This window comes from Chanodichthys erythropterus, chromosome 12 (assembly GCF_024489055.1).
Source record: "Chanodichthys erythropterus isolate Z2021 chromosome 12, ASM2448905v1, whole genome shotgun sequence".
Lineage (NCBI taxonomy): Eukaryota > Metazoa > Chordata > Actinopteri > Cypriniformes > Xenocyprididae > Chanodichthys > Chanodichthys erythropterus.
In genome coordinates, this window is record NC_090232.1 from 21,214,130 (window position 1) to 21,283,785 (window position 69,656).

At 36.4% G+C, this 69,656-nt stretch overlaps 3 protein-coding genes across 7 annotated transcripts in view; all 3 read right to left on the minus strand.

Annotated features, from left to right (window-relative positions):
• fhdc1 (FH2 domain containing 1) overlaps positions 1-24,389 on the minus strand; it is a 24,558-nt gene extending 169 nt beyond the window's left edge. Inside the window, exons 1-12 of the mRNA XM_067403144.1 lie at positions 24,285-24,389; positions 12,642-13,537; positions 7,919-7,980; positions 7,173-7,275; positions 6,617-6,702; positions 6,400-6,500; positions 5,751-5,821; positions 5,404-5,511; positions 5,169-5,239; positions 4,709-4,826; positions 4,367-4,531; positions 1-3,757 (exon numbers count right to left, since the gene is read on the minus strand). The exon at positions 1-3,757 is cut by the window's left edge and continues 169 nt beyond it. Coding sequence (XP_067259245.1) covers positions 1,583-3,757; positions 4,367-4,531; positions 4,709-4,826; positions 5,169-5,239; positions 5,404-5,511; positions 5,751-5,821; positions 6,400-6,500; positions 6,617-6,702; positions 7,173-7,275; positions 7,919-7,980; positions 12,642-13,088 — 3,507 coding nt within the window. The 5' untranslated portion in view covers positions 13,089-13,537; positions 24,285-24,389 and the 3' untranslated portion in view covers positions 1-1,582. The remainder of the gene's footprint in view (positions 3,758-4,366; positions 4,532-4,708; positions 4,827-5,168; positions 5,240-5,403; positions 5,512-5,750; positions 5,822-6,399; positions 6,501-6,616; positions 6,703-7,172; positions 7,276-7,918; positions 7,981-12,641; positions 13,538-24,284) is intronic.
• A 2,633-nt stretch (positions 24,390-27,022) lies between these two features.
• On the minus strand, positions 27,023-52,163 carry arfip1 (ADP-ribosylation factor interacting protein 1 (arfaptin 1)). Of its 5 annotated transcripts, XM_067402538.1 has the most exons (10): positions 52,004-52,163; positions 48,950-49,263; positions 39,164-39,262; positions 36,506-36,608; positions 34,213-34,314; positions 32,971-33,083; positions 32,329-32,550; positions 30,761-30,918; positions 30,491-30,665; positions 27,023-29,081 (listed from the first exon to the last, which is right to left on the minus strand). In XM_067402538.1, exons 2-10 carry the CDS (start codon positions 49,259-49,261, stop codon positions 28,926-28,928), a joined length of 1,440 nt encoding a protein of 479 aa, XP_067258639.1. In that variant the 5' UTR covers positions 49,262-49,263; positions 52,004-52,163; the 3' UTR covers positions 27,023-28,925. The 5 variants fall into 5 exon arrangements, with proteins under 5 accessions (XP_067258639.1, XP_067258640.1, XP_067258641.1 ...); XM_067402539.1 differs by lacking the exon at positions 34,213-34,314 and having other exon boundaries at positions 52,004-52,162; XM_067402540.1 differs by lacking the exon at positions 48,950-49,263 and having other exon boundaries at positions 52,004-52,160.
• A 1,719-nt stretch (positions 52,164-53,882) lies between these two features.
• Positions 53,883-58,066, minus strand: sfrp2 (secreted frizzled-related protein 2). Its single transcript, XM_067404290.1, has 3 exons — positions 57,483-58,066; positions 57,325-57,405; positions 53,883-56,547 (listed from the first exon to the last, which is right to left on the minus strand). Exons 1-3 carry the CDS (start codon positions 57,976-57,978, stop codon positions 56,240-56,242), a joined length of 885 nt encoding a protein of 294 aa, XP_067260391.1. The 5' UTR covers positions 57,979-58,066; the 3' UTR covers positions 53,883-56,239.
• Positions 58,067-69,656: the final 11,590 nt, after the last annotated feature.

Sequence of the window (69,656 nt, forward strand, 5' to 3'; positions counted from 1 at the left end):
AGGTAGAACCACTGTAGTCACATGAACTGTTTTAAATATGTCTTTAGTACCTTTCTGGATCTTGAGAAGTTCAGTGACATCGCCGGCAATAGAGGCCTCACTGAGCCATCGGATTTCATAAAAAATATTTAATTTCTGTCCCGAAGAGATGAACAAAGGTCTTACGTGTGTAGAACGACATGAGGGTGAGTAATAAATGACATTACTTTCATTTTTAGGTGAACTAACCCTTTAATTTTACATTTGTAATAACTACATATGTATTAGTATATATATGTGACCCTGGACCACAAAACCAACTATTCAACTATTTGAAATTCTGGAATCTGACGGCGCAAAAAAATCTAAATATTAAAGTTGTCTAAATGAAGTCCTTAGCATTTTGACCCATACAATGTATTGTTGGCTATTGCTACAAATATACTTGTGCAACTTAAGACTGGTTTTGTGGTCCAGGGTCACATATATTAATATTAACCTAAATTAATAAATGAAGTAAAAAAATATTATTTCATGCGTATTATTGAATGAATGTTTAGAACCTTACTGTAAAAGTGTTACCGCTTATTCTAACACTGATTTGTTAGTTTTCAGCAACACATGTTTTTGTATGTAAACACTTTTTTGACTGCCTGTGAACTTAATTTCAAGCAGATACTATGAGAACATTTGATGCGTACAGTGTATGTGCTTTCTTAAAAGTCTGGGCCAAACTGAAACTTCACAGCCTTTCCTCTAGCACCAGGTTTTGCCACTCCCGGTTAACAGTATGGCTTTAAAAAGAAAGAGCTATCAGTATAATCACAGAAACGTCACAAATACAGTGTCATCAGCAGCAAGACAGAGGCATGTACCCTGCATGAAAAGGCAAATTGAAAACAAGCAGCTCAGCAGAGGCGTCTTCGAACTACTAGCTGTAGTACTCATTGCATCAGCTACACTAAGGTGTATTTGGATAACATTCATAGAGACATATTCATCAAACAGTCTTCAGCGTGATTTGTCATCATGCACAGAAAACAGTTACGTGAAATGTGGATGAATCTTTGAGTGTTCATGAAGTTGTTTTAATGGAAATGTTACCCTAGTAAACAGTACTACATTTCATTACTTTTACTACATATTATATAAAATAAAACAAGCATATGGATATATGACAAAATTGTCTTCTATATTATTTGTCCGCAGCAATTTGTGAGAACAGCTCACATAGTCTTTTTAGAAGTAATATAGATTATAAAATATGGTTAATCTAACACTAAGTACAATTTGTGATTGATGTGTTTTCTGTGACAGTTGATAATGTGTCAAGTATATGTAAGAAAAAGGCCATCAAAACCATCCTTGTGTGGATGTGGAAGTGCTACTAAATGTGCTGTCAAATGGTGACAGTAGCTCACGTTTTGTTAAAACTCTTGCTGAGCATCTAGTGGCACAACTTCAGCTACATTTTAAAGGCTGTAGATACATTCAGAATCATTTAAGAGGCTCCTGTGCCTCTTTAGTAACTTTAGTATGTGCAGAAACTTTAGATCTTCTTTGTTGAACATTGTTTTTTGAGCAACTATATAATGTGTTGATTCTATTTCCATGTGGGTTTGTTGGTCCTGCTCGCAATGGAGTCTTTAATCTGTGTGGATCTTTCAGAGAAACTGCTACTTTTGAGGGAGTGCTCTCGTCCAGAAAGTGGAGGTGTGTCACTGCTTCGACTGGAAGCCCTTACACTCTGAACCCTCCTAATAGATCCCCCTAGTTTATCCTCACTCCTTGGCATAGGTCCGCTACTGAAAGATTCCGTTCTACCACCAGGCAATCTCTGAGAGCTTGTTCTGGATAAGCTCTTTGATGGTGTTCCTGTTACAGCTGGTGAGGGCAAGTCTTTTTTAGATCTGGAAGAAGATGCCACAGTGTTGCGAGCAAAACTAGGTAAAGGCGAAGAACTTTTTGGGGTAGTGTTAGGACTGTCAGGTGTACCTCCTTCAGAGTTTCCTTGTGACTGGGCCTGAGCTTGGGACAAGGCGCGCATTGTAGAACGACACATCTTTTCTTCTGGTGCTGGTTTTGAAACGTTACGAACAGGTTTGGCAATTGTTTTTTTGATGGAGGGTCTGTGTTGAGTCGAGTCCCTTGCCCACCGAGAGATGCTTGGTGTCACTCCTCTTTGTGCCCTGGGATCCTCTGGAGGGAGGCTTGAATGTCGTGCAGGTCTACCTTGTCTCTCGCCTCTCCTGGCTGGCATGCTTTGGTCACGAAGTGGACGTCTGGGTTCAATGCTCTCATGTCCAGGAGGTTTTTCGACTTTCTTGATGCTGCTACTAGATCGATTCTGCCTTGTAATTGGCACCACTTTGCGCATGTTCTGAGTCTCAGTTGCTGTGAGGGTTCTTGTAGGACGACCGGCATGAGCAATCAATTTGGATGGAGTCTTGGTTTTGACAAGTGTTTTAGGGATACAGGTCTGGACTGCTTTCTCGCCAACTCTTCGCGCTTCAGCTGTGTCACAGCTATCTGTCTCTGCTTCTTCAGTATTTACAGATGGACTGACTGATTCTGGGCATGCTTGAACAAACCTTCCTACAAGTGGTTCATCACTTGATATGGACACAATGTTACAATCCGTGGACTCAAAATTGGAGGAAAGAGAATTTGTGTCCTGCACAACTCTTGGATAGTTGGCATCCTGTGGCTTTTGGTTGAGTCCAGATCCTTCTTTCATGACAGGAGAACTCTCAATCTCGGAACAGTCCAACACAATGGAACAATCAGTTTCAGTGCAGTCCATGACATACAAAGCAGGTTTCTTACTGGACACAGAGGGATCAAGGGGCAATGGGGTGTCACAAGTTGTAGAGGAAAAGGTGCTTGTGTCCGCTTCCTCCTTCTGTGATGAGATCATTTTATCATTCCATACTTTTTCTGGCTTAGGTCCCTCCTCAGAACTCCTACTAGATGGGGGCGTATCAAGAACAAATACTTTGGGAGGGTCTTCTTCACTTTCCAGATTTGTTACTAACACTTCACACTGGCTGTCAAAAGAAACATTACTGTTATTATTGATCTGGCTGGCTATTTTAAATGGTTGGAGGCCAGAAACTAGTTTGTGTTTCTCCACAGAAACACTCATGTGTCCAACACTATAACCAGATGTCCCCTGATAAACATTCTTTGTGTTACTTAATCGAGGTGTAACTCCACCTTCAGAGAGAGTAGTATAATTATTATTATTATTATTGTAGGGATCACTGTTCACGTTGAAGCCAAAACTTGAGTATCTAGCTAAAGGACTGATGGGTTCTGTCTCAGCCTTTGGTGAAGCTGCTAACTTCTCTTGGTAAACTTGACTCTGTGGACCCAGCTCCCTATTATCATCCTGTGAGATGAGCCATGCCATGGTCTTTCTTTGATGGTTCCTGCCTGAACGTGGCAGGCTGCTGAATTTGGCGTTGTCGCTTGCTGAAGACCCAGAGATCAGCTCCATATAGCCACCGAAGTTGCGGTCATTAGAGGTGTGAGGGTAACGGCGGGCACTAGCCGAGCGCCCCAAAGGACTGTTGGGGCTTTGAGGTCTTGATTGAAGCAGGAAGTCTAGGAGGCCTTCTTTGGTTAAGATGTCAACATCATTTTCGCTGCTGCTGCGACCAAAACCTCCACTATCACCTGTCTCTGTATTGGCTACACCCCAGGCACACCGTCTCTCCTCCAGTTCCCGTAAACGTCGCTGTCTAGCTTCCTCCTTCAGTTCCCTGTCCAGGTTGTCCTGCAGGAGAGTGGACAAGAGATCACTATAGGAGGGTGTTCACTGATAAATGATCTGTAGCATGATTCATATATGCCTATATGTCTTGACAGATAAACTCTTAATTATTTTATCTTAAATTATTTTCTAGTGTTTTTTAATGTTTTTTTTTTTTTTTTTAATTTTTGCATGTTAGTCAGTAGGGGCTTTCACACCGGAGGAACCTTTTCATAGTTCCTAGAATTATTGGCTTAAGTACCTGGACCGCACCGCAGGAACTAGGAATGGGGGAACTAAATTAGCTACTACTTCAGAATAGGTCCCACTCTTTGCTCTTTCAGTCGCGTAAATTATGCATTTACATTCCATCTCCATTATCACGAAAGCCACAACACAAAACAAACACAGCTCTGATCACAGCGTCTTCCATCCACCAGTTTTTAGCATTTGTAAATGCCGCGGTTAAAGACGCCGCTGTAGGCCGCTTCACAGTTCCTATTCCTGGTGCGAATACAACCAGGAACATTGCCCAGGGGAGAAATTAGTTCTCAGGGAACTATCCTAGCAGCGAGTTCCTAGAACTAAGTTCCTAGAACTATTCGGTGCGAAAGCCCCTAATGTGATATGTACCTTTACAGCTTTTTTGAACTTTAGACAGAAGTCTTGGAAGATTCTGAAGCACTCATCCAGTTTGAAGGTGTCTTTATCTTCACAGAAGAAGTCAATGAGGGCATTGCCCTTTTTGCGCAAGTCCAGCCTGCGATGTTTAAGGTCCTGCAGGGCCTGTGTAGAGCTCTAACAAATCAGAAAAAAGTAGGTGAGTCATTCTTACTTAATAATTAAATTAATTAAATCATTATAGTAAATAAAATGAAAATATAAAGACAATTAAAATATAAAAATATCCTTTAGTACAAAAAAAACAAAACATACTCTACTATGGATTTCTAATTGGGGGAATGATTCATTTACCTGCAAAAATGGTTCCAGCTGCTTTTGCAGCTCATCGTCATCATGAATCTTCTGTTCCAAGGAACGTGTTTTGACATAGAGAGAGGAAAACTCTCCTTCTATATTTTCTACTGAAATTCTACAATGATAAAAATTTAAATACATCAGAGAAAGTTTGAGGAAGGGGTCAAGACCTGTTGCAAATTTTAAGAAAATAATGACTACATTTCTAAGTGATTTTACTACATGACTACATTTTCTAAAGTGATAAACTAATAAAGTATTAGAACTATTAGTTAAACAGTAGTTAAACCAGAAGAGTTTGGTTTGATATTGCTGTAGTCTCTCAGAGCCGGACCTTTACAGGATTATAATAACAGTCAATAAAACTCAATTTAAGATTTTCTAAAGTTTCATAAAAGTAATGGAATGATTATTAATGAGAGAAGATTTGATTTTGAAAAACTAATATTGCTGTTACCTGGCAGCACTCTGAACTTGTGTTAGCTTCTCTGGGAACTTCAAAAGGGCCTCATCCTTTTTCTGCGCTTCCTTTGTGAGAAAAGTTAAAGAAAATTCCAAATCAAATCAGTTAAAAAATGTGTTGTTGTTGTTGTTGTTGTTGTTATTACTGTGGCTGTTTTCATAAAACATTTACAAACATTTATCAGTAAATGTGGAGAAAACTACAGTGCATCTGGTTCTGTCCTACTTACTAGTGCCACAAAATGGAGCAGGTTCATGCCAGGCTTGTTGGCCTTCGTGTCAGCCAGAGAGAGAAGTGAGGACAGTTTGAAGCCCACAGCATTGCCTGCATAGCCACCCTATGAACACACAAAGAACATCAGTCAATGTCTGGTCAATGCTGTAAAAGCCAACAACCCTTCTTGATTTAAAAATGTCAGGGAATGTTTTGGAGAGGAATAGTTGAAAGGAAAGAGCAAAGGTGAATAGAAGACTAGGGGGAAATGTCCACAAAAAAAAGGACAGATGAGGGGTAAAGGATGGGGAACACTGGAAAGACAATAAACAGAAAAAAGGCTGGAGACAGAGAGAGACTTACTGCATTCATGATATTTCCCGCTTGGAGAACTAAGTGTAGAATGGCATGGAGCTCTTCACAAGTCATTAGTTCTATGGAATAATCAATAGAAACTGAATCCATTGAGCCCATTTGGTAAATTACACAACACTCTAAATGCTATTACTGTCCGTTCTACTGTCTACAGTCTAAGAAATTTAAAGGAAATCTAAACACTCAATGCCACATTTAAATTAGACTTCTTTTTTTTTTTTGTTGTTGACAGTAGTCCATGATGTACTGCTAGGATTAGTTAATGCAGGATTAATAAAACTCAATTTAAGTTTTTATAAAGGCTCCTAAAATAAATGTGATGATTAATGGAGTGCCATATCTATAAGTACTATTTAGGTATAGAAAGTTCATGAGCCCTTGGTTTCTGAAAAGGCTAATACTGCACAAGTGAGTGATAGAAAATAACTGCAAAATGCACTCAACTCAGTTGCACTTAACTCAACTCAGACTCAACATAATACAAAATACGCTGTATTTTGTCCCCTCAAAATGTTTTTCCTGCTTAGCTAATTATTGCTCCAGATTAAAGTAAAAATTACATTACTATATAATATATAAATACTATATACATAAATTACTTCAGAACCTCCAAAGAGTAGTCTGGTATGTTTCTTACCTTCTGTAGCCTGACGCACAATGTTAATCTCACGACTCATGACCGTACAGGATGGGAGGAACTCTTCCTGAAGTACCATAGCCTCAATACGCACCTCAAAGCTTTAAAAAAGAACACACAATAATAGTCGACTTGCCTTTTTTACATGATGTTGTTAGGTATTATGAAAATGTATATTTGTGTCTCACTGATAAGAGAGATCTTGTGTGTCTCTTACCGAGGCACTTGAATCAGCAGGAACATGAAAGAATCAGCCAGTGTCAGCTTATCTGGATCTCCCTTGAATTCCCTCAATCTCTTCACCTAGTGTAGATAAGTGATTTAAATTCACATTCAAATATCAGAGCAAACAAAAAACACTAGTACTAGTAAGAATTCCCAATGTAGCCATTTTCCATTGATCGGTAGATTAGATTACAAGTAAATTTGATTATAAGATTACGTTTGCCATCATCTAGCACTCAATACTAATCTGCTGTCGGTCAATGAAGATTTGACAAATGAACTCGTGGCTGCGGCGGCTCCATTTGACTCTTGTTGTTTTAAAAGTGATAAGACTTTTCAGTTTTATGGATGTCGCCATCTTTGATATTACTTTGGTCACTGTTGCTATGGTTACTGGTAAGAGAATATGAGCTTGACACCCATTGCGTGTTCTTACAGACGCTACTGTAAGTTGCAGTGTGAACGGGACATTTCGAGACTCATACCTGTAACTAAATGTGGATGTTGATTCCAAAAACTGACAGTGTGAACATAGCTAGAGTTCTCACCTCTTCTGCTTCTGGTAGTAGTTTGAGCAGTTCTTTCAGCAGTTCGGTTCCATACTCCTTACCGTTGCCCAGACGGATGTCTTCTACTATTGCATGATTGGGCCTGAGGGAGAAAAACAGAAGTACAAAACAGACAAACAATTTTTGGCTCTGCCTGATCAGCTCAGTAGATGAGATGAACCCTTGTAGGATACTTCAGTGTGCTACAAAGAAAGATGGAAATACAAATCTGATGTATACAAAAAATACAAAAAGCCCTACTTCTCACATACACAGAATACACACAAACATCACAGACAAACATAAATATGATATATTCTAATTACACATGAAAACATTGTCTTTTTGAATAATCATTTATATTCTTTGATGATGTTGAAATACCTGTTCAAAAATAAACAAAAACCCTGTTTACACAGGACACATCCACCTTCACCTGCCCATTTCACCTTGCAACAGGTCTGACGTAAACCTATCTTGTTTTATGCTTTTATTCTGGTCTAGCTGTCTGTTGAATACTGACAACATACCTTGTGTCTTTCTTTATCCGTATCTACTTTTCACAGTGAATGTAGGCCTATACATCATCCTCATGTGAACTCTCAAGTATCAATCAGATCCTGACAGCTATTGATCTTCGCACAAGAGCATCGGGTTTCCCTTGACCATCAGATCCTATTTCTGTGCTGGAGCACATGCATACAAAGGTTTTTTTTTTTTACGCATGATGACGTTTTGGAACTTACTTCTTAAACTGTTTGAGGAAAATTCCAACATTCATTCCTCTCTTGGAGTCCAAGATGCTGATCTGGGAGAAGAGAGGAATAGAGAGGGTATTTAAAATGGATGGAAAGATATACAAATGACAGACTGTGTGTGTTCTGAGCAGAAGCATCATTCCCATTTAAATTTTGGGCCTTCGGGTTATTGTGGCAAGTTGATTTGAATGCAACTTCCAAATAAATAGAACTACTGTAGTATATTTGATGTTATAAGATAGGTAAAAACTATTTATTTATCTAGTGGCAGAATTTGTATGTCAAACGTGAATCAGTCCAGTTAAAACAGAATGACACTGGGGAACTGAAAATGAAGAGGGAGTGACAGCATTTCTACAGATTTAGATGAGGTAGGGCATATCTAAATTTAAACTATTATTTAAATTTAAACTATATTACCAAAATGAAAGAGCAAACAAACCAGACTTGAATTCAACATGAAAGTTAACAACTTATTAAAGAATACATAAGGCAATAAAATTCAACATTTATTATTATTATTATTTATTGATAGTAAAATAGTGTACATTTGGTTCCAAAATGTAATTAGAAAGAAGCAGACAGTTGACTATCAAGGGCACAGTAAATGAAAAACATTAGACTTATATGCGTTACATTTAATAGAACTAGACCTAGAATAGAACTAAGATGTGTTTGTAAGTGTGCCATACCTGGACTGCCAATGGTTCTCCTTAAATAAATAGGTATGATGATATGAGAAAGACAGGCAAAGTTTCTTAGTATAATATAAAGTGCTTTACAAAATTCAAAATTCATCAATCCAACTAAGCTATACAGAAATAAATCTATTTCCAGTTTCTAGACATGTTATTAATATTTATGTATATGAAACCTGAAGGGTTAGTTCCCCAAATTAAAAAACTGTCATCATTTACTCATGTCATTTTAAGCCTATAAGACTTTCGTCCATCTTCAAAACATAATGAAGATATTTTTAATAAACCCTGAGAAATGTCTGTCCCTCCACTTCAAAACCTCCAGTTTTGAAAACTTTTTTAGGCATGAAAGTTTTTAGGGGAATGGACTTTCCATTGAGGGACAGAAATATCTCAGGTTTGATTAAAAATATCTTCATTTGTGTTTTGAAATCTTTAATTTTCATTTAAATTTTTTTGGTGAACTAACTCCCTGAAGGACACAATGCTATACTTGTTATTCTCATTAACTCAACATCCACACCAGGAAACCATCGGCAGCGTGATGACTCATTTTGGCCCATGAGATCATTAACTAACTAACATGACACAGCAATTGTAGTGGCAACTAAACAGACACACAATCTGTCACTCTCTCTAGCACACACATTCACACGGCCTATGTGTGTGATACATGCAATTTGTGAAGGAATCACGAACTCAAAGGACTAGCAGTGTGGTGTCTGAAATTACAAACGAGGCCACACGCATGGTCCACGCCATCTCAGACAAACAATACATAAGCTTCATTAGATCTGCACTGGTACACTTGGTGCCTTCGTGGATAATTACAAAGCTACCAAGACCAGCGGCAGCCCCACAAAACAACACAAAAACACAGCTGGTCGCTTAGACACAAAATGACGCGCTCACGGGAGCATATGTTTTGGATAATAGCGACATATTTGTTTTGTGTAGAGGTGGAAAACTGACTTGCACACATCTTAAGAGCCAGTAAGAAAATCCCCGTGCTTCTTACATGATAGGAAATTGTAAACAAATTTAACACCAAAAAAATATTAACAATATCATACAAAATAACCACTTTGTTTGGAATCAACTTGATTACTTTAGTTTTTGTAGATATTTGCACATCATGTTTACATGGATAACTAAAGTGTACAATTTGGATTTATTTACAGCATGTAAAACATAAAATTAATTATGCATGCAAAGCTTCTTTCTGAATCCTTTATATTACTTTTATATTATAGCATTTTACTGTTTTATATTTTAAAGCCCCTAGCCCACCCCTAAAACTAAACCCTTCTTAACAATATCAAAAACATAATATTTTTATAATCTGTAATAATGCCAAAGCATTAAAAATGAGATGTGATTGAACATATTATTATAGTATGAACCTAAAAGTTACTCATACTGTCGATTAAATGCTTATGTTTTACATGTTGTCAATCATTTTCTTCAGATATTGTAAAATACATAATATGTTTCAGTGTCTGTGCGAAAATATATGTGTGCTAGGCACACATTTTATGTAGGAATACCTATGATTACAGATGAAATCATATTGAATATAAAGATGTTTCACTGTATACGGTAATGTAACTTAATAAAGTTACTAGCAGGCCTAGTAGATGTATAATAGATAGATTTCAGTTTGGAAAACAATCTTAGCTAACTTATAAACAACACAAATAGTTCAGTGATTTAAAGATTCTTGTTAGCTTTCACTTACAGCATTCATTTTTTTCAGTGAAATAACTCAGCTAAGAAGAATTATCGGTTTATTTTACATATGTGTACTTAAGTGCACTTACATTGCACTTACCTAAGAAAATACTGGGTAATATAAGGTAACTAAAGGGTTTAAGGTTAAGTTTAGGGGTAGGTTCAGGGTTAGTACTTAGTTATTACCCAGATATTGTGATTTCTATAATAAGTACATTGAATGTACTTATTATATTAAACACAAATAACATCAAACGTGCACCTAAAGTATGCACGTTTGGTAACACTTTACAGTAAGGTTCATTAGTTAACATGAAGTAATAATGAACTGCATTTATAGAGCATTTCTTAATCTTTGTTAATGTTCATTTCAACATTTACTAATACATTATTAAAATCTTGTTAACATTAGTTAATGCACTGTAAGCTAAGATGAACAAACAATGAACAACTGTATTTTCATTAACTAATGTTAACGAAGTAAATATAGTAACAAATGCATTGCTCATGATTAGTACATGTTAGTTAATAATACATTGGCCATAGACATTTTTTACACCAAGTTCATTGTAGACCAACATTTGCTACATGATTAATGTATACAATTGTTTTCTGCAATTGTTATGCTGTTAAATGAATGTTTATTGCATTATTTTAGTGTCATGTGTGTTACCATGATGGTGTTTTGTATTTGTGTGTATGACACTGTGTGCACCTTCTATACATTAATATTTACATCAGCTTGTGGAAAAGCTACACTGATTCATGTGGTTTCTTTTTACCACCTGTGTTTTAAGGGAGTTGTCAGTATACAATAAATGTAAAAAACAGATTTTAGTAATTTGGTATGATAATATTTCAGAAACTTTTATACAGTACATTTAATTTCTGTCTGAACAGTAATTTTCACAGTAAAGTTCTGGCAACCACATATCATGTCATTTTTTTTTAGTTTTTTTTTTACAATATACAGTACTGTGCAAAAGGCCACCACCAGCTTTGTTGTTTTAGCAATGTTTTAATGACCATCAATATTCATTTTTCAGTCTCTTTATTACAATACAAACAGAAAATATATGAAACGTACACAAAATGTAAAAAAAATAAATAAAAATCTGAAAAAAAAATGTTTCTTTAAGCAAAAGTCAGTGTTTAAAGTACACATGAAATCAAAATGGACCTTATTTACTTTGTCAGTGCATATTACTAGTCTTGTGGTAAACAATTAATCCGTGCAAATTTAAACACAGAAAAAAATAGTTTGTCGTGGTAATCTTTAATCAAAATTGGAAAAATAACTTCCGGTCTGGAATGGCGTTCCTTCTCTGATAACATCAGTTTGACGACTTGGGTTGAAAACGCGTAAACCACTCCTCTGCAACCGTTCGTCTGCTATGAGTGAGATATGCAGAGGAGGAGCGCTACAGTAAAACTCTGCCCTCTATTCAATATTCAGTTTCACTTGGAAATACGTCACAACACTGGAGAAAAGTCGTTTGCAACTTCCAGTTCACACAGACTTTTAATGTGACCTCCTTTCACATGTCTCCTGGACTTCCATTTTCTCAAAGAAGAAACTCTGAGAAACTTCTCATCAGATTTTGAAAGTTTTCTTGGCCTTCCAGTTCTTTTCTGTTCCATGTAGGTTTAAGAGAGCCAGGTTTCTGCTATTGCTCAAGTGGAAGGGGAGGTCACTAAATACTTGCTACTTTAGGCTATAAATATATGTTTTTTCTGATATTTTTCTGTGTTTTTAATACTGCATACAAATTGACTGTTCTAATAAAGAGACAGAAGTAATTTTCTATGGTCATTATATCATTGCTAAAGCCATCTTATGGTGGCCTAAGACTTTTGCACAGTACTGCATACTTTTTACATTGCACAAATGTATAGATTTATATGTACTATCGGCCAGTTTATCGGTTACTTGCTTCAGTATTTAAGCAATTATTTTCATATTGATGCATCTCTAATATTTGGCAGTATTGGCTAAAATTCTGTCTTGGACAATCTTAACAAAATGCGTGCTATTCAGTCACATTTATAAATAAACTTATAGGATTGGTTCATTTTAAAATGAAAATTACCCCAAGCTTTACTCACCCTCAAGCCATCCTATTTGACTTTCTTCTTTCAGATGAACACAATCGGAGTTATATTAATAAATATCCTGATGCATCTAATCTTTATACTAGCACTGAATGGATCCAATGAGTAAATTACACTCTATAACTGTAGATATTCCAAGCAATGATTCAGTTCTACTCAGGTTGCCTTACCTCATCCTTGCTCTCTTTAAATGAACCTCTGGTTCTCCCAAGACGAGTATTTCCACTGCTTGTCTGGGTTCGAACCTCCTCCTGCTGGCCGAACAGCTCCTCCACTGTCTTTACGTCAATCTGATACTGCTGCTGTCTCACAGCTAGAGTCCATATATTAGGTTTACCCCGAACTTTCTCCTCTGGAATGGTTTTCCAAAAGAAGCTCCGTACCCGTCGTTTCTTGCGTGAAGCATGTTGACCGGGATGGCCTGGTGCTTGGGGTGGTGGTGGAGGAGGTGGAGGTGGTGGTGGAGGTACAGCTGGAGGGCAGGAAGTGCTGTCATGTCCATGGCTAGGGCCATTTGTAGAGGTTGTAGAAGGTTCAAATGGCAGTGGATTTACTATTGGTGTGGTACAGTCGCTTGCCGACTCCTCCGCAGCAGTCACACTGGCCATGACAAGCATTACATTAGCAAAGACACCAGTCCCGGAGGGGCAGGCTGTGAGGGGAAATTTTGCCCCGTTTCCACAAGACCCTTTTATAAAACGGCAAACAATTCAGAACAGCCTCTTGGTTTGATTCTAGGTAGTGTCTGTTGGAGTCCCAAGGTCTGTCTCACTCATAGTCAGTAATACAACTAGCAGCCGTGTAAATAATGAGTTTTTCCTCAAGCAGAATATCTGCGGCGTTCATTCTTAATTAGAATTTAGAATTGATCCTTTTTACAAAACTGTCGACTGACTCATGGCTCTGACAATAATGAAGGATGATGGTGTTACGCAATTTTCTCAGACCAATGTCTTGACATTCTCATATATTTTGTCTTCACTTCTTCTACCTAGTCCCATAATGCCAAGCTGTTACTTCCAAGCTTTCTCCCACTGCGGTGTGGTCAGAGGTCAAACCCTTGGAGCTGCAGGAAGGACAAAACACACACACACAAAATCAAAATTACTGAGGTGCAGTGAAGCGAATGAACTTGGAACCTAAAAACAGAGGAAATGAGAAAGTAACAGACATCAAAAGAGATGCGGTTGTACATTCAAAGAAAGGCCCCAGTAGGTAAACGCCAAATGCTATTGTTCGGCTTAAGGCATTGGGGCCAGCCTGATATGTGTAAAAATGATCTTGACAGATGAATCAAATCTTTACTAATGAAAACTCACACAAGGAACTTTCAAGGGATTTGTACGTCTCATGGCAAAATTATTTGGCAGAACTCACAATTACCTTTACATAACATTAATTATACTGTAGTTACATAACGTGGGTTACACTAGTTTGGTGCTAATCTAAATGTTTAACACATTAAGAAATAGTGTTTTGATGAAGCATCATATGAATGGTGTACATGAAATGAAGACTGTACGCATAATAGTTTTATAACAAATGTTTTAATTATATATGGTTCAGACAAAAGGCAACCTTCCTCAGTTTCTCTTGAAGCCAATACGGAAGTGAATTAAACTGCAATTCTAGGGACAGGCTTTAAAAGTGAGCAGAATCTCATTGAGCCCCATGTTAAAATGCCCAACTTTACAGCAGAAAAATCATGTTTACAGCCTGGTACAAATTGTGGTTTTGGTCTATACAGCTAATTTTGTGCTGTACAACTCTGATGGGGGTGAATTTTTTATCCGTTGAAATTATATTAAGCCTTAAAGTTCAGCATAATTAAGGGCGTGGTCACTTGAGTGACAGGTGGATTGCCGCTGCTCTGTGAGCCGTCACTTTACCTCAGCTAATTCCAGCCACTGAATTTGGCATCTCAGCCATATTTGTGCTTTTTTTTTGGGATTGTTTCATACAATTATCAAATAATATGGCTTGCTGTGCAGTTTATGATCGAGACAGATGTGCGTCTGTGTACATGTGCACACATGCGGAATATAAACAGAACACACATTGTTGGATTGTCTTGGCATTGGCTAAAAGTTTCGTTCGTCACATTTACTACAATGACAATGGCTGGAAAATATGCATCTCAAGACACCACAAAATCCGACAGAACTGGTTGGATATTATAACTAAAACTGCTGCACTTTTTAAAAAATTGTACTTTGGATACGGGCTCATGTATACGATCTTATACAGTTTTACAAAATATGCGCTGCTCAGATTGCATAATTTCTTGAAGAACGAAGATGGAGAGCAGATCATTCAGAAGAAATGTGATGCAAACAATGGACAATATATCAATATTTCATAGATTTATTGCTGTTTGCTTTTCAATTGGACGCTCATGGACACTTTACCCAAGTGCGACGGATTCTCACAATCGCTATTTCGCTATCATCTCACAATCGCTATTTCATTACAAAGGTATGAAGTCCCGTTTTGATTTTGTATGTTGTCATTTGCATACCCAACACAAATTACAATATTAATGTCGTAAAAAAGACACCGTAGATTGACAGTAAACCTTTAGAACTTTCAAATGATATAACTTGTTATATTTTTTAATATTCTAAGATATATATATATATATATATAGCTCCTTAGCCTGGTAACATGATCACGTCACACTAGGTGGGCGTGGTTTCAGCAATCAGGCTGCCAAGATGGCAATGGCCACTTTTGGGCTTCAAAAATGCTCTTCAGAAATCTACGGGTGACGTCACGGACACTACGTCCAGATTTTTTTATAGTGTCTATGGGTTCATGTCATAAACAGTTATAAACATTCAAGTTGCTTCTTTTTTGTTGTACAGGTATAGGAATTAATTATTGATTAAACCACTCTCTAAAACTCACTAGTATTATCAGTGTAATTTTCAAAAAATAAAAAAAACAAACAAACAAACAAACAAACAAACAAAAAGAGATATAGTTAGCTAGCTAAAGAGCTAGTAAAATGTAAAAAAAACTGAACAAGAACGTTGCTCAAGGTGTAAATTATTTGAACATTTTTCTCTCATTTTACACTGCACTATAAATCAGTATAATATTTTAGATAATAAATACTGGTAAATGTTTAGCCATTAAATAGTGAATTACATAATTACAATAGTTTTCATACTGGTCATTCACTTGCACCACATCTGCTATTTGAATATGCAAAGCAGCTGACATCAAACAGCCTTCAAAGTACAGTGAGGTTGTCAAGGAGACCAGGCATCAACCAATCCACAAAAAAAGCAGCTATTTTACACAAAATTTTGCAAAGATATGGAACCAAAGCTCTGAAAAAAACTAAAGATATTGCATCTTTTCTATTATTTTGATAAATACAATTTACAAGAGCTTTGTAAGGCACCTTCTGTAATATCTGCATATTACAGTGTCACGCAGGTGTCTCTGTTTCACAGACATTGAGTGAAGTAAATGGCACTGGTTTTCGTCTTATGTCCTACTGTCAGGAGAGACATACTGCCGTCTGCTGGGAGAGGCCACAGCAAAATACCACATCACTTTTGGGCAGGGGCGGACTGGCCATCTGTGTGATCTGGAGAATCATAGAACGGCCGGTACTCCAGGACGGCCGGCGGGCCAGCCCACCACCCGCCACGCACGTAGTCATCACCTGTTTTTTTCCCCCCACTATTAGTCAACATCAGTGCTATTGCTATCATTTGGATGGTATAGTATCATGAGCCACAATTAAAGCCTTGTGACACTCACGCCAGGCGTTATTGTTGTTGTTGTCGAGTTTCTGCATGCCGATTGCTTTGGGCCGGGCTTAGTCCAGGGCCGTTTTTTAGTCCTAGTCCGTCCCTGCTTTTGGGTCAGACTTAACAGTCTTATCGGGAATCTGTTATGTAACCTATATATCTCAGAGAAACTATAAAAGTCAGATTTCCTGGATTTTTTTGTGGAATATTGCAGTATTTATTATAAATGATCTGTTCATGCATATCATTATTTTTTTAATCAAAATAACTTCCCCTCCATCTTGTCTTTCCTGACATGTTTACTGGCATGAGGGTGGGACAACCACAAAATCAAGTTCTCCCCTACATTTTGTCTTGTTTGAGAAGCCGTTTCACTCGGTTATATGTAACAATAGAGAAGAAAAGACTTCTGCAACTTCCATTTCTTGTCAACTTCAGTGCTGAGATGTGTAGAGAAGACAAAAGTCTGAAGATGTTAATCTAACATATTAGTTTTTACTAACAAAGTTGATTGCAACTGAATCCCGAAATGGTCCATTGTTATTGTTTTGCACAGCTGTGGTGAAAGATGTTCTAGAATAGATAATAAGATACCAAGCGCTATAAACCAGAGCTCATCAAACTGCAACCTGTTAACAGGGTCTCATTCGATCCTCTGGGTTTTTACTTATTAAAAGACAATTGACGTCACAGGAAGACTCTGTTTCCATGCTGGTTCAGCTGAGTTAGGCACCAGCTACTATGTATAATTTATTCATGGGTAAAAGTAGGTGTATTTTTCCTTTTAGGACATCTTCTTCATAAGGGTTATGCTGTATGATGTTCTAACATGGTTTTAACTCATACTGACTGAAAATAAGCACTTTATTTCAATATCTACAGCTATCTTATATACATACATTTAAAATATATGGAGAGAGTAAAGGGTTAACACTCTGTAACACATTCTTCCTCACCTCAGTGGTGTCTTTGCTGCAATGTCAGCGACAGCGTACAGCAACACACCCAGATACACAGCACCAAATCTGTTAACGATTATAACCAACATCATATTTACAAACTTGCTAAAAACCCATTGGAGGTCATATTAAAGAACACAAGAAATACAATTGGCTACTCATGAGAAAAACAAATGTGGATCAATGAAACAGCATTGTTCATGAAATGAACAAACAAAGGGATAGTTCACCAAAAATTAAAAATTCTGTGACCATTTACTCACTCCCATGCTGTTCCATTAGACTACCATTAATCTTGAACAGAAATTAAGGTTTTTTTTTTATAACATTCTTTCATCTTTTTTTATGTCTATGCATTAAATGTCCACACAACCAAAACTTTTAAGCATCAAAAAGTATAAAAAGACAGAAAAACTAATCCAAATGAATCTAGCGGTGACCTGAAGAGACACAATCGCTTTATATGAACAGATTTAATTTAAGCTTTTATTCATATACAAACACTGATCAGGGCACAAACCTAGAGCTCATCAAATATACATGAAAGCTAAACCCTACTTGCTTAATGAGCGACAACCAGTGACGTTTGTTGAGAGTTGAGATTCCATGTTTTAAATCCTAATGGATTTAACGATCAGCTTCTTCCTGTACTGTGATTCACATGTTTTACTCTCTCACACAACATAAACATAATCATTTAATATCATTCTGCCTGCTGCCAATCCTGAATTTTTACCTCATTTTGGAATGGTACGATTTCTCAGATCATGTAAAAACAATGTTTAAACAATGAAGCATGTCCTTGTTTCTGTGTTTAATTAGTTTTAAATAAAGAATTCAGACTGCCATGATACATCGCATGATGTAGACAGCAGAATACTTCAGTACTTTTACTGATAAAAAAGTGAGGCTGTTTTTCCAGCTAAGCCTCTTTCTAATCAGAACTGGGAGCTGGACTCCTGGACTATGATTTAAAATCTACCTCATCACAAATCTGATTGCTGCAGACATTTTTAAGTATGCTTGATGGATATTTGAGCACATTTAGAAAGAATGGGACAGTGTTGATAAACACACACACTGACTGTACCTAGACCATTAGACATCTGTTCACATGCTTAGCTGTCTAGCAAATTAATCTGACCTCCTTTTGAGAAAATCTCCTAACATTTCTCATTGTTTGTTTGTTAGAGATTAGTCCTTTTGTTTAGAAAAAAGATGGCGGCACAGAACCATCAACATTAGTAATATATTTTTGTCTTCATTACAGTATACTTTGAGTTGAAACATGCTAATACAACCACTATTTACTACAACACCTACTAATTATTATTATTATTATTATTATTATTATTATTATTGTCATATTATAATTATTATTATATATCAACAACAGAGAACCATGAACATGCAAATTTGTTGTTAAATTATTTAAATATAAACTTATTAAATATAAATCTCAGGCTAAATAGTTTACATCTAAGGGGTTTGGCTGACAAAAATGTTTTGGACCCCTGGTTTGACCTAATGTATATATAGGGTGATGTTACAGTCAATAATTTGTTTGACTTACTACATGTTACTACAAAATGCATTCATTTATTTTCAGATAACATAACAGTAGACCTGCTTGCCCTTGGGTCTGTCTATGCACAAAGACAAATGGTACGTCTTCTACCCTATCACAACTCTTCAGACAAAGTCTTGCCCTGTAATCTGATTCAATTGATACCGCAGTTTGAAATGCTCTGCTCGTAGATTGATTTCCAGTGTCTGGTAAATGAGGCCCGAGGCAACAACCCACACACCGATTATCTAATACCTTCAGTGGAATATTTGGGTGAAATGAACAGCACCAAAAACAAAGGGCCTTTGAGGAAACACACAAAGATTAAGAAATACTTAAGGAGATTCAAGTATTAATGTCTTAATGGTGCTTGTGCTTTGGATTCATTATTCGGTGCAAGTGTATCTCTGTAAATCGGCCATATATCAAAGTCCAAACACCCACAAGGTCTTTAAAAAATTACACTGCTTTCATAATCAAAGGAAATACTGGCAAGTTAAATGATCTAAAAGGAACATTGATAAAAGCCGCTGGTTTTGTTTGAGACCCAAACATACTGACCACAGTATAACAACATCAACTATACAAATCATGAGATTGTTTCTGTATCAAACATTAATTTAACGTCAAAGTGCGATGTTGGTTGATGATGATGGTTTAAAGCTGATGATTTAGAAAGGCTAATTTAAGGGGAATCATCATGTTGCAGCCATAACATGTGATCATCAGCAGGCGGCCCAGCAGGTGCGAATCTTGTGTTGTGACAATTTATGACAACTCACATATTCTCAAATGCATACAGCAAATTTCTATGATTTAGGGTAGGAAATATCAAGGAAGGCCATCTTTATTTTGTTGAGCAAATATTACGGTGAAGGTGTGGCTGCTTTTATCATCTGTACCAGCTGTCAAAATTCAGACCTGGCAAAGGGGAAATACAGCACTGCTTCAAGCTCTCTCTTTACTTTCCTGCACATCTTCAGGTTGTTATAATCACAAAGGTTTTTTTAATAGTGTAAAATATGCATTCTCATGTATGTGTAAAACATAAGCAAGGCAATCAAGGTCATTAAACTACTGTACCAGTAAGTAGCTGAGGCTACATTTTTCAACTATTCTAAAAATATTTAATATTAAATTATTGTTGCAAATTATGCTAAAAATATCACCAACTTAGGGTGTGTTAACACTTGTAATTTGGTTCTCTTTGTTCTTTTGGTCCGGTTTTATGATGTACATTTTTCCACGGAACTTACTGAATATCCAAAACAACGCTGTGTGCTGGCTAAATGTGCTTGTTATATGTCCGTACATGTGATGGTATTTTTACCGGTTGAGAACTCATGAAGAGCTTATAAAATGTGTAAAGGAGTCAAAACAGCACCAGAAATTTCTCCTGCTGCTGCTGCTGCTGCTGCAATAAGACACGGTTCCGACACCGGTACTATACTCTAATGGACAACATTGAGACTATGATGGGATAAACAAGGGATGCTTGAGCATTCTGTCTTTGCGTTCATATTTCAGTTGAAATACACCAGAGTTAGTTTGGAAGCGGACCGAGAACCCACCTGTTCAGGGGTCTCAGTCCACCAAGGTTCGGATGGCAGTGTTAACACTTATTCAAATGAACCACACTAACAGAGCAATCACACCAGAGTTTGTTTTTAATCAGACCAAACCTGCCAAGTGTGAACACACTGTTAATGTTATATCTGGCAGACATAGTTAAGGATTTGATGAAATGGCAATTAATTTGTGACACAGATCTGTGAAAAATCAAGAAGTGAGAAAAAGACATAGATGTGTGCACACACCACACACATGTTGGGTTTCCATGTTTTATGGGGACATTCTACAGACATGGTTTTTATACTGTTCAGACTGTATATTCTATCCCCTAATCCTAAACCTATACCCATCATAGAAAAGTTTCTGCATTTTTACATTTAAAAAACATTACTTAGTATGATTTATAAGCTCCCCATGTTCCTCATGGGGACAAAAAAAAAATTCCCCATTAAGTATGGGTTTACCAGGACCACACACACACACACACACACACATAAAAATTATTTTTTCATTTCAAATCTACTGAGATGACAATTGATTACACAACTGTAATATGGTTGTGATTTAGTAATATGCATGCTATGCACATATACACTGGTAGTACTATAATATACAATTTTGAGCTCAAGATATAGTGTATAAGGTGTATCTTTGATTATAAACCTCTCTTGATTGGATTCTGTATAGGTTAAAATAACACTGTTCAATGTGACAATTTTTTTTTTTTTTTTCTTAGTGTAATAGCACCATGATTTCTCCACTGGTGACTATAACGAATCTTCTGCTTATCAAATTTAACCACAGCAGGGGGGCGGGGTGAGGCTTGACCCAAATACAGATTGAGAGGAAGATATTATAATAAAGAGATGAGATAAAAAAAGAAAATGGAATCAGATATGAAACACATCTGGACACACATTCAAGAGAACTTCATAAGAAAATAAATAAATATATATATTTTTAAAAATCCCCTAAAAACAGGGCATATAATTCACATGTAATTGCATAAATGTAAAAACTGATATGTTAACTGAAACAGTGCTGCTGGAGGTGGTTAGCATCCAGCATGAAAAAGCTGGCTTCTCAAAGCCTAGTTATCTCTATTGATCGCAAAGGGCCATTAGAGAAGGTAAATAAAGCAGCAACAAAGACCACCTAACAAGTACACACAGTACATAATCAAACAGAACTCAGGGAAATCTAAGAGCTTCAAGACTTCTTTAGTAGACAAATAAATTCTAGAGCTCAAAGAAGCAAAGTTCCAGGATGATCTAATTAATAAAGTACGCCAATTTCTGTACATCACACATTGCATGAATCTGAAGCATACATAACAAATGCGATATGAGAAGGTAATTGTAATGTGTCCTTTAAGTTTCTGGGAAACTCAAAATTTGCATATAGGTTATTTTTAAAGCTGTTTGAGCCATGAAGATCAATCCTGTCTGCATGGGACAAGTGCACTGACTGGGAGTCTGCACTAATCGAAATGGTCCTCGGTGTCAAACACTGACGCTGCATATTGACTGGTGGCCATTTCTTCACATTCTTCACTTTAATGTGAACTGAATGAGTGTTTAGTTTGTAATCTCTCACATATACTCACACGTGCTAAAATGGACTCAATTTGATAACCAGAGAGGACTAGCAAAGCACACGCATGCTCATATTACAGTCACAACAGCGAATACTTGGTCTGACTTGCCCTTTGACCACAAACAGGCAAGATTTTCTGTCTCCCACAGCCACTACAAACTCCACTAAATGATTTAGTACCCATAGGAACAGCTAGTAATAGTAGACAGTGAAATGACTGCAATAAAATATAAATGGCCTCATGTGCATACAAAGAGAGTATGACACACACTTGTGTAAATCAAACCGCTCAGAATACCAAAACGATCCTAATACATCTTGTAGCATGATTACATTCAGTTAATAGAGCGATAGAACTAAATAGGAAATATTAAAGAAATACTAAATTTCTGATGGTTTTCTAGTCATTTTAAACAAGGAAGTGAATCAGCCAGTGGGACAACAGGATGCCCTTTGGTTACCATGGTGAGAGCAGGTGGGAGGGGAAGGTGAAGTCCAAACACCTGATGTTTACGTGTGTGCAAATGAAAGAGCTCGAAGCTTACAGCTGAATTTAGTCCCTTTAGAGACCATTAGAAGTGTTGCGACAGATTAACTAAAACAACAACTAGAATGACCGCAGTGTTGTTATTGTTAACTAAAACTAATACAAATTCATTTTTGTTCGTATAAATTAAGCTGAAATTAATTAAAATATAAATATTAGATGAAAACTTATGGTAATTCAAATAAAATAACTATTACTAAAACTGAAATAAAAATACATTACAGCAAAAAAGGAATATTTAAAACAAACAAAAACGAATAAAAATGTCCACGTGCATAAAAATACTAAGCTAAAAATAAAACAAAAATAACACTGTAAGACAGGCACAGTATTGTTTTCTGCTCAGGCGTTGTATGTGTTCTGTCTGTGAATAGAAAATTCATCTTTAATATCTTTGTTTAGAATATTATTGTTTACAAATATCTACTCTGATATTCCTTGTACATGCAAGACTAAAAAACGTCACAGATAATTTACCAATAAAAAAAAACTAAAGAAATAGCTACACTGTCAGAACCCGAAACAATCCACAAATTCGCAATCAAGTGTTACCACGGAAATCAATCAAGTCAGTACTTTGGGGGGGATTGTACCAATCGAGTTCCACTACTTTAGGGTGTGTTACCGTGGCAATGTGACAACACAACCACCCTCCCCCGTTGACCTCACCCCGAGGGAAAACTTTTCCCTAAGCTTTGTTCCAGAACTCCTGAATGGATTGTCTCAATTCATTTCACCATGAGAAATGGGATGGGTCACTAAAGAAGCTGGCTTCAGAGGATTACAATAAAGCACATCACAATCTGTGACAAAGCAGCACAAAAGCACTAGTAACGGCCCTAAGGGTCTCTGTGGGGCATAAGAAAAGCTGATCAGCAGCAGAAACCTTCACATTTATACTAACCATCTACAGTTCTTACAGTTCTCCTGTCAATAGCCTACACATTTAATACTGTGACTATGACAGCTTTCAGATGATGTAATGTTTACAGACCAAGTTCCAGGCACAATAGGGTTAAATAGAGGAGGTACTGAAGGCTTTTGAGCAGGAACCGTGGTATACTTTTCTTATTAAAGTCTGAACGACATGTTCAGATTACAGAGGAGTTGACTGACTCATGGGGACCAGTGAGGTTACACCAGACATACTGTGATCTTTAGAGATGCATCCTATGGCGTGACAGCGATCACACTAAAGGCTACAGAATAAAACCTGAGTGTTAATGAGACGGAAACAGGATGGATCGGTTATACCCAAAGGGGAGACAGGGGGAATGACGGCCGAAATTGTAGAATCAATAAATGAATACAACTGTCAGTCTACACTGCTTGTAGCATTTATTATAGCCTATATAGCATATAATAATAATAATATATAAGCATAACTTTAACATCCTCCTCGTGATTCTCGAATGGTCGGATTAGGCAAATATTCTGGCTTTATGACACAACAGTAGGTAATAGTTCTTATTTGTTATATATATATATATATATATATATATATATATATATATATATATATATATATATATATATATATATATATATATGTATCTCAAATAACTATTATTACTATTGTTTCATAAAAGCAGGAATATAATTGCCTGTACATCCATGCGAAAATCACGAGGAGGATATTAAAATTATGTTTTTCATAATAAACCCGTTCGGTCCGTCTATGAATGAATGGCATATATGGTCTACAGGACATCGAGAGAAGAAACAAATCATTCAGCAGCAAAATAGTATAAAGCAAAACGAAATGTACTGGTCTAAACATACACTTTAAACTGCGTTAACGAACTTACCTTGTACAATCTAAGGAAAAGATGTAGTAGTTTTTTTTTCCTGTTGCGGCAGGTGCGTGTATCCGAGGTTAGGTAGGTGTGTGTCGGTATCACCGACATTCTGCGCGTCCAGCGCTGCAGCGACGCTCCAAGATGCAGTGTATTACAACCAGCGGACACACTACGCATGCGCTTGTGGTGTGTGCCGCGATACTGCGCATGAGCAGTGCGCGATGAGACTGGCTCAGGTGAATCTTTAGGACCGCTTGAGTGTGACGTGTGTAACTCGCTGGTGACGAGGGTAACCTAATATTCTACTACTCAAACACAAATATTAATATTGACATACAGCATCGCTGGCTGTTTATTAAACATAAACAGGTCTATTTGGCAACCATGGAGATGATGGGCCAATTGTCTGGAAACAAACAGTAAGTTGGGGGGTAATTTTAGAACTGTTTACTGAAATGTATTTAATATTCTCAAATAATATAATTTTTTCCCAAATCCAGTGGCAGCGCTGTAGCGATATGCATACATTTTGCTTCCTAGTTATTTAGGCACTAGAGTCAAACATTTTCACATTTCTTCATTGAAAAATCCGAGTGGATCCTCCATTCATTTGAATAACTTTGAGATCAAGTACATTTTATTTGCATAGATATTTTTAACAATACACAATACTCCAAAGTATAATAAAGTAAAATAAAATCATCCCTTAACGCCACAAAGATGAATGTGAAGGTGTAGAGAGAGAGAGAGAGGAACTGGACTGGTCTGGGTAACCCATTTTCTTCTGACAAGGTATAACAATAAATGTGCATGTCAAATGTTTTGTAGTTACACAGTATGAGTAAGATTAGTTTATTAAATATATGTTTGTTATGTTTTCTGGTGTGTTATGCAGAAAGACCTACTTGAGGATTGATTCTCATGTGTTCTGATGGACACACTGTACTCAGGCACCATTTAAAATCCATCTCCCCATTCACAGCATCATCATGATCATCATCATTAATGACTAAATGACTTTATATACACCAATCAGGAATAACATTATGACCACCTTCCTAATAATGTGTTTGTCCTTTTTTGCTGCCAAAACAGCCCTGACCCGTCGAGGCATGGACTCCACTAGACCCCTGAAGGTGTGCTGTGGTATCTGGCACCAAGATGTTAGCAGCAGATCATTTAAAGGATTAGTCCACTTTTAAATAAACTTTTCCTGATAATTTACTCACCCCCATGTCATCCAAGATGTCCATGTCTTTCTTTCTTCAGTCGAAAAAAAAATTAAGGTTTTTGATGAAAACAGTCTAGGATTTTTTCCTTATAGTGGACTTCAATGGGCACCAAACAGTTGAAGGTCAAAATTAGTTTCACTGCAGCTTCAAATTGTTCTACACGATCCCAGACGAGAAATAATGGTCTTATCTAGAGAAACAATCACTCAAGTCCTGTAAGTTGCGAGGTGGGGCCTGCATGGATTGTACTAGTTTGTTCAGCACATCCCACAGATGCTCAATTGGATTGAGATCTGGGGAATTTGGAGGCCAAGTCAACACCTCAAACTCGTTGTTGTGCTCCTCAAACCATTCCTGAACCATTTTTGCTTTGTGGCAGGGTGCATTATCCTGCTGAAAGAGGCCACAGTCGCCAGGGAATACTGTTTCCATGAAAGGGTGTACATGGTCTGCAACAATGGTGGTACGTGTCAAATTAACATCCACATGGATGGCAGGACCCAAGGTTTCCCAGCAGAACATTGCCGAAATCATCACACTGCCTCCACCAGCTTGCCTTCTTCCCATAGAGTATCCTGGTGCCATGTGTTCCCCAGGTAAGCGACGCACACCCACCCGGCCATCGATGTGATGTAAAAGAAAACGTGATTCTCAGACCAGGTCACCTTCTTCCATTGCTCCGTGGTCCAGTTCTGATGCTTACCTGCCCTCTGTTGGTGCTTTTGTCGACGGACAGGGGGTCATCATGGGCACCCTGACTGATCTGCGGCTATGCAGCCCCATACGCAACAAACTGCGATGCACTGTGTATTCTGACACCTTTCTATCAGAACCAGCATTAACTTCTTGAGAAATTTTGAGCTACAGTAGCTCGTCTGTTGGATTGGCCAGCCTTCGTTCCTCACATGCATCAATGAGCCTTGGCCGCCCATGACCCTGTCGCTGGTTCATCACTGTTCCTTCCTTGGACCACTTTTGATAGATACTGACCACTGCTGACTGGGAACTGCAGTTTTGGAGATTCTCTGACCCAGTCGTCTAGCCATCACAATTTGGCTCTTGTCAAACTCGCTCAAATCCTTAGCTTGACCATTTTTCCTGCTTCTAACACATCAACTTTGAGGACAAAATGTTCTCTTGCTGCCTAATATATCCCAGCCACTAACCCGGTGTTTTTTTTAATTTAATTTTATTTTTTTATTATTACAACAGAAGTGCCACAGGTACAACACAGTTTAGATGAAAGGGCCTATGAAACACTGTCTTGGAAAATGTGGGCTGAGTTAATCTGCAATGCTAGAAGAAAGTCAACGAAAACGCTAGGGGAACTAGTAAGAATGGCAACAGTGCCCTCTGTAGGCTGAATACAGTCTTGACTGTAATGTATCCTATGAACCGAAACAATGTTACATGCCAAAGAATGTTTAAAACATGTAAAATAAAATAAAAAAAGGGCTTACATAATTATCTCTGAAAGTATTTAATAAATGTGAATAAAGAGAATCATACATAAGACTTATGAATGAAAAGTTTTATTATAGTCTCCCATGATTCAACATTCAGGACTCTTTTTTTGCCCTTAAACACCCAGTCCATTATTTATCAACAAATCCTCAAAAAAGCACACAGCAAAATTCTTTATACCCAAAGTAAAATACAAGATTTTACAAATATATATTTGTGTCTATGCATGTCAGTCAGTTCACATACGTTTGCTGTACATTGGTATCTGTCTGCTGTTAGGACAGAACTGAAAATCACACAGAAACTAAAGGTAGTTCATCAAATGAAAGGAGGCAAGACCAGGAAAACAAGGTTTGAGGATATTTTAAGAGTCTCCAGGAATAAACAACTGCATAATTGTGCATTCTGGCTATAAGTAAAACATAACATTCCATTTGGCATCCATATTTTGTCTATTTTTATATTAATTTGTTCTACATTCATTTCCTTTGACATTTTTTTCCCAGCTACATACTGCTATGGCAGAATTTCTTTAAATGTCAGAATCTAAGGCTTTTCAAGTTTAGCATCTGAGTTGGTACTGGGTTAATCTAATTTAATCAAACGTTATACTTTTGTATTTACAAAGTTAAATTTATTGGACCCTTACTAGAATAATCAGAAAAGCTCTTCTTCCTTCAACATGTAAAAAGAAAGAAAGAAAGAAAGAAAGAAAGAAAGAAAGAAAGGATGCACAAAACCAAAAAAGAACAACAAAACCCAAACAGATATAAACAGCTGAGGCAGCTGACATGGCATTTCATGTCAAATTAATTTGGTTTACATTTTGTACAAAATAGTTTCCTGGCTTAGTTATTGAAGAAACGGAATGCAAGGAGATTGTTTCAAAAAAGCAAGAAAGAAACAGAAAAACAGTACAGATTGTAAATGTCAAGTTAAAGGTTGCTGGTCTTGCGTATTCACATGTGTGATTATCCAGGGCTGCACATATGGCTGTGTTTATTGGTCCACTCTATAGTCTGTAGGATAGCAATGGGAGTATAATTGTTTTTTGCAACTCCTGACAGCACTGAAGATGATTAAAATTGATGATTGACAAAGAGCAAGGCACATCAAGTCAGAAATGAAGCCCCATCCCCTTCCCATGGGATCTACAAAAGGTTTACTTTAAAAACTTTAGCAAATTTAAAGATAAAAAGCCAAAGATTGAGTGTTTATAACCTCCAATTACCCTGCCCTTTTCATTTTAATTGTGTGAACAATAAATGCGTCATAGCAAAACTACAACTTTGTACTAAAATGGCCAACTTTTCAGTTCAACATGCCCTTGAAGGCGGCAGTGTGGAAATTTATCCCATTGTACTTGATGACAATATACAGTGCAGTTCGATAAGAAAGGTTAGGAGAGGTGGACACAAGTGAGGTCTAGAAAAGGGTGAAAAGGCAGGTCTAGAATTAAGTCTCAGACTAGTAATGCCTTTTATTCCAAGATCAATTTGATTTTGAATCATCTCTGCGGAAAAACTACTTTAAAGGCTCTACAACATTCACAGGGTGCCTCATTTCTTTCTGCTTCCTGTTAAATTTGTCTGTATTTTGTATATCATAAAGTGCTGGTAACTTGATTCAAAAACAACAAGATTGTTTTTTCTTTTTGTTGTGCAAGAGAGTGCAAACTCTCTGACAAAAGAAAAAGCATTTATTAAAAACTAAAGTTCAAGTGACAAGTCAGACATAAGGATAAAGAGAGGAACTGAATATTTATCTCTTTTATCAAAACGGTTTCCTGTCTTAGACATTTATTGACAGGTTTTAGTGTCCTGAAAGGAGTAAATAGGGAAAGGAGTGATAGAAACATTTTTGCTTTTTTTTGGATTTGGTTTCCTTAAGGAGTGCGCATATTTCAGCTATGCCGTACTCTGCCCTCCGCTCTGGATCATACCACCTGACGTAATCAGTGCTCCTCCAGCCAAGAGGGGGTTTCTCCTCCTGGTAACTTTAGCTTGATGTGGAACTGTTTAAGGGTCTGTTCCAGCTGCTGTTGGTTGCCTGCGAAGTACGCTGCAATGGCGTTGTGGAAGAGGATCAGCTGGTTGTGCAAAACCTTCACCTGAGGAAAAGGGAATGAAAATCTCAGTGACTCACACTCAGAGAATGTAGTTCATAACTCAAAGTACAGAGAGAAAAAAAAAAAAAACATGAGTATAAAAGAGACACCAAGCTTTTTCAATTTGGACTAATTCTGTCAAGCATGTAATTTTTCTTGACATTTAACAGCGACACCCAGAGAAATAGTGTAAATTTATGTGGTAGGCCCTTGGGTGAATAATTATATATATATATAAAATATATATATTTTGTTTAGACGGATCCAATGGGTTTATTATGAGCCTTAGGTATAGGGCATTTGGAAGTGACTATCATATAAACTGAAATAAAGCACTACTTCTTCCCATGGTAACACAGATTGTGCCATAAATGCTATAAACCAAAGGCGAAATTTGCAGATGGGACGGGTCCCCACCACTTTTAGCCAGGGTCGATATTGTCCCCACCACTTTTTGAAACATCTTGCGGAACGGATGCATCTAATACAAAAGAAACATCTCTAGTTGATTAGCAAGTCGTACATTTGTGTTAAATAAGAGGCGATCTGGCGCTGGGGTGTGTTGTTTTTTTAAATTATGTTGAGTGCTCATTTCTGCTGTTAACAGTGGTGCAACAGTTCTTTTGACGCTCGTGCACACTGCTCAGTCTTCAATCTATCACTTAACGCTGTTGCAGAGACTGTTCTGTTCTGGTGAAATCACAAAACAAAATGCACAAAAACATGTCCCTGCTCTTGATATACAATCACTTATGAACATATTTGGTTTTAATGAGGAAAAAATTAAAATACGAGTGGGGATTAGAACCCAGAACCTCTGGCACGCTTGACAAAAACTCTACCACCGGACCAATTATGCCATATGCATTTTTAAAGTGGATCTACGTATTTATTCACTATTGTAAATACTCTCGAGACTAACAATATAGTGTATAATTTGTAGATGCAAGTATGAAACTATCACATTAAAAACGAGTAGTCAATAAAACCATTATTATTATTATTATTAAGCCCCCCCCCCCCCCCCCCATAGGCGTAATGGTTTTTATACTGTATAAACTTTACATTCTATCCCCCTACAGTACCCCAACCCATCACAGAAAACATTCTGCATTTTTTACATTTAATAAAACATTGTTTAGTATGTTTTTGAATCTATTTGAAATATGAGGACTCATGAAGTGTCCTCATATTTCATGTTTATGTCATAATACCAGTGTAATACTGTCATTATACAAATTTGTGTCCTCATAAATCACAAATACACGCGCACACGCACACGCACAGTACCAAACACGTACTGAAAGGCCACTATATTAATTTTATTATTTTCTTATATAAACTATTAAGATATACAAAAGACAAATACGTTATTTATATGCAGCTTATTTCAAAATATACATTTCACATACCTTGTTTTCCTCCAGAAACTTAAGTTTAACCGAGACATCATTGCGCATCTTTTCATATTTTTCACGATGGATCTGGAACTGTTGCTGAGACAGCTCAATCTTGGGGAGTGTGTTGGCGTCCCGTGGACCCAGATTGAGCTCCTCTAAATCTGTGCGATACGCATCATACTCAATCCTACCAAAAAAAGCACAGGCCTTACAGAATTATTGCTTTGCTCAGTATATTAATATAGAAGTAGTATACACTGGTTTATAAAGATATATTCAGACCTTGCTGCTTCATATTGCTTAATGTTGATCAAGGTGTCCTCTATAGTTTTATCCACTAGAGTTTTAACACTAGCGATGAAGAAGTTGATGGCTCCCAACAGGGTTTCTCCATTTTTCGCCAGGAGTTTTTGAGTTTCAGCATTGTAGCCAAATTCCTCCTGAAATACATAAATAAAACACACTGAGATTAAATGCTTATTTCCTGCCGCTAAAATACAAAACACACAAAAACAGACAGACAGCTAGACAGTGAAACAGCACAAATAAAGCAATGAAACTTTCCCCTCTCTGCAAATAAAGTAATTAAAATTAAATATTTCTCCCCAAGTGACCAATGCACTTTCTGGTTATTTAGTTCAGTATTTGTGGTGGTTCTAGAAATGGCAATGCCAAAGTGTATCCAAAACAATCCATGAATAAATTATACCTTATGGAAGGCATCCAGTTATACTGTCAGAATTACAATCTTCTTCATCAATAAAAAAGCTGAAAATCTGTGTTGTCTTTGCAGAAACATTTGTGTCGGATTATAGTGATTCATACCAATGTCACAATTAGTGGTTCAAAGGATCACAAAACTCACACTTTGGATCATATTATGGTTTTTGAGTCACGGATCGGATCATTTTTGGATCAGCAAGAAAAAAAATTATTTTGGGAGTGAGGGAAACTTTGCTTTCCATTTATTACTTAAAGTTCCTATTCACTCCCATTATTCGGCTGACAGACGGCAGTGGTTGGAGTTAAAAATCATCATTGTGTTCTACTGAAGAAACAAAGTCACCTACATCTTGGATGGGCTGGGGTTAAGCAGATAAACATCAAATTTTCATTTTTGGGTGAACTATCCCTTTAAGTACTGTGGTATCACAGCAAAAACTACTAGCCTAACTAAAGTTAAAACATTATTAAAGGCAAGTGTCATTAAAGAAAGTCATTAAAAAAAATAACAAATAGACAAATTACAAGCATAGATAATTACATTATAGCCTAACAAAGTTACAAGTAAAGTAAGATCTAACTTTAGTATTCATTTCAGGTACAAAAGTGACAACAGCAAGAATTTATAGGCTGAATGCACGGATCCAAAATAATGATACACATCCTTCTCTTTCTCTTGAGACTTGTATTTTCTTTGTGTTCACGAGAATACGTACTTGCTGAGACTGGTATTTTGACCTAATTTTGTGTGTGTATGTGTCCATCCAAGTGCAAGTAGACACGAAAGAGGAATCAATTCTGAAATGCGCCTCTCTCTGTGTGTTCGAGTTTCAGGTGTGTGGCTGTACACACAGATAACAAGCGAATACCGAATTAAATTTAGCCTCTTATAACGATGGAATGGTTTAAAATCTATTGAATGTGTAAATTATCAAGACAAAACACATGCAAATTATATAGCTAAATCACTTTCCACTGAAGAAAAAAAAAAAAAAAATTAAAACCCTATAAAACCTTATACATTTTTTAAATCAAAACTCAAAACGGATTCTGATTTTATATAAAATCAACATACAGCAGATACAACATTAGATGGAACAATTTCTTTAAATAGTTCTTATACTTACATGTAGTTCGGGTGTCTTGAGACTAAGGTCGGCAAATGCATCACCTAGATTTCTTTGCGTCTGCAGCATCTGCGCCAGTTGAGTGCACAGCGTCTGTGCCAGTTTGACAACATGCTCGTACTTGCGTTTGTTGTCACGAAGAACCTCGATCTGAGCCTCCAGCTCCAGATCAACCGTACGGGAGCCCCGACCTAACTTCTCCGACAGAATTTGCTTAGTGCACTGCGGGGAAGGGTAAAAAATAGAAAATCTGTTAACAAAAGTGGAAATGGTAAAGAAGAAAAAATATTTACAAGGCTACAAAAGACTAAAAAAAGGGCACAGGGGAGATACAGAAACCTTTTTGTATTACTGTTTTTTTGTGTTTTGTTTTTTTTTTGACAATAATATAGAGAGACAGGAAATGATGGGAGAGAATAGTGGGGAACAGGACTGAGAAATGGTCACAAGTTGGATTAAACTTGTATCACACCTTTTTTTAACTCCATACGGACCATAACTTTAAAGTGCTATGCACTACATTTTTGTTTTACAAAAATGATCAAAAGTACCTCAAACCCAGATTTGTTTGACACATGGATGCTTGAGACATTTTTACTGAACAAATATGCCTTCATTACCAGTATGGCAGGAATCACTCACTTTGTAAGTGTTGATGCTCCACTTTCTCACCAGCTCCAGTTTCTCTATGGCAGGACTCTTTAAGTCATCAGCAAGGACTACTGCTCCTCCCATCTGCTGCTCTCCCAAAGCACCTGATGACAGAATGACATCTGTTTAGTGACAAGAGAAATGACATCGATACTGTACGTTATTGCCCCTCTACTGTTATTGTGCCACATTGACATAAATGATTAACCCCAAAATGTCATCTGATATGATAAAATGAGATTGGCTGAATCAAGTCAATCAAAAGTCTGTAAAGAAAACTCCAATATTAACATCCAATCACAAATCAAATATTTCTACTGAGCAAAAGAATTTGGAAAAAAGAATCTAAAACATGACAAAAAAAAAAAAAAAAAAACTTATAAAAACTTATAAAAACATTTGTTATTTGAAATAAAGCTGAAAGAAAACAATATTATTAGCATGAAAAACTTAAGCTAAAGGAAAATTAGACTATAACTTATAGAAAACAAACTAAAGCTGAAATACAAAAATTTAAACATCTTAGAAATATAAAAAAATAAAAATGAGAATGAAATTTTTTTTTAAAATTACTAAAAATTAAGCTAAAATTAAAGTAAAATTGGAAAATATAAATATATGCCAATTCTAAATATTAATAAAAACTAAAATAGTATATAAATAATACTAAAAAACATGGACAAGACTAATATAGACCAAGCATAGGTGAAACACAAGTCTCTTTAAAAATGTCAGAAGGCGGCAGAGACAGTGGGAATCGACAAAAGCAGTGCATTGTTTTGCATTAAAGTCCTGAAAGGGAAAAATCAGAGATTATTGATGAAAAACAGCCTTTATCTTTTGTGATCAGTCAGGAAGGCAAAAGGTTACAGAGTGGTCAGCCAAGACAAATAAAAGAGACCAGACACCAAGTTATTAAAGAGGGAAGCAACAAGAAGGAAGAGAACAGGCCTGAAGATCACAGAATTTGAAAGAACACCATCATAAATTTAAACACGGCCAATCTAATGCACTACCAATGCTGCAAGACAGCTTTTAAAAGTGGGAAGTGATGTCAATTTTCTCAATTATCTCTTGAAGATTGAAGATTACAACAGACATCACTAGAATCTACTAAAATAAACAACGTTTTTTTATGATGGTACATTCTGAAACTGACAGTGCAGCGTTAGTAAGGGAGAGATTAAGGAATGCAGATCCATGCGTGACGTCGTCTGTTACAATATGTGGTACCTTTCTGTGTCTCCACCTGACTATCACTGATGCTGCGAGCTAGCCGGCTGGCTGCTGCAGGACTGGGGACAACTGTAGGTGTGGTGGCCTGGAATGGCGACCCTAAAAATGGTCAGTGATGAATTTCTATCATTTATACAGGGAGTCAGTCTGAAAAACTATTTGTAAAATACAGCCATAGAGGGGGAAGAGTCCATCCATCAATAAATAAATAAATTAAGGAATAAATAAAAAAATTTATTGATTATTTGGCCCATGCTGTTTATGGAAAGTATGTGTCAATCAGAGCATGATTATAGTATCAAAACTATTAGCGCATTGAATTGACCACCCACATTTACACTACCATTCAAAAGTTTGGGTTCAGTATGTTTTTATTTTTTTCCTTTGCAAAGAAAAATAATTTTATTTAGGAAGGATGCATTAAAGGTACAGTAAGTGATTTATGAGAAATGCTGTTGCACCTGTACCTTTAAATTGATTAAAAAAATAGGGCTGGGTATTGACAATTTTCATGATTCGATTTTGATTCACATGCTTCGATTATTTTAGATGTAGTATATCAGATACAGTACATGGCAAATTTTCTAGAGGGGAAAAAAAATAAATAAAAAAATCAACTAATGCTGTAAACTACACACGGGAGTCAGCTGGTATACTTTACTATAATATTGAAGATTAAAATTAACACACACACACACACACACACACATATATATATATATATATATATATAAAAACACAAATTACACTCCATTATGTTTTTTTTTTTATAATAAATAAAGTTAGAATTACATAATCATATTTCTACTCCAATCCGTTTTTTTTTTTTTTTTTTTTTTTTTTTTAATAAAGCCTTTAAATCGTGGCTTTCATAACTGGTTTATTCAAACATGCATTAAATATTGAAGACCAGTATAATGAATATGTAACGTTGCATAGCTATATTTATCAGAATGCTGCTCTCTAGAGTTCATTTTTCTAGCCGACTAATGAGTTTATGGTCACTGAATATGTTTTTCTGAGGTAAATGTGACGTTATGTGACATTGTTTACAAGCTGTTTTATTGATGTCTTTCCGAGGCTGAAGCACTGATTGAGCTATTAAACGAGACATGATACGGATTTCGGTAAGTTGTACTGTATATTTTAACATACCTTCAGATGTTTAGTCATGTTTATTTCACGCTATTTTCGATTTAATTTAATCGATTCTTGGGATTTAAGAATCAATATCAGTTCATAAAAATGAGAATCGATTAAAATCGAGAAATCGATATTGCTTACCCAGCCCTATAAAAATGCTGTTCTTTTGAACTTTCTATTCATCAAAGAATCATCATGTGACACTGAAGACTGAACAGCTGTGGAAAATTTACCTTTGCCATTACAGGTATAAATTACCTATTAAAATATATTCAAATAGATTCAAAACAAAACAAAACAAAAAAAGAACAGTCATTTTAAATTGCATAAATAATGCAGCCTTGGTGAGCATAAGTGACTATATTCAAAAACAAAAACAAACAAACAAACAAAAATCTTTCTGACCCCCAAATTTTGAATATAGCAATGCTTGTGTACATAGCAATGACTATTTTGTTTCCAGAAACATGGACTGTCCATGTACAGGGAGATTCTGATCATAACAGGACTCTACATATGGACGTCTTAAAAGGTACAAAGTCAACATCAGTGGAAAATCTGGAATGATACAAAACTTTACAATATGGCCCCTTTAAACAAAATATTTTAAATTGATTTCAATGCCTGTAGGTGATAACTGCAGCAAGGAGACGAAACTTGCCCCATAGCCTTCTAAGCTAACAAGTAACAAGGGAAATATACAAGAATAATAAAAAGGGTTGGTCAGCAATTACACCCAGCTAATGACAGGTTGCCAGGTTTCTGTCCTACAAATTAATTCACATAGTAGACGAGCATGAAATAATGAAAGGGGGAAGCAGATGGAAAAAAAAAAAAGATCACACACGACTCTGTAATGAGAAAGGAACACCTTTCTTTTCAAATTCAAATTCGCCCTCTCTCCACAACACACACAAAGAGAAACACAGACAAACAAACGTGGGTTTAAATTAGATGAACCGGATAGTGACACTCTATCCAGCCTGATCTCATTTAATACAATGAGAGGAAGTGTTTTTCAATGATTAACATTTTATGTTTGTGCACAAGCAAACTAGTCAGCTGTAGCAGGTTTAGTCATTGTTTGTATTTGTGTGAAGGACAAACGCAAATGATATTCATGTTCAATGCAAGCTTAGTGTTATACCTGTGTATGGACCCACTTGGACCACTCCCTCAGTCATTGCATAGTTTTCAGGTGAATTGTGGGAGTGTGACATGATTGGTCCAGAGATATTATGTGGCACATCCTTGAGAGAAATAAAAGAAAGAACAAACAATAATAAAAATTAAATGACATTCAAGAAAGACATCACAACAAAGCAATTCTCGAGTATACTGTGTTTTCCATCTCAGTTTTAGCCATCAAAATTTACTTAATTACAAAAGTTACTTAAATTTCAAAACAGAATAATTTTTGGTTAATTTCATGGCAAAACCAAACAAAAACACTAACTCAGGGTTAATGTTCTTGTTTGCATATTTATGAGGTTAATAACAAATTAGCAAAATACAACGTGCAATGGGCATATTATTGGTGAAAAGTAAATCTGCTCTGTGTGTTTTAAGTCGCCCTAAATTATAAGGTCTCTCCTTTACAGCAAAATGTTTTGTTTTTTCAGACACTGAAACCAAATACATTATACATGTGTGAAAGTTTCTGTGACTGTACAAAGTTAATGAATATTTAATGAAGTAAGCACTAATTAATTTATCACTGGCTGTCTGTTGCTAAACAACTCGCTGTATCATTCTAGACTAGAACCATTGTTTCACATTATATGCATTTGGCAACACCAGGGTTAAAAGCAATTCGGAATTACTTGTGTGAAATGTTTAAACAGGTACCATAAGTACAGTCATGGCCAAAAGTTTAGGCAGTAACATAAATTATGTTTCACAGAGTTTGCTGCTTCAGTATTTGTAGATTCTTTTTTTTCATGTTTCTATGGTAAACTGGAAAACCATGATCAACTTTTCATAAAGTTTTAAAGGTTTTTATTGGCAAAAACATTCAATATATGCAAAGAGTCAATATGTACAGTGTTGACCCTTCTTCATAACCTCTGCAACTCACTCTGGCATGCTGAATATCAGCTTCTGGGCCTAATCCTGATTGATGGCGATCTAGTCTTGCTTTATTAGTGCTCGGAGTTTATCACAATTTGTGGGCTACTGCTTGTCAACTCGCCTTTTGAGGATTGACCATAGCTTTTCTACTGGATTAAGATCAGGGGAATTGCCTGGCGACAGATCCAAAATTTCAAAGTAATGATCTCCGAGCCCCTTCATTATCACTCTTGCCATGTGACACGGTGCTCCTTCATGCAGGGAAATGCACAGATCATCACCAAATTGGATGGTTGGAAGGAGTTGTTCTTGCAGGATGTTTTGATACCATTATTTATTCCTGGCAGTGTTTTGGGCAGAATTGTGAGAGAGCCCACTTCCTTGGATGAAAATCAACCCCACAAATGGATGGTTTCAGGATGCTTCACTGTTGGCACGACACAGGACTCATGGTAGCGTTCACCTATTCTTCTTCAGACAATTAATTTTTCAGACGTACCAACAGGTGAAAGGGGGCTTCATCAGAGAAAATAACTTTACACCAGTCTTCTGCTCTCCAATCCTTGTACTTCTGCAGAATTTCAGTCTGTCCTTGATGTTTATCTTGGAGAGAAGTGGCTTCTTTGCTGTCCTTCTTGACACCAGGCTGATGTCCAAAGAATTTCACCACAATGTGTGTGCAGATGCAAGTTCTTGATCTGGTAAATGGTTCTTTCAGTTGCAAAATTCTTTGCAGCAATTTCCTTGAACGCGAAGCCTTTTTGATGCAAGTGATGATGGTTACACATCTTTCTTTGGAGGGAACTATTGCTAACACAAGAACATAATGATTGGAAGCACTTCTTCTCCCATTTTATAGCAATGAGTCTGCTCTTATAATCCAATCAGAATGATATGTGATTTCACCTGACTAGTATTTGTTCACCCTTTCTCATGTGCTGATGATATGATTAGTGAAATGATGTTTTGTGATTAGTGAAATGATGAAATAAAAGTTTTGGCCATGACTGTGCTTTTAGAGATGCCTGGTGATTCATGTCTAATTTTTCTGTTTAATGCGAATAATGCCCACAATGAAGAAAATTTCCACACAAGGATAACAAGACCACCACTACAAGCAAGCTAATCGATGGCTTTGCTGTTGCTGAATTGTTCCTCACAGTGTTTAAGTGTGACAACAAAAGTCAGAAAGAGTATATAGACTGTTACTATATAGACATGAAACACTTTTAGTTAAATACTCAACCATGAACTCACTGGCTGGCTGGGATGCTGGCAAACATTTGTGAAGCTAATAGAAAGAAGTCAAGCTCAGAGTAAATGCCACCTGGATGCAAGAAACTGGAGGTGGGACTGGGCAAACTAACATAATCCATTAAAATAACATATACAATAATAGCAACTATGGTTCAATCCCTTTGCATTGGTTGGTTAAAAAAAAAAATCAGAGCAGTGCCGCATGGATTTGTAAAACAAACAAATATATTTATTATTACTGCTAATCTATATGCCAAAATATAATAGTCTGTTCATCCTTTCCAATAATTAGGAACGTAACTACAGTCATGAGACAACTTAAGTCATGGTCATTATGTGTCATCAGTACATAGAATGTTTGGACATGAATGTTTCCAAAGTACTGTGTTCAAATGGCACCATTGTTAGTTGACTGTTCAGGACAAAAAATATCCAGTGGTGCATGATGGGTGGTTTTGCTCTATGCAGGATTTCTTACCCTCTGAAATACTTCCTCGTGACTTTTGTCTGCTTCTCCGTTTCTGGTGACTGAGATTTGGGCAGCTGGGCTTCTGTGGGCCTCCTCTGCCATAGCCACCTTCAATACACATTATACACACAATTACTAGGACGTGAAAACAACATTAAAGCTGTCAAGCTGAGAGTTCAGATGCAGAGCGTCTCCACCACCAGAAAGCTTTGCACAACCGTGGCTTGTCGGGGCAAGTGAAGTTATAACCGCAGCACCATAAGCAAAGAAAATACAGCTATAAAGAACAAAATGAATTAGGTCAGCTGCTGTTTTGGAATAATTATTTGACAGCAACAAGGAAATAGAACTAGTAAATAAGAAACTCATGACATTCATGTCACCCTGTAGCCCAAGACTGGTTGCCCACTGAAGCCAAGCAGGGTTGAGTCTTGTTAGTACCTAGATGGGAGACCTCCTGGGAGAACCAGGTTGCTGCTGGAAGAGGTGTTAGTGAGGCCAGCAGAGGGTGCTCATCTGTGTGGGTCCTTTGAATTGGCTCTATCAATCTCTCTCTCCTCTCCACATTTAGCTGGTTTGTGGCGAACGCACTGGCGAATTTGTACTGGGGCTGCCGTTGCATCATCCAAATGGATGCTGCATACTGGTGGTGGTTGAAGGCAGACCCCCTGATATGACGCTTTGGTTGTGCAGTAGTATATAGTAAAGCACTATATAAATGCTCCATCCATCCATCCATCCATCCATCCGGTACAGGGACAATAATAGCTAAGTCTATCTACAGTGCCATCTGGTGATCACCGTTATCAGTTTGGGACTGAAATCTCACATTAGGTTATGACTAAGGAGCCACACAAACAACCAAATTTTCATATACACTATCATTCAAAAGTATGGGATCAGTAAGAAATCTTTTTTACAGCAATGATCTATTAAAGGGATAGTTCACCCAAAAATGAAAATTCTGCAATTTACTCAACCTCAAGTTGTTCCAAACCTGTATGAATTTCTTCTGCTGAACGCAAAAGAAGATATTTTGAAGAATATGAGTAACCAAACAGTTGATGGGCCCTATTGACTTCCATAGCATTATTTCCATACAAGTCAGCAGAAGAAATTCATACAGGCTTGGAACAACTTGTGGGTGAGTAAATGATGAGAGATTTCTCATTTTTGGGTGAACTATCCCTTTAAATTTATTAAAAGTGACAAAGACAAAAGAGTTATTTTTCAAATAAATGCTGTTCTTTTGAACTTTCTATTCATACAAGAACCTTGAAAATAATGTGTCAGTTTCCACAAAAATATTAAGCACATCTGTTATCAATGTTAATAATGATAATGTTAATAATAATGTTTCTTGAGCAGCAAATCAATAAGAATGTTTTCTGAATGATCAAGTAACCCTGATGATGGACTAATGACTGCTGAAGATTGCCATCATTCCCATAATTGAAATACATACATTTAAATACATTAATAATATCTCTCTTGCTTCCCTACCTTTCCTGTCATCCAACTCTGTCCTATCAATAAGATAAATTATGAAAATCCAAGAAATATTTAGAAATTGATAATATAAATACCTTAAAATTTGAAACAAATTTAAAAAATAAGTAAAAACAAAAAAAACAAACCTTTTCAGAATGTCTATCTACAAAAGATCACACAAAGAAAGAAGTGATTATCTCAAGTCCAGCTAAAATACTTTTAAGGATAAAATATCCTAGCGACTAAAGCACAATGTGACGAAGTGATGGAGTTAAAGCTGCAGTCCGTGATTTTTCCTCTTTGTTGCCATCTCTGTTTGAAACCTGCAACTGCAGTCATATGCGGAACAGTTATCTGTATGTGCTTTGTGCCTCGGCACAGCTCGTCAGTGCGGATGAATCTAATGTTTGCTGTCAATCACCACACCGGTGTGGATACTGGACGTCAGAATCAGATTCTACGTCTTGAATGTATGACCAATATAAGAATTTTCACTGGAAAATATCATCTGAACAAGTAAGTAACATGTCTGCCACTTTTGTTCTGACCAACTGAGGAAAAAAGCATTAGGCCTACAATAAATCACGCTGCCAATGATGATTAAATCTAACGATCGCTTAGCTCGGATCATGCCAAACCCTGCAAATTATTATTACTGTTATATTGTTCTCAAATTGTTAATGTTAACAACATCAGCATTGCTATGACTGTGTATGTTAGCGTTACTGGACTCCTTTCTGTTTACGGACGTGATGTAATGATGCACAGACGAACTGCTGCTTGCTTGAATTTCCAGTGTCCACCATGTTGCTTTTATTATAAAACATTATTACAAGCTTACCGTTGTGAATCGAGCGAAGATAATGATAGTTTTGAACGCTGGCTGGTTATGTTCAAAAATTGATTTAGGATAACTTTTAACCAAAAAAAAGTTACGGACTGCAACTTTAAGCATAGGCTAAACAGATGTCCTGGGATAACCTCAACAATTCAGCTTCTATCTGCATTTGAATAACAAGCTGAAAAAAATTCTAAATCAAAAACTGCAAGTGACAACATTGTAGGGGGAAAAAATACATAAAAATAGAGAAAAACAAATACAACAAATAAATGGTAACACTTTACAATAAAGTTCCATTAGTTAGCATTGGTTAATGCATTACCTAACATTAGGTAACAATGGTCAAAACATTTGTTACAGTATTTATTAATCTTTGTTAATGTCATTTAAGAAAAATACATTGTTCATTGTTCGTTCATGTTGCCTCAGGTCCATTAAATAATATATATTGAACTTTTGTTTTTAGTAATGTATTAGTAAATGTTAAAATTAACATCAACTTTATTAAAGATTAAAATTAAAATTATGCTTTAAAATTATTTTTCATTGTTAGTTCATGTTAACTAATGCAGTTAACTAATGTTAACAAATGGAAACTTACTGTAAAGTGTTACCAAATAAATAAATTCTAACCTGAGTTAATTCCTCTGTACAATGACAAGAGAATGTGAGAGAGATGGCATGCAAAAACTCGATTAACAAGATAAAGTCTATGTGACATTGCATTAGAAAGTTGTGCCAAGTGGCTAAGAAGATTGCTAATGAGCTTTGTGGACAGTCTTTAAATGCTCTGATAAAACGCTGAAGTCAACTGCATTACAGTAAGTCCACAGGCTGTTTTTACAAGCTAGCCAAAAGAACTTCTAAGGACACTTAGTCACTTCATGCACTTTTACTGAAAAAGAAATGAGAAGACACATTAGAGACGCACAACAATCCGATGACTCAAACCAGGTACACATGAGCTATAGCGACCATACCCGATCCGGCAAACAGCCATGGACACGATACAGGAGTGAGAGTGGAGACAGTGAGAAGTGAACCGCCTCATGTTATACTGTGAAAGAGTAAGAAGATCTACAGCGATAACAGATAAAGTACTGAATATCTGATACATTAAATATCAGTCAAACTAATTATGTCTATTTTGGAAAGAGGAAATGTGGTAGAAAGGATGGGCGTTACACAACTAAATAACCAATATGGATATTGGCTAATACAGATATATTACAGATTTACCTCCCTACAACAACATCAATAATTTAATCCTCTGGTCCTCTTCGTTTAGGAGTCACACTTGGCTTCTTCACGGTCAAAAATGGGTCTGGTCTGATTTCACCCTTTTATGTGGATGTGTCGATTTTGCACTCTTGATATTTTAGAGCAGGGTTCTTTAATGTTTTTCAGGGCGTGGACCCCTTAGGCGAAAGAGACATGGACTGAGGACCCCCAATACAAAATGTGTCAAAGAGAGCATCAGACTAAAAGACATTTTTTTTTTTTTTTTTGTATAGCCTAACTTTCTATTAGCTTTTATCCCATCATATGCCATCCTTCAGTTGTCCTTTTCTTTACTGTTACTATTCCCAAATTAATGTAAGGTATGTATGCGTGGATGTTAATTATGTAGAATCTATCTGTTGATGGTATTCATGTAGGCTATTTATGTAATCCCTTGGCGAATAAGAAAAGAAAAGAACAAAAAAAGATGACATGCCAATTTTCACATTGGTCTGCAGGAAAACAGCAACGGGCTGAATGAAAATGTAAATGTGACTCTTCCAACCAGATAGTGGTATTCCATTTTTTTTTTTTTTTATGCATTCCATTTTTTTTCTTATGTATTTGTATCCTTTTTATGTAAAGCACTTTGAATTACCATTGCGTATGAAATGTGCTGAATAAATAAAATTGCCTAATAGAATCTCTGACAGTAGGTGGCGCTGGAACAGCAGAAATAAAGCCGTTTCCTTGGTAACCTCTGTACACAAAGCAGCTGTGCTTATAGCAACGCATTCAAATAGCTTGAAATATTTTTTTACTTCTCATAAAAATGAACAATGTGGGATATGTTTTATACAACTTAGTGTAACATTTAACAGAAAACTGCGTGCAAGTGACATCACATTGAGGCGGGGCAATTCGCTTCTTTCTAAGTCTGTTTCATCTGATGCCTTTGAGTTTGATGCCTTTTGGTCTGAGGCTGTTTAGTTCGATGCCTAATTGTACGAGACCTGACGTCATTTTTTCTGAGACAAAGTTTGGGCCGGTTGCATAAACCACTTACTTAGACTAGTCTTAAAAGTTAAGACACTAATGTTTTTCTTGAAGAGTGGTCCTATCTTTTTAAAGTCTGTTACATAAAAAGGTAAATTGGTGTAATTGGAATTGGAAAAATAACATTGATTACCCCTTGGTTAACTGCAAGTTGGTCAAACTAGTTCTTAAGACACAGTCTTAATACAGTGACTAAGTTTAAGCAACTGGCCCCCTGAAGCCTTTCAGTCCGAGGCGCAATGCCGTTTTGTCCGATGACTGAAGCCTTTTAGTCTGAGGCCTGACTCCTTTTCGTTGTATGACTGAGGTGTGAGGAAGTCCTAATATGAACACCGTACAACTGTTAGCTGTTCATTCTGTACTCACTGTACATCGACACAAAACCATCAATGGTTGACTTTTTAATGTTGTAATTTATATTTTAATGCAGTTATCACATTTACCTAATTTGCCAATAAACTAGTAGTATTGATTGCAATAAAGATGAAGCTATTCGGAACGTTTAAAAACGCCATGTCTGTAATTAGACACGTACAACATTTGATGTAAAACACTTATTTAAAAAAAAAAAAAAAAAAAAAAAGACAATGATTACCACTTTAACCACCAGGTGACGGCAAAACTGATGGTCAAATTGAATTTAGTCGAGGAGGAACACCGAGGTAAGTTTAGTTACTATCTTTATTTATTTTTAAGTCGTCTTACGTTTGAATAACGAAATGAATGCTATACCTGACTATTTAAGTGACTATATTCTGATTTTAAACTAGTATTACACTATTGATGCTCAACACACCAGCAAATTACATCTCACCGGACGTTTTTGAGCCGTCTTATATTATTGCGTTTTTATTATTCATTTTAATAGTGAATCACGCATTTATATGTAGCCTACTTTGCAGCGTCTAACTGGCCATTTGTCACAGAAAGCGCCAAAGACCGCTAGAAAACTGTCACTCATCATCATTGGAGATCTCACAACGTTACCTTTATATCAATAAAGTTATCTGCACTGCATAATCAGTATCTTACTTACATCGTGTCTATTTTGTTTGTTTGAGGATTCAGTGAGCAAAACTCTGCAAACTCCAGCGTTTTGAGCGGTGAGTGGATTATAATTTAAACACTCCTGATTGGCCAACATTTCATTCAAAGCGACAACAAACTTGTCTGTCATTGGCTACATTTCTCAGCGCTGCAAAAATATGCTGTAAATCGGGCCATTTCACGTTCTCGAGAGCGCAAACTCAAACTGCAATGGAGGGTTTGCCAAATCTGTTTCGCCTTATCAAATTATATTATTACAGTATCAGCTGAGGGTGTTCTTGCTCGTTTCAGGATGCTTATATTGAAATTAGACTTTGTGATTTTTTTTTTTTTTTTTTTTTACCCATGTTTTAATTATTATTTTTTTTTTTTAGCAAAAAATTATGTGTGATCAAACATTAATTGACGGACCCGTCAATTCATTTCCCATTTTTGACTGCGAAGGAGCTAAGTGTGACTATTTTTTTATGACCCTTTAAATGAATAGTTCACTTTCAAATTAAATTTTCCTGATAATTTACTCACCCCCCATGCCATCCAAAATGTTCATGTCTTTCTTTCTCCAGTCCAAATGAAATTAAGGTTTTTGGTGAAAACATTCCAGGATTTTTCTCCATATAGTGGACTTCAATGGCCTCCAAACGTTTGAAGGTTAAAATGACAGTTTCAGTGCAGCTTCAAAGCATTCTACGAGATCCCAGATGAGAAATAAGGGTCTTATCTAGAGAAATCATCACTCATTTTCTAAAAAAATGAAATAAAATTTTATACATTTTAACCATAAACGCTCATCTTGAACTAGCCATCTTTTTCTTCTTCTCTATTAGAATTCCAGCAGTGTAGACACTGCTGTGTATTACTGCCCTCCTCAGGTCAAAGTTTGATCTAAATTCTCATATACAATATGCTAGTGCAAGTATATAACAATTAGTTCTAATTTTGACCTGTGGAGGGCAGAAATACACAGCAGTGTCTACACTACCATAATTCTAATAGAGAAGAAGAAAGCTAGTTCAAGATAAGCATTTATGGTTAAAACATATATAATTTTAATTATTTTTTAGAAAATGAGGGATGGTTTCTCTAGATAAGACCCTTATTTCTTGTCTGGGAAACTGTAATTTTGACCTTCAACCATTTGGAGGCCATTGAAGTCCACTATATAGAGAAAATCCTGGAGTGTTTTCATCAAAAACCTTAATTTATTTTCGACTGAAGAGAGAAGGACATGGACATCTTGGATGACATGGGGTGAGTAACTATCACTATTTTGTTTTGCAATTTAATAGGGGCGTAACGATACCCTCATGTCACAATTTGATACATATCACGATACTAAACGCATCACTATCCACGATACAATATTGTTGCATTTTTGTATTGCGACATAGTGACACGATAAATTGTTACACCCCTACAATTTAGGCAAAATAACACCTTATTTAAAGATGGTATGATTTTTAGTGTCCTTGCATGTGGCTTAATGTGTAACTAGGAAAAAAGGCTATTAAAGTTTGTGTTCTACTGAGAGGCTCAGTGATTTGAATCTTCAAGACAGAACACTTGTTTGTCTGGCCGGTGAAAACAGCACAGTGTCCAATAACAGTGCATGAATCTTTCAAAGCCACCTGATGCCATCATGCCAGGAGGTCAGTGACTCTAAACTCTCTCAGATAAATCAAATGGCGACTGTGGTTCTCACCTTTTTTTTTTTAAGCAACTCCATAAGCGATTTAAATCTGGATTGTATTTTGCAGTCACAACTCTACAAGACTTCATTTCCAAACACTGCATAGTTTGTCATCAGATTTGATGATTAATGCAGCATTGATGAACAGTGCCTCGGTCAAGCCCAGCAGAAGAGTCCCCTAGAGTTCAGTTGCTTAGAGACATTAATAAAGAGAGCTACAGAAACAGCAACAATCTGATCAGACATTCTGAAGACAGAGCCGTTATCATGATTTCTTCATAAGTGACATATGTGTAATAAATGCTCAAAGAAAAAGAAAGATATAGGTTTCTTAAGCAAACCTTTCAGTTATCAGAATGAATGCAAAGGCTTTTAACAAGATAAAGCATTCAGTTAACATTTCCTTATCAGGATAGGCTGCAGAACAATTTCCATCATGTTAACTGATAAAAAAAGTGCAGTAATCAGGCATGTGATTGGCTAAGACACAAGACACACACACACACACACACACACACACACACACACACACACACACACAAAAGACCAGAAAATTAAGTGACAACATTTGTAGAGTAGCATTTACTTTGAATCGACACTGAAAATTAACTGTGCAGTAGGGCTGGGCGATATATCGCATGCGATTGTCACGCGCATTTCGTCAGTAAAGCCGGTTCCCTGATTAAATCGCCATCACCTGCTTTCAAATGGAGCGTCATTTAAAAGACAGAGCCGCAGTTCACTGACAAGCTACGCAATATCACTTTCATTATCGAAGGCGATTCATCTGCTTGTCAGTGATCTACGGTTCTGTCTATTAAATGCCGCTCCATTTGTTACCTGACAACAGTAAAAAAGGCTTCCCTTTTGCCAAATAAGTAACAAAACTGCAACACCCACAATGCACTGGACATATTGCCATTCAAGGCCACTCCCAAAGTCAAATACCACCTTACTTTAGTAGGAAATACTTCTTAGCAAACTTTTCATGATAACCGTGTCGACTTGTATTGTTCCAGGGTGCAAAAATTCAAAGAGTAAATGTTTAGCCGGAGTGAGTTACTTTCGATTTCCAGTGAAGGGTCCAGCATGTGGGTAGGCAGTGGCTAAAGGCTGCAAAGAATAATAAATATGGAGAGAACACTGTGATGGAAAATCTAAAAAACCTCCATGTTTGTAGAAAACATTTCAAACTGGATGACCACAAACACAGTGTTTTAGGCCAAACAGAGGGGAAAAACAAAGAAACTGCCGATCTGTCAGTTCTGCCGGCCAAACCCCCAAAGCAAAATGCAGCCACATACAGATAAGAAAGCTGTTGCCATAGTGCTCCAATTTACCATAATGCTGTTTAAGGAGTAGACCAAGTACGATACAATTTGAAGTTATAAACCTTACAATAACTGTTCTGTTAATAACCCACTGTCGATCTGCTCTGGAGCGTTTTGCGTCATCTGGCAGACTTTTGCTGATAATTTCTCGGTCCAGGTAACATGGAGAACAAGTAAACACTGTTCATTTACATATACTACCGACACTGTAACAATACAAAGCAGGTTGAAAAATGGAGAAGTTACAATTTAACATTTGACAGTTTTGATTTATATGCTGTTAAATGTTTGATGATCACATAGCTTACTTGTGCATAAGAAACACTACTTCTGGTTCACGCAAATCTTTTTCTTCGCTTCTTTTTGGATGCGGAGATGCTGTACTATTTCAGAAGGTCCGATATAGCGCCACCTCTCTGCTAGGTTTATACTGTAAATTTATTAGTGTTACATTTAGAGGAATGTACTAGCAGATTGGTTCACTGACACTGGACTACTACAAAACATTAAAATTCTGTTATGGATAAGTTGATAATTTTTTGTTATGGCTGATGACCAATAATGGTTGAATGGGTTCTTACACTGTACTGTATAAAAAAAATAAAATAAATAAAATAAAAAAAAAACATGCCAAACTAGAATGACATTTTGCAGTATATATAATCCTATATATTGTACACTATCATATAGGCTCTCATTGTCTGTCTGTCTCTCTCTATATATACATATTTCTGTTGAAATAAACAGTGCATGATCTTATGCACAGGTGAATTTGATTTTCTAAAAAGTCTGTAAATTAAAGGAGCATGAAAAAGTAAAATATATAATTGCAATAAGAGCAACAACCAAATAAAATTGACCAGAATAGGCTAAAGGAATGCACCATCACCCGCAAAAAGGAATAAAGGACACCTCACAAAGACAGGAAAAGAGAAAGATGCTTCATAATGCTGTAGCATTCAGGCAAAGGTCCGGTTCTTCTAAATTCAGAGACAATTTGGCTGATTCAAATCATATTTATCACTTATGAAAAATGTCATGCCTGAAATCACAGCAACATGTAAGAGCGAGATTAAGCATAAGCCAAGCTACAGGTCTCACTATATCATTACAGTCACCTTCACTTCAGCTTCTGTCGCCACACTGCTCATTCTTTCAGAATCAGGATTATCCTGAGTGATTCCACTAGTTTTACTGTAGGCCTGAGAATCCTCATCTTCATCACCATCCTCACTAGGAGTATAACTGTGGTTTCCAACTTCATTGTTCTCACTGATGTCAATTTCAGTCATGTGTGATTCATCCAGGCTGTTTTTTCTGGCCTCTGATTGGCTGAGAGATTCAGCAGTATTTTGGAGGCCCTGTTCTTTAGGGTCCGATTGATTATCCTGTGAAGCATTCTTCTCCGAGTCAAAACTAGCTTCTGACATTCCTGAAAGTAAACATACATATGAGCAACTGACCAAGTTTTTTTTTCCCCTTCTTGTGCTGAATTCAAGTAAATGTTAGAATTCCATAGAGGCTGATGTTTCAGGAAGGGATTCTGCCATTATACATCACGGGAAAAAACAACAACATCTACTTGACGTACAAATCACCAGTTATTTTTACAATGTCAATACCCAAGATCCAATGGTGAACGCTGAAATTCAGACCTGGCAAAAGATGGGTTAGTAAATTGAAATGCAGTGTACAATCTTTCTGACCGAATGTTAGTTTCAATTGCCTTTGACAGAAATCCAAATACAGTCCTTCTTATAAACTGCTTCCTGTATTCCTTTACACACACACACACACACACACACACACACACACAAAATGCAAATTCAGGCCTTCAGTAAATAATGCATCAGCTAAATAAAAAGACATTTTATACATTTTCAGCACTTTGTACAGCACATCACTAGCAACTAAGATCTACCATCTACACTACTCACACCTGAAATCATTAGTTTAATAAAGGTACAATATGTAATAATTTTGTCCGCTAGAGGTCGTTAGAAGCCTATTCAAAACAAAGGCGTAGCTTGATGACGGCAAGTTTTAGAGCAGAATCTTGGGACATGTGGTTTCCATCTCAACGGATGGTGCAAAAGAATAGGGATTGGAGTCTGGAAGAAATCATATTCATGGATGCGATTATTAACGTTACTGTAGTATGAAGCAGAGCAGGACCGAGTGTTGTGGGAGCTGAACGAGGCTGCTGGATCGACTGTGCAACAAACGCCTCACGAGTAGCAGAACTTTTATTATGTCACAGTCGCCGGCACCGCTTCCTCTATTCCGGTCAGGAGTATGAGGTAACACAGCTCTGTTTATTATTAGATACATTTGAGTGTGTTGAAAATGATGTTATAACGTTACCATGTGCCTTCGCTCGGCGGCTGCGGTGCACACTGCAGTAAAACAGATCGATTGTAGAATATCATATTAAATATTGGATATCTTGTGTTGATAAATGGCATAAAATTAATTTTACAACTTGGTTAAAATTGCAATTTTCTCACAATTTACAAATAGTTGGAAATATTTGGGATATTGCAAGTACTCAAGTGAACAAAATATATAACACTGGCCTAGTGGTTTTTGGATATTTTATTGCAAAAATATTACATATTGCACCTTAAAGGAAGAATTACTTAAAGCAGACTAAACTCACAATAGTGTGTTTATGGATGAAGAATTAGCCAAACTCTTATGATAAGCTATATGATTGAATAATGAAATTTATGTATCTATATCTGTGCACCCAGAGACTCTCCCATGATACTCATGTACCACTAAGAGTTGAATTAACATAAAATGGGGTTAAAGGTTTGTATAATGAAGCTCCAGTTACACATGGTGAAGGCTCAAATGTCCTTTAATCATTGATGTCTTTTCTACATATTTTCATATCCAGCAAACAATATAAAACTTATATTCAATACCAAAAGAAACTTTAGAAAATTATCATGCTGCCTCACCAGTGTCATTCACATTTAGTCCAAGTGTATAAGTTTATTGTATGCAATGAAAATGTGTCCTAGTTTTGAAGATTGTTCAACCACCCTTATGTAAATTAACCATGGTTTTACTACAAATAATAATAAAAAAAAATCAGTTACTACCTATAGTTAATGGTAATCACAAATTAACCATGGTTTTGCTACACTAACTATAGTATAACCATGGTATTTGTAGTAAAACTTTGGTTATACAAATGGTAACCAATAATAAAAAGAACAGGCTTTACTACACATTTACTATAATAAAACCATATTTTCATAAATGGTGCAATTTGTGATGATTTACTCATTCAGTAATAGAGTTTGGAATAAAATATTCATAATGTTTAAGCATTTATTTAGTTTTAATAGAAGGAGGGTAAAAGTAGGCCACAGACAATTGCAGGAAGCAGCAGCAATTTTCCTTCAAAAAAAAAAAAATAAGATGGACAAGAAATTGAGAAACCTACTACAGCGAAGGCTTCGCAATTGGAATATTTTACTTAGGTCATGCTAGTTTGAACTCTTCATTGGACCCTCGAGTCACATGACGTTATTAATATTCATGAATAACTCCTTTGCCATAGTAGGATTCGTTGTTTAGCGTCGTGGACACGTAAACGCTTTTCTACCTTCCAATGTTAAGCAACGGTACAAAACTTACAAACCAAACGCAAAACAAGGTGTATATTTAAAGCCATCCACTTTATAAACACAAGTTTTGTTGTTTAATTACACTGTCTTATTCCTTCCTGGAATTCAATCTCTCACTGTTGCTTCATTGTTGCACCCGCACGTCACAAAGTTGCGATTGAGTTACTTCCTTTGCCTGAAGCACTTCAGTCGAGTTATGCGTTACAAAACGCAAAAACAGGCCCTTTTACTCTCTACACGGCTTTTATATCAGTGATGAGTCCTTCATTAATCATGAACATATTTGATACAATGAATATGAAGAGTTGACATTCAGTTTTTTCGCCCCATCTCCTCTCCTCGTCTAAGGCGTGAAATGATCTGAACCGATTATAAAATAAGTCAGACACTCCTGTACACTGAATTTCCTAAAGTCACTTTTCCCCATAGCAGAGGAGCAGAGGATCAACCCTGCATACTGAAGCCATCATGCCTGCCATCATACATACATGAGCACCGATGCAACAGTTGATTCTGTTCAACAGCACTCACCTGCACAGAGATTACAACTGTTCTCTTTCCTGTTGCACAGCTCGTTTCATTAAAATGATGTTAGCTTGAGTTTCAGTTGCTGTGTGTATCATTCGACACACAGCGAGTCCCTCCACAGCTCAGTGAAAGTCTTTTCAAACACACCCGGAAGAGGACGTGTGTGTCAGTAGATATACTGGAGCCACAGCACGTCTGTCTCCTAGCGGTCAAAACAACAATGCCAACACCTATAAACAATACATCGTACAGTAGGCTAACCACAGAACCAACTCAAATATAAACCATAACCATATTTTATTATGGTTACAATTTTACAATTACAATTAGATGCTATTTTATTATTATTTATATACAGTTTATTCTAATTTTAAATCAGCTTATTTTTATATACACTTTAAACTATATATATTTTTTATATTTATATTTTTTAATATAATTTTTAATTTACGTTTTTTTTGTTATGTGATTATTAGTTGTTTGATATTTATATTTAGCTTTAATTTGTATTTATTTTAATATTTTAATACTTTTAGTATTCAACTCGTTTATTTTATTTCAGTTAATTGCCAAGGCAACATTTTTAATTATTTTATTTTATGTCAGCTGTCTTCAGAAAAGGCATTGAAAACACTGACCTTACATTTAGCTCAAAAACAATGGTGTGCTGCAGTTAAACCGATGACTAGTAGCCTACAAACTAAATGAAACTAATATTAGCATTGTGGTCTCCTCAATGATCATTCCGAAACGTAGTATGTAAATCACAATAATGTGTGTCTTGCTCTACCTTGGTAAACTGACAGTATTTTCTTATCAAATTAGACAATTTATTTTTAGAGTGGGATATCTACAGTATTTTGAGTGCAAGTATGTACATAGAAAATTACATCCACTAGATGGCATGGTGTGTCTGAAGTGTACAACAGCCCAAACTAGAGCAGACAAATCCAAACCAGGGCCTGCAGGGCAAAGTGAATCACTGCCAGTGATGACATTTAATTATGCCTGGCATGCCATTTCACAAGATTTATTTATCCTTTTGTTTTTAACATGTCATCTCCTTGGAATTATAAGGTTCAATCTGATATTTTTGTCAAAATTTAGTTATTCACATATTCTTATTCTGTGGCATATTATTTACATTATTTGATTTTTTTTTAAGTTGTGTACATTTTGGGACTATTTTTTATTTAGAAAACATGGTTCTGTCTTACAAAGTCAAATGGAAGCAAAAACCTTGAAGTTCAATATCTGAAAACTGTTCTGAATGCACATAGAACCTTATAATTCCAAGGTGATTTTTTATTTTTTTTTTGCAATGTAGTGAGAATATTATTGTATTATTGTGATTTTATCGATAATTTTATTGTTAATGGATGGATATAATGCAACATTTACTTTTGGCCCAGAGCTGAAAAATTAGCATCTCTAGCAGTTTTCAAATAAGGGTTAAAAGAAAGTGTTATTTTTAAGGCTATCAAAGTTAACTTGTTAAGTTAAGTTTAAAATAAAGTTACTATGTAAATTATGGAAAATAAATAAACATGTTAATTTAATTTAACGCACATAAAATGCTTCATTCTCCTTTCTAAAGACAAAAATCATGAGATTAATCACGATTATTTTATTCTGCCGTAGTTTTAACAGTAAGCAAGTAAAAAAAAAAAAAAAAAAAGTATATAGTTTTCAGTCAGTTTAGTCATAAAGCACTTCTCAATTCAGTGCCATCACTAGGGGTCACTAAAGAACACAAATATGCACCTAACTGAAGGTCTGTTTTACAGTAGTCTGTTTATTAGTTTGGTGCCTATAGGAGTAGAAAAAGTATCTTCGTATACATATTGTAAAAAAAAAATAGGAATAAAAAAAACAACATATGATTGTCTTTTCTTAAATTTATTTGCTCTTATTTTGTATTGTGTGATGGCTGAAGAAAAATAATACAAATCATCAATGATCAAACTACATTACATGACGGTGGGTGTTAATAAATGCACTTAACACAAATGAAATGACAACATATTGCTACTGTGATGAACAAATAAAATGCTACAAGTGTTGAAAATATGTACAAACATAAAAACCTATATATTTACAGAGTATGACAAAATTACCATGAGACAATGTCACTTACCAACTTCTGTACATAAAGTACAACTGAATCAACACTGCTCTAAATGAGCACTGAGACCGAGAGAAAAGCATGTCTCTGTGGTTTTACCAACATGTGACTTTACTTTAATACTGGGTATTCATAAGCCAAAACAAAAGAAAACAGCAAACAACTTTGTGAGCGTAACAAGAAACAGACCCATACAGTACAACATTATTAATATAACTGACACAGAAGAGAAATAAACCAATATTATATAAAATTGCTGATTGAAATTCAAAAGATGCAACATATGAACAGTGCAGTATTTAGGCTCAAGTAGAAAGGAGACAAAAACACTGGGCTAAAGAAATCATGCATTTGTTGGCCTTCTCATAACTGTCAGGGGAGAAATTAAAACATTTATTAATATACATGATCATGCTTCAGAGGCTAGAGACACTGAGAATAGAGCCAGCTATCTCATTGTGCTCATAAAAGTACTTATAGCAAAACTAACTTACTGCTGGCAGATTCAAATGCATGTAGACCATGCTAAAAAAATCTTAACCATATTGGATAGAGGGAAACAGGAACTACACCCCATGAAAATTGTTTGGGATATGGTTATACGATTCATGCTTCATGGCCTTAAAATCTTCACACCTACCATTTTAACATCTCACATACACTATATTTCCAAAATACATGATCAACCATTTCTAACGGCATTCTATGGATTTTAACTTTGTTGCAACAAAGGTTATCATAAAGATTTTCAGTAGGGTTCATGTCTACGCTTTGTGCTGGCTGGTTAAATTCTTCCACATCTGACTCAGTAAATCCATTCTATATGGACATTGCTTTGTGCAAAGGGGTATTGTCATTTAGAAACAGAAAAAGACCCTGCACAAACCACTGAAACAAAGCTGGAATGATGACACCGTATAACGTAGCATTACAGGGATAGTTCACCCAAAAATGAAAATTCTGTCTGTAAGACTTTTCTTTCCCGTCTTTTCTGTCCCTCCATTACAAACCTATTAAACCAAAAATTTGAAGCTTCAAAAAGTTCATAAAGACATTGTAAAAATGAATCAAACTGATTGGTAATTCCAAGTCTTCTGAAGAGACACATTCATGTGAACAATGATGAACAGATTCAATTTAGGCTTTTATTCACATAAAAACAGTGATCAACACACATGGATAGAGCAATGCAAAGATAGTAAACGGAAGCTCAAACATGTTTGCTTGATAAGCGAGAATCAATTAAGTTTGTTTTTGCGTTTCACAGAAGCACGTTCGAGCTTCCTGCAAGAACCAGTGAGGTTTGTTCTTGTGCTTCAAGCAAGTACTGTTGAGCTTCGAAGTTTACCATATTTGTTGATCAAGGTTTATATGTGAATAAAAACCTAAATTAAATCTGTTCATCATATAAATTGATCATGTCTCTTCAGAAGACTTGGATTAAACCATTCGATTCATATGGATTACTTTTACAATGTCTTTATGAACGTTTTGAGTGTCAAAATTTTGGTTGAATGGACTTTCAATGGAGGGACAGCAGGTTTCATGAAAAAAATATCTTCATCTGTGGTTTGAAGATGAACAAAGGTCACAAAAGATTAACATGGATTTGGAACGACATGAGAGTTTTTGGGCGAACTATCACTTTAAAGTTTGTTTTCACTAGAATTAATGGAATAACCAAACTCATTAATTATAAGGGGTTTTTACATAATTTTGAACATATTAAGTAGCATCTCATTAATTTCAGCCAATTTTAAAATAATAACACTGAAAAATTGAGACTTGAAGATATAAAACATCTCTCTGGAAATTGTTCTGCAAATGAGTATCGTCGATAGTAAATATGACAGATAAAGTAAATTGACAAAAGTCATGAGGGGAAATGAAAAGTTGGAACTGTGCTGAATCTATGCTATAGGTACTTTTTGACAGTTACATGTGACAGTTCCACCAGCCTCAATCCTGAGATCTGAATGGCCAGTTCTCAAAATGGCACTGGGAAAGCAGACATTAGAGTTTTGAACAAACTTTGGCATCTACAGTATCTATGCTGTGACTGTTACAGGTCTTCATTTTCAAAATCCTTTGAGTGCTCTGATCAGTGGACAATCCTAGCACTGAAGTTTGCGAATACTGCGAGAAATTCTCTTAAACTCCCGCTGACCCTTCTGCCAGCGCTTCAGTGATGTGATAACTAAATGTCCATCCATCTTCTGGCCCATCACCAAATAAGCAGCGTTGATGTCATTCATTTCGTCGCACACACACTGAAGACCATCTTTCAGCCAAAGCACTGTCTTCCTGAGGTCACGCTCAGTGACGCCACCATTCAGCTTGTAGATAGTCTTGCTCTTGGATTCTGGAATGATCTTGGTGTCGCCATTCATGTAGGAGATCTCCTTGACTTTGATCTTTAAAGCTAGTGAGTGAAAACGATTGAAGGTTTGAGGACAATGGATACAAACAACTGCTTAAATTCAGGGTAAACTAAATCTATTAAAAAAAAAATTGTTTTTTCTAAACACGTAAAAATAAATGTTCCTTAATGATTCTTTGAAGATCATTTTCACTCTATATTCTGCTGAAGAGTATTAAGATGGCTGAGAGTCCATCTTAAGCCAGCGAAGAACAGTAAACTTGCCTATGCTGGTTTAAGCAGGTTTTTCCAGCGACTATATGCTTCTTTGGAGATCAAAATTTACTTGAAGTTACATAGGTTCTTAAAGTTAGTGTATTGGGCTCTTTGAAGCACCAGATGGTTTTCAAAAGTACAAGATATGCTAGTTCACTCAAAAAATTAAAATATTGTTACGATTTACTCCTGTATGCATTTTGATATTTTGTGGAACACAAAAGATGGTATTCTGAAAAATGTCTCATAGCCAAGTTTTGTTTTTTCCTTCCCCATACAAATAAGTCACATCCAGTGTTGTTTTGGACACCAGTTACTTTCACTGTATGGGTAAAAACAGTTATTCAAAATATCTTTTTTTGTTTTCTGCAGAAGAGTCATACAGGTTTGGACATGAGGGTGAGTAAATGATCTTCATTTTTGGGTGGATCATGCCTCGTTTGGCTTTAGGCTGTATAATTCATTTTGGTAATAAGGAACATTTATTTTTTAAGAGTTTAAAGGAGAGATACCACTACATTAATTCAGATGCTTAAAGCAAACAAAAACGTACTGCAGCCTTACCAAAGTCATTTTTGCACAGGCTGTCCACGATTTCATTGTCATTCTCAGGCTTTTCTTTGCAGGCATCACACACCTTTGGAACTGGGCAAAAAGATCAAAATAGCAATGAAGGTAAAGAGTGAACGTACACCCAAAAGTGACTTAATAAACTTTCCTACCTTCATTGGTAACTGGCACTAAAGCATCTGCACCAGCAGGTGGTATGCACAGGTCATTATCCAGAGGGAAGCGATTGCAGTCCAGCATGTCGGGCCAAGGGAACCCAAAAGCGGCCATCACTGGAGCGCAGCCGCTCTTCACGCTCTCACATAGCGACCTGCACGGCTGAATCGGCTCGTCCAGATCATCCAGACACACCGGCGCGAACAGAGAGCAGAGAAACTTCTTGGTGTCCGGATGACACTGTTTCTGCACCAGAGGGGTCCAGGAAGATGCCTGTTGCAGAACCTCGTTCATGGTTTCGTGTCCGAGGAGGTTAGGCAGACGCATGTCCGTGTACTCGATGTCATGGCACAGGAGCAGGTTTGCAGGTATGGGTTTGCAGTTGCTCTTTTTCTGAAAGAGCTCGGGCTGGTCGAAGGCATATAATCCGTGAAGCGCATCTAGATATCCAGGTAAGGAAAGCGTAACCAGCAGTGCCAGATACGCGCGCATCTTTATTTCAGTTTTGCGGAGACAGAACACACGTCTAAAGAGGTGTTAAGGATAACTGAATTCTCTTTTGTGCCAACCTGTTCTCATAGGAAAGTCTGGGCGGAGCGAGAGAAGGCGCTCAGATGTCCACATGCTCTTGTGCTGTTCAGTGCATGTTTGATTTCACAACCTAGTTAGTTGCACACATATACACAGACAGCGCTATTGGTCATCGAACCTTCGAACGGTGAAATAAATTCTTGAATTTGGGAAAAATGTTTCTTCCCAAGTAACAAAATCATGTTCTAAGAACGTTTTGCGAACGAACGTTATGGAAACGTTATTTCTGAATGTTCTCTGCTTATTCAGTATACAGCTATTATTATTTTTCTTTCAAACTTAAAGGTAAGATTTTTACTTTTTATGTAGGCTGCTTTTCAGATATATACTTAAAATTATGCAATTATACTTGGCTTGCTGACCAGTTTACTTTGAAGTCTAATTATATTTGGCCTATACTTAATGACTTAATCACTTAATCTACTTAATCTTTTGATTGAGATATACCAAAGAAAAGTATAATTAAGCATTCTAAAGAGGGCTAGAAGTACACTTAACAGTATGCTTATAAATTCACTTTGAAGTATAGTTCACAGTATAGTTGCAAAGTTCAATACAAAGTAATAACTTGAGAGAATAACTTGAGCAGTAGTTTAAGTAGTTGTATACTCAAGGTGCTCAAGTGCATTTAACAGTATACTTTTATAAACAAAGTGCCAATTTAGTCCCAAGAAGTGTTGTATCACTTAGTGTAATAGTACAGTTACAAGTATACTTTTTTAAATACTGTACTTATAGCTCATAAGAAATAACACTTTAAAAAAAAAATTTTTTTGAGAACCATTTCAGTGAACCAAAGAAGGTTTCAGTGAACAGTTCTTCATGGAACGATAACTCTCAAGTGCAATGAATGCAGATTGTTAGGATTTAGACTTATATAAATATCTTGATGATGATGGTGATGATGAGGAGGAAGAGTATTATGATGAAGCACTTACGCCATCATATTACTATGATAATATTTTATATGAAAATATGCAAGATATCCATTCTCTTTTTTTTCAAGTGACCAACTGATTTATGAATGGCTGTAAGGCTTTCCTTTTGTAGCTGGATAATTCATATTCTTTGGTGAGTGATGCTGTGGTCTTTACCCTTTTCACACTCACGGTCATCTGTCATCATTAAGGCACAATGTGAAGTTCATAAGTTTATACAATATGGCTACATTTTTCATCTATACATGTGTGTGCATCTGTGTGAAGTGAGAATGAGAAAGAATGAGAATGATGGAGAAAATGAGAGGGAGAGCGAGTAAGAGAGAGAGAGAGAGAGAGAGAGAGAGAGAGAGAGCTGTTGAGTGAAACTGAACTCCTGCAATAGATCTGGTTCCTGCATCATTCATCACTCTGTACGGTCCAGTTTTAAGCCACTGAGTGGGTCACACAAACAAACCCTTTCTCATCTCAAGAGAGCCTCCCACCTCTTGTCCTTCTAGAGTTAAAGGAAGCTTATAGTTGACAGCGACAAATCTGAACCACAAAATTCGTTGAAGTTCAAAAGGTACTTTATAGTGGAAAAGGGTTCTTTAGATTATTAAAATGTTCTTCACACTAACAAAAAACGACCATTACTAAATCAAAATCAAAATGTCGTCACTGCAAAAAAATCCTTTTCAGTCCTTTTTAAGAGTGTATAAAGAACCTTTTGTGGAATGGAATGGGTCCATGGATGTTTAAGGTTCTTCATGGAACCATTTATATTCCAATAAAAAAAACTTTATTTTTAAGAGTGTATGTAGTAATGTCGAGGCACATATTGGATTTTTTTGGATCTTTCTTGTCACCAAGTTTACTGGGTAACAGTTTCTCCTGGAGTCTTCATGGAGAAATTCCCCTAAGGCTTCTAAAGGTCATAGGTTCAGAGGCCCCCATTAAATACAGGTTAGCTGCTGGGGTTTCCCATCTTTGGGATCCTGCTGGGAAGAAGTAGTCATTTAAAGGCTTGTTTCTAGCTGTAAAGTGATAGCCTTTGGTCTCTATGACGATAAGACAAGTTTTGCTCTCTAGGAGATCTGTGTCCTCCATTTGCCCTTTTGTTGTGTGTATGTGTCAATATTTGTCTGTCTAGCCAGAGTGGAGGGGTTACTAATATTGATTAGATGCCAGATGGTGTCTTCTAAAGTTTGCATCAATCAGGGTCTCATTTTATGGGCATTACAGACAATGCAGTTAAAAAAAATAAAAAAAAATATTAGTGAAACAGTTTTTCAACTCATTTAACATCAACTGTTCAGCTGTTGAACAGTCAAACATCAACTGCTTTAACTTATGTCTTATGTTTAACTTGTGTCAGACTGCAAAAAACTGCTTTATAAATTGAAATATCAGTGTTGCTGTTTTTATTAAATCCACTTTCACCAAAATTACGTTGTTTACAAAAACCATGTTGAAATTTAATTGTGAAGCATGAGTTTGATTTAAAAAATGGTTTCCTATCAGATTTACTTATTGCTTTTGACCTTTGAGCCATTCAGAATTTAAAGGTACAATTTGTGATATTTTTTTCCGCTAGAGGTCGCTAGAAGCCTATTCAAAACAAAGGCGTAGTTTGATGACGCCAAGTTTTAGAGCGGAAATTTGGGACATGTGGTCTCCATCTCAACGGACGATGCAAAAGTATAGGGATTGGAGTCTGGAAGAACTCATGTTCGTGGATGCGATTATTAACGTTACTGTAGTATGAAGCAGAGCAGGACCGAGTGTTGCGGGAGCTGAACGAGGATCTGGAGCGATTGATCAACACACGCCTCACGAGCAGCGGGACTTTTATTATGATACAGTCGCCGGCGCCGCTTCCGCTTTTCCGGTCATGTGTTTACGGGAGCTGTCCTTGTCGACAGAACCAGCGGCAGATGGTAAACAGTAATTATGTTCCATAAATAAGTAACACAATCCACCATAAAATGTGCAAGAAGTAAATAAGGAACTGCTTGAAGCAAGCTAGTGGTTTGCTGGACACTAGACACTACTTCCGCATTTGTCCACGGCACTGCTGTCATGTGGTTTCTACGTCAGTAAAGGCGGTAACAAAGGTAACTGACGTCATTGACAGGCGACTGCACTGCCCCGTGTCACCGTTTACAATGGGAATTTTCTCATGATTTACAAGTAGTTGAAAACATTAGAGATATTGTTTGTAATCAGCTGGACAAAATATATAACACTAGCCTAGTGGTTTTTGCATATTTTACTGCAAAAATTTTACATATTGTACCTTTAATTGATAATGTCTTTTAACTCTTTCCCAATCATTGATGGAATTTTCCATCATTTATGAGACAACGCTTCCCTGGCATTGACAGAATTTAACAAGTGGTGCTCACTGCAAAATCAAATAATGTCCAGCTCCACCTCTCTAGATGTCATGGGTTGAGCTTGAGCTAGTCCAGCTCCACCTCTGTGGATCTAATGGCTGGCGAGATAGAGGCTGCGTCCGAAAACCTAGGTAGCTGTCTTGCTGCCTCGCAAGATCTACAGCAATATAGCGTGAGCTTTGGTGAGAACTAAACAAATATTTAATTATTACAGTAGTAATTTCTCGATAGAAATTATATCAAAATTTAAATATGTTGGTCAAAATCGTACATTTATACACAAACTGAGCAGCAAATGCAACTTTCGGACACCATCTTTATTTTTCTAGCTCAACTGTCACAGAATGGAAAGCACAGGATTGTGGGATATCAAAGGCAGCTAAGGATACATCTATGCTTCCTTCAAAAATCGATCAGATGAAGGTATCTCAGGAAACAGGAAGTGAAGCTAACATTGGATTCGGACGTGCCTTGATGCCTTCCTACCTTGAAATGTGTCCTTAGAAGGTTTTGGACGCAGCCAGAGTTATGGGTAGGGTTAGGGTGTGGTTGGACCTTCTATAGTTACACCCATTATGCCCAAATAACATCCAGCTGGACTTCACTCTTCACCAATGGCTCTGCATTGAGCAGCCTCTCACATTTTCCAGCTTTTCCATGTTTTTCACCATCTTACATTAGGGGGCGCTATAACACATATTCTGAAAGAGTAGAGAATCTCTGGCTCAAAACACAGGCTAAAAAGGAGCAGAAACAAGTGATAAAAGCGTTGCTTATGCACGTTGTAATCTCGATTATATCGATTTTCTCAGCTTTTTGTTCAAAATGTTGCTTTTTTAATTAAACTTATCCACATTCAAGTGTTGATTAAACAAAAAAAAAAGCAGAGGCTTTTTTTCTTTCTTTTGATATATTGCATGTTCAGATATTCATACAACAAATACTGGGGCTCATGAAAGGAAGTGAAGGTGAGTACTTCATGACAGATTTTCATTTTTGAGTGACCTAACCCTTTAACGATTGAGTATGTTTTAATAACGAAAGTATGGCTAAAGCTGCTTAACACAGATGCAACCATCTGACATGACATTTTTAAATACATATTTTTAGATAAAAATGTATGAACTTTTAATTTCATATGTGTAGCATTAATTGTATGCATTTCCTAGATCCTGGTCAGTTGTGTTTCCCCTAAGAGTCAGTGCAGGGTTAAAAGCTGTCATCACACCAGTTTTGAGATATAACCTTCACCTTCAGCCTTCATAGCTGACAGCAGGTTCTCATTAATGTGCCCATGAGAAAATGAGAGCCAGCTTGCAGCAGTTCAGAATCTTACGTCTGTACTTGTCTAACCTAATGTGTCTCTCTTTCTTTCTTTCCTCAACTTTCAACTGCATTACTCCTCACTATTTCCCTAATACTTTTTTTAAAATCGAGATTCACAGTGTCATAAATAATTAGAGAATGCATGCTTTCTCTGCCTGTGACCCTGCAGAGGATAAATTAGTTTGGAGAATGGATGGATGTATTCTCTGGCAGGAACCAAGGGGCCTTTGATAGTTAAACATCTTCTAGTGTAAGTTCAGGTCTTCAGCACATTTATTTCTTGACATTAAAGTACTTTTTCTTTTTCAAATAAGGTGGAAGCTCATTCAAACTGAAAATGCTGCCAGCAGTTGTTATTATAGGGTAAATATTTTGTTTCCCAAAGGGCACACTGCAATCATAATGTCACAACTGCACATTTTTCTCATAATTGTTTCTTTGAAATTAATATTCAGTCTAGCTTGTGGTAAAAGAGTTAACATTTCTGGAATGATAAATCTGTTTTTACTTTGTAAAATTAAAGCAAGTTATGATTAAAGTAAGGTGATATCTTTAAATGTCTGAGATCATCAAAAAGAGGAACTTGTTATTTTCCAAAGACCAGACGAAGATATTTGGGTTGTTGATATGATACCTTATTTTCGTTGTTGTTTTCTGGATCTTTAATTTATTCACAATTTCACACATGTAATAACTTGAATACAGATCTTCTATTAACTTCTGATGTTTTAATATGTGTCATACAGTGAAAATTTTCAGGGCGATAGAAAAGGAAATCATAATGAAGAAAAAGACATTTATACCATTATTTTATTATTACAAAAGAAAATTGTTTACTCTTTCAATAATATTTTCAGAAAAAAAAAAAAAAAAAACATTTTAACAAAACATACTCACTGATTACTATTTGAAAATTTTTGCCTGCCAAGGTCTATTAAATTTCAGGGCTGTGTTTCTCAAAAGCACCATGAGCTACAGTTAGTTGATCATAGAGACCACTGGTGACAATACATTCTACATAGGCTTAGGATGCTTTTGGTAAAGGCAGCCCAGATCATTCGACCATGGTATAAGAAAATATGAGTTGCACTTTATTTTACAGTACTAGCACTTCCCAGTGGTTCCCAGTAATATAAGATAACTACATGGGTTAAGGTTAGGTTTTGGGCTAGGTTCAAGGATACCACTCTGTTATTGTAATAAGTACATTGTATGTACATGGACTAAAAAATAAGTTGCTACCAATATTGTAACTTTTTACTTTTGACACTGCCTGACATATTTAGTCATTATTTAACCATATGAAACCAACATAAATACAAAGATTACTTTTCTAACAAAGTGGAACATGTTTTAGATTTTTTTTTAAAACATGTTTTAGTCCTTTTCCTTATTGTGAACACATTTTTAATTGTCATTCAGAGAATGTGGGGGATTTACTCAGGATGAGGTCTAAAGATTCAGCAGAGGGCATTAGCACTCATGTGGACTGTGTCTCCCCTGCTGCGAAGAAAAAAAAGGGCAGTTTAGAGAGAAATAAGCTGCAGACCTAACAAGCTTGTTAGTGTCAGTCTCGGCTCTGCACAGCTTGAGCTGAAGAATTCAATCACACTGCAAACATATTAATGCAAGTGAAGTTCCATGTAGTCGTAGAGGTCGTGCTTACATGCTGCAATTCAACAATAACCCAAAAACAACACATTCAGAGAACTGGGAGGTAATTGAGTCAGCATAACCAATGGCAGCATAGACTGAATGACTAATGTGGGAAGACTATGTCTGCATGTGTGAGTGAATGGTGAAAAACCAAGTCAATCTCATCAAGTCAGTGTTTTAAGCATTTCTACATTCATTCCAAAACAATAACTAAAGGCAATAATAATTTTAAACAATATATTTTATTTGTGTATTGCGGTTTTTCTTTTTAATTGTCAACCTAGGATATTTTATGATTTTATATGGTTTTCTATGAGAGGAAAGGGAGGCATGACTCCTCTGTGTAACTTTACCTGTGGGTGTCGCTGTTGGGCAGAGTTCCTTAAGAAATACGCGTGACTTGCGCTCTTTTTAATGTCATAGTTTGTAATATTTATGTTGTTTTATATGTAATATGGATTATTTTCTCATCCTATTTTTTTTTTTTTTTTTGAGGCACTGCCTCCCTTGCCTACTCGGAGGAAATGCCCCTGATATATATATATATATATATATATATATATATATATATATATATATATATATATATAAAATTCAAAAGGCCTATATGAGAATAATTTTATTCTCAATGTTCTAGTAATTTTTTCCGTAAGTTAAATCTGTAAGTCAAAGTCTGGTCCAGACTGAGAAAAATAAACAAACAAAAACATGTGTTCTTGTTCACTGGCTAGTGAAGTATGAAATCCAGAGGTGCTTAAATGCTACCAACTTGTTCTTGGCCCACAGATACATACACAGATAAATACATTTAGCTTCTCTTCAAAGTAGCTGAGATTTCAGTATACAAGTTTAAATAGCATAGTACCACCAATAGAAAAACATCAACTTTTTACAACATTTATTAATCTATGTTAATGTTAATCTATAAACAGTTGCAAAAAAAGAAAGTGAACTGTTTTCAATTTTCTGGTTTTCAGCATAAATTGGTCATGAAACTAAGCTGATAAAACACAAACCGTCATGATAGTTCATGTCTTTATTGAGCACACTCATTAAACACATAAAGTGATAATGAAAAAAAAAAAGGTGAAACAGTGCTTTAATAACTGCTTGAACCATCTTTGGCAGCAATAACCTCAAGCAAGTGCTCCCTGTGACTTTGAATTACACCTGCACATCATCCAGGAATAAATTTGGACCATTCCTCCTTACAGAACATATTCTTAGGACGTCTGGTTGTGAATGGCTCTTTTGAGGTCATTCCACAGCGTCTCTATTGGGTTCTGGGCATTGACTGGGAAACTCCAAAAGGTGGATTTTATGTCCCCGAAGCCATTCTGTAGTTAGATTTACTTTGATGTTTGGGGTCATTATACTGCAGCATCACCCATCTTCTTCTGAGCTTCAGCTTGTGGACAGCCACCTTGAGATTATCCTGAAGGATATCCTGATAAACTTGGGAATTAATTTTCCCCTCCACAATGGCAAGAGGTCCAGGTCCAGAGGGAGCAAATCATGATACTCCCTCCACCATACTTCACTGTTGGGATGATGTTTTCATGTTGGTACGCTGTTTTTGCTTACCAAGACAATTCTACTTTTATTTCATCTGTCCACAAGACATTTTCCCAGTAGTGTTGTGGAGTGTCAAGGGGGTCTTTGGCAAACTTTAGGCCTGCTGCAATGTTTTGTTTGGAGAGTAATGGCTTTCTTTGTGGTGTCCTTCCATGGATACCATGCCTGATTAAACTTTTATGTATGGTTGACTCATGAACGGAGATGTTAACCAGCTTCACAGTCTTCAGCTGTTACTCTAGGGTTCATTTTCACTTCATTGAGCATTCTGCGTTGTGCCTTCGGACTGATCTTGGCTGGGTGCCCACTTCTATGGAGAGTAGACACAGTACCATATCATCTCCATTTATAGACAATTTGTCTAACTGTGGACTGATGAATATCTAAAGTCTTTGAGATTACTCCGTAACCCTTTCCAGCTATGCATATCAACAACTTTTGATCATAGGTCTTCTGAGATCTCTTTTATGAGAGGCATGGCTTAGATCAGCTTATGCTGCTTGTGAATATCACATTGACAATGTTTGGGTGTTTAAGTCAATTTAGCTCTAAACCACACCTTTATTCTCATTTCATTGACTTGACTCCTGGTTTGCTAACATTTGGCATTTAGTGACACCAGAAGCCTAGTGTTTCACTTACTTGCACCATCACTTTGTATGTTTAATGAGTGTGCTCAATAAAGACATGAAAGATCATGACTGTTTGTGTTTTATCAGCTTAGAAAATAGTGTGTTGGTTGATTTTTGTGATTTTGGTGAAAATCAAATCAAATTTCATGACCAATTTATGGAGAAAACCAGAAAATTGAAAATAGTTCACTTACTTTTTCTTGCAACTGTATATATACACAGATCATTTACGGTGAAAAACAGTAAAATGACAGTTCCATATGTACCTGTGCGACACTAAAGACAATTTAGTTTCTTCTTATTTTTGTCATAAGTAATCTATTATGGTGTTTGTGTTGCATTTTCTTCATTTTTATTGTAATATTATAGTGTTGTGTATTTACTCTGATGGAGTTTTGACCCTGTGCACCATCTATATAACCATTGACCATGTTTTGTGACAGGCCACTTACGAGGAACTCTGATTCATTTTTAGGTTTTCTAACCACCTGGTGGTTACCCATACATTTTAAGGTAATATTTCAGGTAGACTGATAAGGTGTTAGCTCAAGTAGACTGGTAAATGAACAGTAAATATATTTTAATGAAACATACACTACCCTGCCAAAAAAAAAAAAAAAAAAAAGTCGCTGTTTGGATTTAAATAGGCAAATGCTTAAGAGTCTATGTAGATCATTATTGCAGTGATTATTATGTTTCTATGGTATATGTTTGGCAACAGTTCTTCTAACCCTGTTTGATGGAGTCTGTAGCTTTTCATTTCTTAAACAATAATGTAGGAAGACATATCATGGCCATATTCCAGGATGACAATGTCAAGATTCATCAGATTCAACGATTCGTTCACATCAGGCTATGTTAACGACTGCATCAACTAATGCCAACATATATAACCCTATAGCATAGTTTCACCAAAAACATTGATCAGTGAAATGATCTTTGTCAACTCATATCATAGTAAAATGTTCTGAATGTTTAATGTATGACATGCCAATGCACGAATGTCTGTGACATCTCACCTGTGAGTCTTCAATGTCTAATAAAGTGTCTTTGTGGATGCCTGTGTACCCTAACATCTGTTTTACTTGAGATGTGCTCTTGGTAAGTAAATCAGAAATGTAACTTAAACAAAAGCTTACTTTCTATCTCCTCAGAACAATATAAAAGGAATACAGACGTTCTCTATTAAAAAAAAAGGATGTGTCGCAGTTCCTCCCTTTTCTGTAACTACTGTTTCCTGGGGTGATACAAGAAAGTATTTCATAGAATAGTCTGGAATAGCGAATGTCAAAGTTCAACAAAATCATCCACTGCATATAGAGTGTTACATGGGCTGCAATGTGACCCAAGGTGACCTGGGGCATTCCAGAGAATCGCTCTGTGGGTAAATAAAGCCTGGCATCCATAAGAGTGTGCCTGGTGGCAAAAAAAGGTTTACAGGCATCAACCAAACGACCTGGTGATACATGAGGCAAAACAGACACTCAGTAACCCCCACCTACTGTCTCACACATGTGCACACATTTATTCGTTCTGCATTTTTTTTCAATGACTGTGATGAATTTAAACCAAAGCTACACTACACAAGGCATGCAAAAAGAAAAAGAGTATATTCATCATTGCATGGTCATTTGAAAGATGTATTGTTGAATATTTTGTTTGGTTTTGTTGCTGTAGACGGGAGTGTTGGGACTACATTAATCAGACTGATATACAGACAAAGATTTTAATCTGTTATGCTTTAGATTATATTGTTTTAACAGGTGAAAGTTGAGTGATTTACAGAGAAATATCTTTTACAGAAGTGGAGGTAAAAAGATAGAAATCTATGTGGAACCAGCTGTATCAAGAAAGAAGGAATGCCACACACTCTCTGGAACATAAAATAACAGAGCAGATTGTTATCAAAGAAATTTAGAAAATAAATGATTCTCTACTAAATGAAAGATGTAAGATACATGTAATATTACAATGTTTGCAAAGGGGATCATTTTTCATCTTGGCAAGAAAAAAAATAAACATAATTTCTACTGTAATTTTGCTATCATGCAAAAAACAAGTAAAAATGCAGGCTATATTGCTCCACAATGTGATGAATTTAGTTGTAGAAGAGTAGTGGGTGACAAGATATTAAAAACGTCAAGGTTCATTGCAGTTTCAGAACTTGTGGGCCAGACTGAACTAGTAAAATGACTTTTGATCTATGGGACATTTTCCTCTAATCTTGTGCAGTGTTTTGTAATCAATGTTCATGCTAAGTGCTATCACAAGGTCACCCTTTTCCTCTTATGTATCATTGCAAGTCAAGTGTTGCACATAATGAAACTTGCTTTCATCAAGTTGCTGCTGCATGTTTAAGTGTTCGAGTTAAAGTGGCTGTTTGATTATTTTGACAAGGCATGATGAATGATTTTGCAGTGGCTTGAAGTCCCACAGCATGAAGGCTGATGGGAGTCAGGGTAATTTCTTTGTTGTTTTTTGTATGCCAGAAGGCTATTCCTCTGACTAACTAAACTTAGTACATTTGGGCAGTATAACAAAAAGGAGATTATCATCTTTGGCCCTGTCCCAAATGGCACACTTCATGTGCACTTGCGGTCTTGTGGACTTACAATGGCCACTGTGTGCGTTTGTCCATTAAGTCCACAAGACCCTAGGGTGTCCCATTTGTCATTTTAGGTTTCAGAAGGCAGAGCTGGAAAGTAACTTATTACAAATACTTTCGTTACCATACTTGAGGACATTTTTCAATGTTTTCTACTTTCTTGAGTACAGTTAAATTGCGGTACTTTTATTTTTACTTGAGTTAAGTAGAAATAAAGTATTCAACTTCACTACATTTATTTTTCACCAAAAGTACAAAGTACAAAAAATACAAAGGTGCTGACAAAGCAACAGGGCGAGCTGCCATTTGACAGGCACTTTTCAAACTACTGAAGTGGAGCCCTGCACTTCAGGCAATAACAAATAGGTCTGACTCGGGTGCAAAACCATTCAGAACTTCGGCTGGGGGGCGGGGTGTTCAATCACTGGTGTTGACATTTTTAATCAGTAACGTTTCAATATTTTAGTGA

Bases quoted from the DNA above. Each gene is read 5' to 3' on its own strand.
- arfip1 (XM_067402538.1), bottom strand. From the start codon at position 49,261: ATGTCAGAAGCTAGTTTTGACTCGGAGAAGAATGCTTCACAGGATAAT. The intron at 39,263-48,949 runs GTGACTGTAATG...TGTGTATTGAAG, and splicing joins CGACAGAAGCTGAAGTGAAG to GTGGCTATGGCAGAGGAGGC. The intron at 36,609-39,163 runs GTAAGAAATCCT...ATTTCTCTCAAG, and splicing joins ACGAGGAAGTATTTCAGAGG to GATGTGCCACATAATATCTC.
- sfrp2 (XM_067404290.1), bottom strand. From the start codon at position 57,978: ATGCGCGCGTATCTGGCACTGCTGGTTACGCTTTCCTTACCTGGATAT. The intron at 57,406-57,482 runs GTAGGAAAGTTT...CTTTTTGCCCAG, and splicing joins AGTGCCAGTTACCAATGAAG to TTCCAAAGGTGTGTGATGCC. The intron at 56,548-57,324 runs GTAAGGCTGCAG...TTCACTCACTAG, and splicing joins CCTGTGCAAAAATGACTTTG to CTTTAAAGATCAAAGTCAAG.